A 72,089-nucleotide genomic window follows, 5' to 3' on the forward strand; every position below is an offset into this window, starting at 1 on the left:
AAAGTGGTGGTAAGTTAATGTAAAAGAAGTATACAAATCCTAGCTAAGTATTAAGTTTTGTCTCTTTCCTAGGAAGCAGAACTATAACAGAACCAAATTAAAATTGCTTAATGTCAAACTCGGAGAAGGCAATGGCACCCCACTCCAGTACTCTTGCCTGGAAAATCCCATGGACCGAGGGGCCTGGTCGGCTGCAGTCCATGGGGTTGCTAGGAGTTGGACACAACTGAGCGACTTCACTTTCACTTTTACCTTTCATGCATTGGAGAAGGAAATGGCAACCCGCTCCAGTGTTCTTGCCTGGAGAATCCCCGGGACGGGGGAGCCTGGTGGGCTGCCGTCTGTGGGGTCGCACAGAGTCGGACATGACTGAAGTGACCTAGCAGCAGCAGCAGCGGCAATATCAAACTCCTCAGTCTGGCTTATCTGCCATGGGTTGTGTTTGGGATTCTCTCTATCCAAGTCTTTGCTGATAAGGTCCTTTTGTAGAAACCCCATAATCGATGTGTTTAACCCATAACTCCAGCTTAGGCAGGGCCTAGATCAATTAAACCATGATTTTATGGTATTAAGCTAATCTTAAAGCTTAAAGATTTTTTATTAGCACAATGCCTCTGGATTGTTAACTGCCTGTTTTCAATTAACAGTAATCTTCCTTTGGTGGTGAATAGGTAGATTCCTTTGGTACAACCTGGCCATTAGTTGTTGAAACCCTTGTAGGAATTTAGTTACATGGGTCAGGCTTCTTTTATCTGCAACGTCAATACAGCACCTATCAGCTAATTGCACTCATTTCTGTGGCAGCCACCCATTGTGGCTGCCAGTTTTTATTATAGTCTTTTTTTTGTTTTGTTTTTATAGTCCAGGTCTTTTCTTTACACCCATCATGCCGTGAATTCAGGGAAATGGACTCCAGCGGTTCCGGCTTGGTTCCATTTGTTCTCACAACGTGTTTCTCTGGATGGAGCGCACTGGCACTTCAGTTGAACCCAAGTCCCTTTCTCTTTGGCGTCCTACTTTTTCTGATCATTTTCCTTCATGTGTTTTAGGAAGCTGCCTTGGCTCTTAGAGTGCTTAACATGCTCAATATGCACATTAATTCTCTTGGCAAGCACCCTGCCCTTAACTTGTTTGTTTACAATGATGCCAGCAGCATGCTGGGTAACATTATAGACTCTTCTAGTTTTCCCATGGTGATATTAACAGGGCATTCCTGTTTTGAACAATGCCATTGATATCTACAATGTTACCTTTCTGGTAGATTCACGTGTATGTGGCCAAAGGAACAACTCCACATTTTGTAAAAGGCCTAGAGAACACGGAGTGGGTGCCCCTCCTCTTTCCCTCTGTGTTGGTCATCTTGGCAAATTACTGAAAGATGGCAGTTCCTACCATCTTTTCTGAGTTGCAAAGAGGTAGTAGGTGTGAACCATTGTATTGTGAATATCCAGACTCCTTATAGGTCTGCATGACATAACCCTTAACTCTCTCCCCAGTTTCATCTTATACCACTTTTCCTCTGGTTTAAGCTCTCTCTACCAATGTTCTCTCAGATTCTTAGGCATAACAGCCACTTCTTGCCTGAGTATCTTTGCACATGACACGGATGAAGAAGAAGCCAGCAAGGGTGTTGTTTCAGGTCAAATCCTTTGAAGGACTGATCTTTGCAGGATGCTGGGAATTCACACCAGCACAACTATCAATCCCTGACTAAGGGCTTTAGAATAGCATGGAGAAGGAAATGGCAACCCACTCCAGTATTCTTGCCTGGACAATCCCATGGACGGAGGAGCCTGGCAGACTACAGTCCATGGGGTCGCAAAAAGTCGGACACAACTGAGCGACTTCACTTTATAGCAAGGGGATGTTAACTCCCAAGTACTACTCTGGCTCTCCATGCCTATGGGCAAATTGTCTCCAATAACCCTAGGAGAGGCTGCCAAGTAAGTCTTGTACATATTAATGCAGCTAATTGAAATCAAAAGCATCTTGAATCTGGAAGAAGGCCACTCAGAAATGAAAAATGAGGAGTCTGGATGTTGGATTAGTAGGGTCTTATTACATCTATCCATATAGATAGTGTTTTATCTCTGATAACGATCTATTCTGAAAGTTATCGCTTTTAACAATGCTCCACTAAAAGGAAACGTGTTATACATTAGTGCATTGTCCAAGCAGCATTAGCAAATAGAATAATAAGTATGGAGCTTAAGATAAAGAATGAAAACATAAAAGGAGGAATCAAAACATTATCAATTGCAACAACAATGGCAAAAGGGGATATACAAAACAGTGAATGCAAAGTTCCTTAAAAATCAAAGGCTAAAAGAAAACAAAAACTGTGAGTGTCAGTGGAAGGCTAGTTTGTCAAAGTAATTCCCAGCCTAGCAGACCTCTTCTCTGCTAGAAGGAACACTCTTTAATCATCTTGATAGTCCTACTAGCAGAAGAGGTGTGCTAATTGGATGTCTGGCCCCATTGCCTAACGTTGAGCAACTACTTTATTTCATAAACTGGGTTTTGTTTTGTTTTGTTTTGTTTTTAATAGCAAGTCTGAATAAGCAAGGAGAAAAACATCATTTTTTATATACTCCAGGTAAGAACATCTTAGAATATAAAAGAGAACTGGTAAGGTACACTGAGAAGAGTAAGAAGGCAAGTTTACTGTTTTCTCTTTTCTATTGCAAAATATCACATGCTGACACCTAGGGATTGGCTAAGGCAATTCTGAGACTTGGCTAGGATCCTGGTAGTGTTCCCTTTGAACCCCACAACCCATCCACAACTGGAGTGTTATCTGAGTTTCAAAGTCTCGTGTTTATTCTGTACTTTTTGCTAGAGCCCTGGTTTAAGTAAGCCAACAAATGACTTGGTTTGCAATTCCAAACGCTGCCTTCTTTTGGAGACAGCATAGTAATTTCATTTGGGGGAATCACCTCCCTCCCATTATAAAGCAATATGGTGGATCTGCCAGTCAAGGTGATGTACTTCTCTTAATCAAGAAGTGAATATGTGATTTAAGCCAGGTCAAGCCAACAGTCTTCACATCCTCTGCTAGTCTCAGAGTCAAGTGGAGGGATTCAGAAAAAGAAAAAAAGAGGTGGAGTTGATGTATGCTAGTGTGGGTGTTCAGGTAAGTTTGCTAGCTGGATAATTGGAATAGTCATTGTTTCTGCCCTGTCTGTGGTCCATCAGCCATTTGTTTGAGTCTATAAACTGCACTGTGATTGAACAATAAACATAACTGATAATTAAAAACAAAGGGATTTGGTTGTTAACTAGCCTGCCTATTTCCTCTCTGTTAAGGCACAGGCTAAACTTCAGTATCAAAGCTTTTTTGTAATTTGATGCAATTAAACCTTGAATGGGTTGACTATTAGTGCTGTTCTTGAAATATGTGTCCCTGGATGAAAGCTTTAAGAGGGCATTGCCCAGAACCTTGCAGACCAAGCCCTTAATAAATATGACATTTCAGAAGAGTAAATTGTGAAGAGAAAAAATATCATATGTTATCTTGAGCAAGTAATTTAGTGCTTTGGGCTTTTCTCTCCTTAGCCATGAAAAGATTGGATTTTAAGCTGAAAAATTCAATGCTCCTTCAACATTTCCTCCCTTAGTGTAGCCAATAATTATTGCTTACTTTGTGCTGGACTCTAATCTTAATTCTTCATATTCATTACTTCGTGGAATCTTTATGACAACCCTATGAGAAAGACATTAATATCAGTTGGGAATTAATTTAGTTCCAAGTGGCAGAAAACCACAATACACTTGCCTAGACCCATTAATTTTTCTCCCTTCACAAGAAGTCTGTGTTGGTAGCTGAGGTCTTGTTGATATAAAAATTAGAACTTTTGCTCACATATTCATAAGATTGCAGACCTACTCTTTGCACTGTGTCCTTGTTTGATGCAAATAAAGCAGAGGAAGGTAGAATAGTCTAGAAGCCAGAGTTTTGTTTTTGTTTTTTCCTTCATGAAGAAAGAACTTACTTTGCTCACAATCCACAGTTGACTTCCACTTACATCTTATTGGTTGGGACCGTTAGCTTGAAGGGAGCCAGAAAAAGGGACTATTTAGCTGGGCATATTTCTAGATCTCTAATTGAAGTTCTGTTGCCTAGAAGAAAGGGAGGGAAAGATGTTTGAAAGATGATTGACATGGTTAGCTGCAATGTTTAATTTTTTTTATATATTATGGTTGAGAAATGGAAGCACCAAAAGGAGAATAACAATATCATAAAGCTAATAAATAGTGCTACCCTGGTGGCTCATACTGGGAATAGTCTTCCTGCAGTGAGTGAGACTCATGTTCCATCCCTGGGTGGGGAAGATTCCCTGGAGAAGGAAACAGCAACCCATTCCAGTATTCTGGCCTGGAAAATCCGATGGATGGAGGAGCCTGGCAGGATATATAGTCCAGGGAGTCGCAAAGAGTCAGACATGACTGAATGCCTTCACTTTCATTTTCAAAGCTAATAAATGGTGAAGAAAGGAATTTGAAGTCAAGGACCTGGTTGCAAATCCCAACACTTAACAAGGGTAGGGTCAATACAGTACATCCATGACTGTTTAGAATATCCAGCTCTTTTGATCTAAATGTAAAGAAAACATTTGGATCGATGGAACTAGATGATTAAGATTTACTTGTAAATCTGCATGAATTATGGCAAAACCTTTGTCATCTCCTTGTGCATACTGGATCTTAAATCAGTCTCTGTTTCAGGGAATTGCATTATATCTTTCGGATCCCTATATTTATTTCAATATCATAAGCCACATCCCCCTACAAACCATAAGCTTTGGGGATGAATGTGGGGTGGTAAAAATAGCTTATTTTCAGGAGGCCGAAACTTAGCTTGAAGCCTGACATGTTCCTATGTAAACCTGTGTTAGTAAATTATAATTATCCTTGGTTTCTTCATGTGTGAAAGGAAATGACATCAAACCATTTTCAGAATAAATGCATATGAAATTTTAGCAGAGTATGTAGGCAAATTGTAAACATTCAATAAATGGCACACATTATTTTAATTACTTATGAACTTCTGAGTTTTGATCTATTACCAAAGAAATTACATACTTTAGAGCAGATGTTTTAAATGCAAAAAGTAAAATCAAGAAAATAAAATCACCAGTAATCTCATATAGAGCAGTAAAGATCAATATTATTCTTATGCATTCTACCCAATTTTTTTCTCTTTGAGTATTTATTAGAGTAATACATGTCTCATATAACTAATGAATTTGTATAGGAAAACTTTCTATAGAAAACTTATCTATATTCTGATTCCTCTTCAACCCTAGTCTCACTTTTTAAGGAGAACTCAACTTTTCAATAATGCAATTATACAAGTATTGCTCAATCTATCAACTGTAGAAAATAGCTCTTGACGCCTAAATGCTAAAAATAAAGTTTTAGTTTTCGTATAGTATTATTCCTTAATTTTTCTTTCCAACTGCATTATAATTCTTTCATTGATTACATTTTCAATATTAAATAATATGCTTAAGACACAATTTTTGGTTCCATTACTATTCGGCAGTTTCTCTTGATGTTTTAAAATAAAAATTTTATCACCCTTACTCTCTCTTCCACTCTTTTTCCTACTTTCTCTCCCATGTTAATGTACTCCTTTCTGTAAGCTGTGCTTTAATTTGTACATTGTTTATGTTTTAATATTAATAGTTTATATTGCAAATTCAAAAGTTTATTGTGTTGTCCTTGCTGCTGCTGCTGCTGCTAAGTCGCTTCAGTTGTGTCCGACTCTGTGCGACCCCATAGACAGCATCCCACCAGGCTCCCCCATCCCTGGGATTCTCCAGGCAAGAACACTGGAGTGGGTTGCCGTTTCCTTCTCCAATGCATGAAAGTGAAAGTGAAGTCGCTCAGTCGTGTCCGACTCGTAGTGACCCCATGGACTGCAGCCCACCAGACTCCTCCATTCATGGGATTCTCCAGGCAAGAGTACTGGAGTGGGGTGCCATTGCCTTCCTTAGGTTGATGCGAAAAAGTAGTTTCAAATTTTATGATTGTATAAATGTTTTCTGGTTGGTCAACAAAATGCTTTAAGAATTCATTTAGTTGTTCTCTGATCCAATATCTTCACTCTGTGTCATGTACAGGAGAATTTTCTTAGCATTGTGTTCAAAGATATCATTTGTTTAATTGACTAAAACCATTGGATTGGTTAGCTTGTTTCACAATTGGACCAAGACTGTCATATACAACATTGTTTTTCTTAGTTTATAACTGTTTTTCTTCTCTCTCTATTTGTCATTTTCCTTTGTACAGTCATGCTTTTCTAAAGTTTTAATACTACTCCCCATTCTATGGCTTCACCTTCTGGATGCCTCCTTAACTAAGACTTCCTCCTATTTTTAATCTGAAATGGTTATACAATCCAGGTTGTCTTGAAACTTCTCTCAATAACTTTCTTGGCCAGACTTACTGTTTTAGGACCTTGTGTGTTCATTTTTCTTGGATTATTTGGTCTTGATTGCTTACCCTGAAGTGACTTTTAAAGAAAGTTTTGTCAGAAGAAAGACACCAAGGTCATTTCATATATTTTTTATTAAGTTTAACATTTGATTTTTAATTTGACTAATATAGAATTCTAGGCTAAAATAATTTTTTTCCAAAAATTTGCAGTTCTAAGACCTCAGAAGAATACAAATAGGTATGATTAATTTTTAAAATTTGTTTCTGGGGCATTTACAAGTCATTTTGATCTAAGTTTTAGTGCCTATTTTCAGTTATAGGAAATTTTCTTTCATTATTTGTTTGATAGTTTCTTTCAGTTTTTCATTTTGTCTTGTTTGGGTTTGTTTTCTCATATATTTCTTCTTTCTGAGGGACCTCCTTTATTGGTACTTTGTATCTCACATTATTTCTTTACATTTTGAATCTTTTTCTTTTTCCTAAGAGAACACAAATCTGTTCTCTAAGTCTGTGAATCTGTTTCTGTTTCATAGATAAGTATATTTGTGTCATATTTTAGTCTCCATGTATAAGTAAGGTCCATCTAGTCAAAGCTATGGTTTTTCTGGTAGTCATGTAGGGATATGAGAGTTGGACTATAAAGAAAGCTGAGTGCCAAAGAATTGATGCTTTTAAACTGTGGTGTTGGAGAAGACTCTTGAGAGTCCCTTGGACAGCAAGGAGATCCAACCACTCCATCCTAAAGGAAATCAGTCCTGAATATTCATTGGACGAACTGATGCTGAAGCTGGAACTCCAATACTTTGGCCACCTGATGCAAAGAACTGACTCACTGGAAAAGACCCTGATGCTGGCAAAGATTGAAGGTGGGAGGAGAAGGGGATGACAGAGGATGAGATGGTTTGATGGCATCACTGACTCAATGGACATGAGTCTGAGTAGACTCTGGGAGTTGGTGATGGACAGGGAGGCTTGGAGTGCTGCAGTCCATGGGGTCACAAAGAGGTGAACATGACTAAGCGGCTGAACTGAACTGAGCAGATAAGTAATATCATATGGTATTCATCTTTCTTTCTGACTTACCTCATTTAGTGTAATAATTTCTAGGTCCATCCGTGTTGCTGAAGATGGCATTATTTTGTTCTTTTTTATGGCTCAGTACTGTTTCACTGTGTAAATGCACCATATCTTCTTTATCCACTCATCTGTTTATGGACATTTAGGCAGTTTCCATATCTTGGCTACTGTGAACAGTGCTGCTGTGAACATAGGGGGTGCTTGTATTTTTTTTTAATTATGATTTTTCTAGATATATGACTAGAAATAGGATTGCTGGATCATATGGCAGTTCTATTTTTTTAAATTTCTGAGGCGCCTCCCATACTGTTTTCTGTAGTGGCTGCAGCAAATACATCCCCACCAAAAGTGTAAGAGGATTCCCTTTTCTCCACCATCTCTTTAGCAACTGTTATTTGTAGACTATTTAGTGATAGGCATACTGACTTGTGTGAAGTGGTATCTCATTGTAGTTTTGATTTGCATTTCTCTAGTAATTAGCAATATTGAGTATCTTTTCATGCACACACAGTCTTAATGGATTATGACCCACCCAACTCAAATGCAAAAGACTCATAAATCTGTCACATGGTTTCACATCACATATATGGTCAGGTAGACACAAGGCTAAGAGAAAAAGAACCAAAGAAAGCGAGACTCCAGAAAAACACTATTCACTTTTCCCTTCCTTTTACTGTCTGTGTGAAAGCATTATAGTGACAGCAGAAATGACATCTTTGTACAAAAGAGGCAGTTGGGAAAGCAACAATAATTTTAAAGATGGGCAGAACTGAAGCAAGTGCATATGCTTTGAAGAAATGGGGGAGAAAAAGAACTTGTGCTTCCCCAGGGACTGAGAATAAGTCTAAATTAAAACAGATCTTTAAGTAGAAAGCAAGACTCTGTCCATCGGTTTTTGTTTTAGTGGAACTATCCTTTCTGGAGAATATTTTCTTTAGTAGAAAAACATTTAAGATACCAGATGCTATATAGACAAGGTAGATAGTGTATTACTCATCAGTTGTTTGAAGCATGGAACTGAGATATGTTAAACACTGTGAAATACAAAATTGCACTGTGAACAACCTGAGGATCTGTTGACATTAACCAAGTGGGATAAATATGCATTTTTACATTTTTAAAATTGATATCTACTAACTTGAGCTGCCTAAATCTTTTTTTCTGTGATACATACATACATACATACATTAACTACTTAATATATTAATACCTATATTAATATGGGTGTTTATAACACATACATCAATATCATATAGGACATATGTCTTAAAACATGTAAAATGTATACTGCTTATAACTCTCTGACCTTGGGCAAATACCTTATCCTGTATCTTTATTTATGAAGTTAAGTATAATATCCACCATATCGACTTGTTGTGAAGGTTTAATACAGTAACACACAAAATGTAATTAGAAAATATACAAATTATTATATATGAATGATAAATCTCATTTTACTTTGGCTGAAAATGTCTGTAACCCTTTATTATTCCTGCAATATTATGTGATAAAATTATTGATGGAAAAATAATCACTATTTCATTTTTTAAAAAATATTTATTTATTTGGCTGCATCGGGTGTTAATTGTCATATGCAGAGCCTTCCTTATGGCACACAGGCTTCTCGCTAGTGGTGACATTCAGGCTCCAGAGTGCACAGGCTCAGTAGTTGTGGCATAAGACTTAGTTACGGCAAGCAGACTTAAGTGCCCTGTGATGTGTGGGATCTTAGTTTTCTGACCAAGGATTGAACGGATGTCCTCTGCATTGGAAAGCAGATTCATAGCCACCAGACCACCAGGGAAGTCCTAAACTAATTATTATATCACTGAAATTTTCCTGAGATAAACTTGAAACTTGGTATTACATAGCTTTTGAGGTAGTCAGAGACTGACTGCTTCATTCATTCAGTCATTCAAATAAGTAATTTTAGGCATATATTTTGTGTCCAGTGCTATGCTGTATAAAGCAGACGCAGAATGAAAGCAGGTGCATCTGCTCCAGGGTCTCATTACCGTGGCCCAGCCATTGAGAAAATGGTTTAAAGGATAGAATTTAAATGGAAAAACTTCTGTGTTCTGCATGAATACAATTCATGTCTGTGACTTGTATGATCTCACTTAAACATGGACTCAAATAGAAGCAACAGAAAAACAAACTCATAGAAAAAGATGTCAAATGGGGTTATGGAAGGCAGAGGGTAAGGGGAGAGAAACTAGAGGAAGGTGGTCAAAAGGTACAAGCCTCCACTTATAAGATACATAAGTACTGGCGATGTAATGCGCATCATGCTAACCATAATTAACACTGATGTGTGTTATTAAGGAAAGTTATTAAGAGCCTAAATCCTGAGAGTTCATATCACCAGAATTTTTTTTCTTTTTTCTTTTATTTTAATTATACCCATTTGAGAAGATGGATGTTAAGCTAACTTATTTTGGAAGTAATTTTACCATAGAAGTAAATCAGACTATCATGCTATTTCTGCTGAACTTATACAGGAGTGTGTAATAGCAACTATTTCTCAATAAAACTGGATTTTTAAAACCTTTATTTTACATTGAAGTGTAGCCGATTAACAATGCTGTGGTAGTTTCAGGTGGACCCCAAAGGTGCTCAGTCATATATGCCTGTATCCATCCTCCCCAAACTCCCCTCCCATCCAGGATGCCACATTACTGAGCAGTGCTCTCTGTGATATATAGTAGGACATTGTTGTTTATCCATTTGTTGCTTATCCATCTGGATGTAAACACATCCAGCAGTGTGTACATGCCCATCCCAAATTCCCTAACTAGCCCTTCTCCCTATTCTTCGCCCTGGCAACCATAAGTTCATTCTCTTAGTTTGTATGTCTGTTTCTGTTTTGTAAATGAGCTCATCTGTATAATTTCTTTTTAAATTCCCCATATAGGGGATGCTGTATGATATCTCACCTTCTCTTCTGACTTACTTCACTCAGTATGACAATATCTAGATCCATCCATGTTGTTGCAAATTGTATTATTTCATTCTTTTTAATGGCTGAGTAATATTCCACTGTATGTACCACATCTTTATCCATTCCTCTGTTGACGGATACTTAGGTTGCTTCCATATCTTGACTATTTTAAACTTCTTCAATGGACATTGAGGTGCACATATCCTTTCAGACCATGTTTTTCTCTAGGTATATGCTGGGACGGATTTCTTTTTTAGGTTGACTATAAAAGATAAATGAAGATTTGTGATATTAAGTTCCCAAAACTTTTAACTGAGCTGTAGGGAAGTTGAAATGAAGTAGGATGTTGGATAGAACATTTCTATAAAACAAAGACAATCCCAATGTATTTCAAAAATATAGTCATTGATCTTGTAAATAGCCCTCCCTTTTTATCAAGTGGAGAATAGTATTCTTCTTCTGATGTTAATGACTTCCTTTTAGAATGCTTCCCTTTCCTAGAAAGAAAATGAACTTGACAATAGACAACAATCTGAAGTACTGAATGTTCAGTGCAGTAGATAAAGGGCTTACCATTTTGATAAACAAAATGTCTTCATTTGAATACCCCAGATTGTCCATTTCTATTAACACAGTTGGTTTTTATCTTGTCAAATTATATAAACCACATGGCTATACCCTTAGTATTTTACTGGATATTATTGATATTAGGACTTCCCTGGTGGCTCAAATGGTAAAGAATCTGCATGCAATGCAGGAGGCCCAGATTCAATCCCTGGGTTGGAAAGATCCCCTGGAGTTGAAAATGGCAACCTACTCCAGTATTCTTGCCTAGAGAATTGCCCGGACAGAGAAGCCTGGCAGGCCCCAGTCTACAAGTCACAGAGAGTTGGACACAAATGAGCAACTAACATATTGATGTTAGGTCTTGTTATTGCTAGATACATTTCCATCATCACCTATTTCCCTATATATTTGTTGTCCAAATTCAACATCTATTTCTGATCCTGTGTTTGAGGACCACCAAGGTCTTTACATAAAGACTTGGTAAAAGGCAGATTCACCCTAAAACTGGAAATAAGAAACATGTGTGTACCACTTATTTCCTGACTCACCTTACCCTTCTTCCCAATCATTCTGAGAGGCCCTTAATACCTACTTAATAAATTCCTTTTCCACTTGAATTACCTAGAGCATAGTACATTTGGGCACAAATAAAAAATACAATGTATGGAAAGAAACAAATGTTTTGAAAGTTCCCACTATATCCTAGGAAGTGTTAAAGTTTTTGAAGCATATTATCAAGAGCAACAAATAATAATATTGTATTCACTATGTTGTTATTTATAAAGTTTTTCATTTCCACTATGCACATACTGAAACAACATAAACTTTAAGTTATAAAAGAATTATGCACTTCAGAAATCCACAAGACACTCCAAAAACCTTTCTTCTTTTCTGAATGGCTGAGCATAATACCAAGCTTTGCCAAATTTGTGTTAATGAGGAAAGAAAAAAATTTTACACGCTGAATCCTGAATCATGTCTCCTTGTTAATATTGTTATAAGCTGTTTTAATCTTTACAGCAAAGTTCCATTTGTGGATCTTTGAAAGAAGGCAGGGGAAATTTTTGTAGGAGTTCATCATTTTTCTGTCTCTCTCGTGAAGTTTGAATAGACAAGTGTCTTGCTGTGCCATTCAGTTATTCTAAAGAGTTAAAGTAGACTCTTGGGTTTGCTGTACAAATATTCATCCATAGCATTTGATGTAGAACAATTCTAGGTGGCTTGTGTTTTACATTTGCTACTTATTTCCTGAGCCCTGACCTCAGCTGATAAACATTTTTCACTTTTAGCTTCAAGTAAAGGAGCCGAAAGAAAGCTGGTCTCATTTGGGGCATGTTATAGTCACAACTACTTCATGTTCCCAATGCCTTTATTCACACCTAGAAATGTGCAAAATTACCTTGATAGTGTGCTGGGTAGCTTCCGTTACTTATTAGTGTGATTATCTATAAGTCTTTCTGTCAGTAAGAAAGTAAAATTTTGCTTCAGTTCAGTTCAGTTGCTCAGTCATGTCTGACGCTTTTCAACCCCATGGGCCGCAGCATGCCAGGCCTCCCTGTCCATCACTAACTCCCAGAGTTTACTCAAACTCATGTCCATTGAGTCAGTGATGCCATCCAACCATCTCATCCTCTGTCGTCCCCTTCTCCTCCTGCCCTCAATCTTTCCCAGCATCAGGGTCTTTTCCAATGAGTCAACTCTTCGCATCAGGTGGCCAAAACATTGGAGTTTCAGCTTCAACATCAGTCCTTCCAATGAACACTCAGGACTGATCTCCTTTAGGATGGACTGGTTGGACCTCCTTGCAGTCCAAGGGACTCTTAAGAGTCTTCTCCAACACCACAGTTCAAAAGCATCAATTCTACGGTGCTCAGCTTTCTTTCTAGTGCAACTCTCACATCCATACATGACTACTGGAAAAACCATAGCCTTGACGAGATGGACTTTCGTTTGCAAAGTAACGTCTCTGCTTTTTAATATGCTATCTAGGTTGGTCATAACTTTCTTTCCAAGGAGTAAGCGTCTTTTAATTTCATGGCTGCAGTCACCATCTGCAGTGATTTTGGAGCCCAAAAAAATAAAGTCAGCCACTGTTTCCGCTGTTTCCCCATCTATTTGCCATGAAGTGATGGGACCGGATGCCATGATCTTAGTTTTCTGAATGTTGAGCTTTAAGCCAACTTTTTCACTCTCCTCTTTCACTTTCAACAAAAGGCTCTTTAGTTCTTCTTCACTTTCTGCCATAAGGGTGGTGTCATCTGGATATCTGAGGTTATTGATATTTCTCCTTGCAATCTTGATTCCAGCTTGTGCTTCATCCAGCCCAGTGTTTCTCATGATGTACTCTGCATATAAGTTAAACAAGCAGGGTGACAATATACAGCCTTGATGTACTCCTTTTCCTATTTGAAACCAGTCTATTGTTCCATGTCCAGTTCTAACTGTTCCTTCCCAACCTGCAAACAGATTTCTCAACAGGCAGGTCAGGTGGTCTGGTATTCCCAACTCTAAGAATTTTCCACAGTTTATTGTGATCCACACAGTCAAAGGCTTTGACATAGTCAATAAAGCAGATACATGTTTTTCTGGAACTCTCTTGCTTTTTGGATGTTCCAGCAGATATTGGCAATATGATCTCTGGTTCCTTTTCTAAAACCAGCTTGAACATCTGGAAGTTCACAGTTCACATGTTACTATGATTACAGATAGCTGGCTATTTCTTCTCCTTGTGAATCTTTATTCTTTCTTTCTTTTCTTTTGTAAGTGCTTTATTCAAGTTCTTTGCAACTGATTGTGAATTATGGTTTAGGTAGCTTTTTCAGATTCAAAATAGAATTTAAAATAGGGAGAAACCAAATCAAGTGCCAGGAAGGAAGTATTAATAAATAAAGTTTGTATCTTAAGTCCAGGCCACTAGGTCCCAATACCTTACACCATGTTTCCCTTACCCAATTATTTCCTAACGTTGGGGAGAAGCACTCTGCCAGTAGACTGAGGTAGTCGAGAGATTATCAACATTTTAGCAACTATAGTCCAGGAAGCAGAGAAACCAACAGCTGTACCAGAAAATGATAAATTATATTTGAGGCATGTTTGAAACAGATCATTCTATTTGTGGTGCTATTTAAAATCTGCACTTAGCCCCAGTTATTTTGCAGTGAATCTGTGATTTCAGAAGGAAAAGGAGCCTCTCCAGCAAGACAGCAGTAAAGAGAGGAGATGTTTACAACAAGCAGCTTGGGGAGCTTATATCTTCTTTGTGATATACAGAAATCATGGTTTAAAATGCTGTAAATCTCCAAGTCACCTGTGACCACAGTATGAAGTCAATTCAGAGTTAGCAATCTTTTGGGAGGTCATTTTTTCTATCCAATATCAATTTGATGGGATGGGGAACACATAGCACATAGGATTAACATAATGCTTTATGACAACAAGACCAGAGATGTGAAGGACAAAAGTAGCAAATTTCTCCATAGTGGAAAATACCATTTTTCTGGTAAGTTCTAGCATTCTAAACTAGGGAAGGAGAAAGCTTCCATTCTCATAATTCATAGGTGATCACCACCAACAGCAAATAAATACTCGAGTCCAAAATACATTGATTTAAATTATTTCAAAACATAATTGTGTATTATAGAATCTGAGTTGCAGAGAGCTTAGAAAGCATAGTTAGGTATGGCTATGTATCTGTCAGAAGAGTGGGAAATCATTAAAAAAGTAAAGAGACTGACAACAGTTTTAGAACAAATGGCAGCATCAAACTGGAGACAGTATGAACTGATCTCATGATTTAGAATTATTTGCCTTTGTCTACTAAAGTAGACATGAAATTAAAAGACACTTACTCCTTGGAAGGAAAGTTATGACCAACCTAGATAGCATATTAAAAAGCAGAGATATTACTTTGCCAACAAAGGTCCGTCTGGTCAAGGCTATGGTTTTTCCAGTGGTCATGTATGGATGTGAGAGCTGGACTGTGAAGAAAGCTGAGCACTGAAAAATTGATGCTTTTGAACTGTGGTGTTTGAGTAGACTCTTAAGAGTCCCTTGGACTGCAAGGAGATCCAACCAGTCCATCCTAAAGGAAATCAGTCCTGGATGTTCATTGGAAGGACTGATGCTGAAGCTGAAACTCCAGTACTTTGGCCACCTCATGCGAAGAGTTGACTCATTGGAAAAGACCCTGATGCTTGGAGGGATTGGGGGCAGGAGGAGAAGGGGACGACAGAGGCTGAGATGGCTGGATGGCATCACTGACTCGATGGGCATGAGTTTGAGTAAATTCTGGAAGTTGGTGATGGACAGGGAGGCCTGGTGTGCTGCGATTCATGGGGTTGCAAAGGGTCGGACATGACTGAGTGACTGAACTGAACTGAACTGAATTAAAGCAGGACATATGTATCCTCTATTACCCATTAATTGCATTCTTTCAATATTCAATCAATAGAAATATTTGTGATGAGCATCAAAAGACAAGGGAAAAACATTCACAGTAGCATGAAATCTAAGAGCCCCAAATTGATAAAGTTCAAAGGTTCATCATTGGTTGAATAGATAAATAAAGCATGGTAATTTATACAATGGAATTTTATACATCAATGAAAAATGCAGCTATACACAATAAAACAATATATATTCTTACTTTCATTTATAAAATGTTCAATTAAACCAAAAAATAAATGACTTGTAGTAATAGACATTTATTGACTCATGGTTCTACAAGTTAGAAGTCCAAGACCAAGGTAATTTTTCAGGCCATAGTCCCTCTGACAGTGCTAGGAGAACATCTCTCTTTACTTTTTCTGCTTCTGGTATGTGCCATAAATCTTTGGTGTTTGTTAGCTCATAAATGCTTTGTTCCAGTCACATGTCCATCTCCTTCCTGTGTGTCTTCACACCTTATATCATCTCTGCATTTCTGTCTTCATGTTTAAATTTCTTCTTTATATAAGGATCAGTTCAGTCACTCAGTTGTGTCCGACTCTTTGTGACCCCTTGGACTGTAGCACACCAGGCTTCCCTGACCATCACCAACTCCCAGAGCTTACTGAAACTCATGTCCATCAAGTCAGTGATGCCATCCAACCATCTCATCCTCTGTCATCCCCTTCTCCTCCTGCCTTCTATTTTTCCCAGCATCAGGGTCTTTTCCATTGAGTCAGTTATTCACATCAGGTGGCCAAAGTATTGGAGTTGCAGCTTCTGCATCTGTCCTTCCAATGAACATTCAGGGCTGATTTCCTTTGGGATGGACTGGTTGGATCTCCTTGCAGTCCAGGTCAATTAGAGGTCTATCTTATTCCAGTATCTCTTCATGTCTACATCTACATATCTACAAGCCCCTATTTCCAAGTAAGTTTACATGCTGAGGAACTGGGAATTAGAATTTCAACAGATCTTTCTGAAAGGGAAACAGTTCAGTTCATACATAGTTGAAATTCTCTGTGAAACAGGTGATGTGAATTGAAAAAAAACTCCAAGATTGGATACAGACCTCAATGTACCCAATGTTGTGTTTATCTATGGCCTTTACAATGCCCTGTTTGTCAGTAATACCTCAGGTACTAATGTTAAAGGATGATTTCTCTGAGCACAGCTATTATTTCACTTTCCTACATTCTACAGTAATGTATATGTAGACAGCACTGGCCACGTCTTTAAAGTTATGTATATATTTCTGGGTCAGGTATCAAAGATCTCATAGTCAACCCATCTCTGTTACAGGACTAATCAGTGATTCTAGGATATTAAGAGTCCAGCATCAAGCTATGAAAATATTGATCCAGTGCAAGGATAAGACACATGGGAGGCGAAGTATAGAGCATTATAGTCTATATCCAAGCTCTTCACAGACCTTGAAAAGGGAAACCAGAGTACACTTCAAGAGAGATCAGACCAGACCTCATCTTCCATCTCAATCCCACATTCTAGGCAGCCTTTTCCCAGTTACCTGGAGTTGGTATGTGAGGTAAAACCCATGATTAGTTCATACTGAGCATGCAGGGTCAGTCAAAGGCTAAATGATCAGATCAGGTAAATTTGACCTTTGTGACCTCTTTCATACCTTGCATTTGGGCTCCTTTCTTATTTGTAGCATTATCCTAATATCTCTGCTTCCCATGTGTCAGTGGTTTGTAGACTTGAAAAAGGTTATTCACCATTCTAAGCTTGTACCTGCCTCCACTCTTAGCCCTCAATTTCTGCCATGTCTAAATTTGGTTTCTAGTTAAATGGTAATATAGAAATTGCAACCATGACTGTTAATGGAGTATGTTATTGCTGTACATATGGAAAATCACACTGACCCTAAACATTAATTGAATTTGGTAATAAAGATGAGACATTGTTATGGTTATGAGTTTTGACGCTTGAGTGTCTGGGTTCAAATTTTGCCATTCATTCATTTTGGACAAATTGCCTTTCTGTTCCATGCCTTCATTTCTGCCTCTATAATAAAGTGCCTATATTATAGGTGTTGTTGAGATGAATGACTGAGTTAATACAGAAATGTTTTAAAGCATTTTTGGCATATAGAAAGCATTGCACACCAGTTAGATAATTTAATAATGTAATTGTGCAAGCAGGAATCCTACATATGATGATTGAAACTTAAAGGCTGAAAAAAATTCTATTTGGTTTTTTACCTATATGTTTGGCACTGTGTTAGATTTGAGAGATATAAGTATGCTGTGTCTTGAAGGAGAATTTAATGAAATAGACTCAGAAATTGAAATATGGTAAGTGCTATAATGTTTTTATTTGCTTTTGTTATGAGAATACACTGACATGATGTCGCAGATTTTTTTTTAACTTTGAAACTATTTACTCTTGCTGTTTTCTTTTTTTACTGTACTGTAGAGAAATTTTCCTGTTAAAACAATGAAGTGCTTTTTACAAAGAGCTGACTCTTATCTTGCTGTCTTTTCTCCCTCCCTCATTCTTTCTTACTCCATGCTCTTCTAGCATAGATTTTTAGATATTCTTGAACCACTACACTTTATAAACGAGTGGGATTCTTTAATATGACCTTCAATTTCTAAGAAATGTCACTATTATTTAAAGTTCAGTTTACTTATGAGAAGTTATGATGTTGTTCAGTCACAAAGTCGTGGACTATTCTGTTCCATTGATCTATATTTCTGTCTTTGTGCCAGTACCATACTGTCTTGATGACTGTGGCTTTGTAGTGAAAACTGGTCAACCACTTGTAAAAGAATGAAACTAGAACACTTTCTAACACCATACACAAAAATAAACTCAAAATGGATTAAAGATCTAAATGTAAGACCAGAAACTATAAAACTCCTAGAGGAGAACATAGGCAAAACACTCTCCGACATAAATCACAGCAAGATCCTCTATGACCCACCTCCCAGAATATTGGAAATAAAAGCAAAACTAAACAAATGGGACCTAATGAAACTTAAAAGCTTTTGCACTACAAAGGAAACTATAAGTAAGGTGAAAAGACAGCCCTCAGATTGGGAGAAAATAATAGCAAATGAAGAAACAGACAAAGGATTAATCTCAAAAATATACAAGCAACTCCTGCAGCTCAATTCCAGAAAAATAAATGACCCAATCAAAAAATGGGCCAAAGAACTAAACAAACATTTCTCCAAAGAAGACATACAGATGGCTAACAAACACATGAAAAGATGCTCAACATCACTCATTATTAGAGAAATGCAAATCAAAACCACAATGAGGTACCATTACACGCCAGTCAGGATGGCTGCTATCCAAAAGTCTACAAGCAACAAATGCTGGAGAGGGTGTGGAGAAAAGGGAACCCTCTTACACTGTTGGTGGGAATGCAAACTAGTACAGCCGCTATGGAAAACAGTGTGGAGATTTCTTAAAAAACTGGAAATAGAACTGCCATATGACCCAGCAATCCCACTTCTGGGCATACACACTGAGGAAACCAGATCTGAAAGAGACACGTGTACCCCAATGTTCATTGCAGCACTGTTTATAATAGCCAGGACATGGAAACAACCTAGATGCCCATCAGCAGATGAATGGATAAGGAAGCTGTGGTACATATACACCATGGAATATTACTCAGCCATGAAAAAGAATTCATTTGAACCAGTCCTAATGAGATGGATGAAGCTGGAGCCCATTATACAGAGTGAAGTAAGCCAGAAAGATAAAGAACATTACAGCATACTGACACATGTATATGGAATTTAGAAAGGTGATAACGATAACCCTATATGCAAAACAGAAAAAGAGACACAGAAATACAGAACAGACTTTTGAACTTTGTGGGAGAATGTGAGGGTGGGATATTTCAAAAGAACAGCATGTATACTATCTATGGTGAAACAGATCACCAGCCCAGGTGGGATGCATGAGACAAGTGCTCGGGCCTGGTGCACTGGGAAGACCCAGAGGAATCGGGTGGAGAGGGAGGTGGGAGGGGGGATCGGGATTGGGAATACATGTAAATCCATGGCTGATTCATATCAATGTATGACGAAACCCACTGGAAAAAAAAATAATAATAATAAAAATTTAAAAAAAGAAAAAGAAATTAAAAAAAAAAACAAAAACAAAGTCGTGGACTGCAGCATGCCAGGCTCCTCTGTCTTTCGCTTCTCTCCCCAAATTCCTGTCCACTGAGTCAGTGCTATCTAACCATCTCATCCTCTGCCAACCCCTTCTCCTGTTGCTTTCAATCTTTCCCACCAACAGGGTCTTTTCCAGTGAGCCAGCTCTTCACATCAGGTAACCAAAGTATTGGAGTTTCAGCTTCAGCATCAGTCATTTCAATGAATATTCAGGGTTGATTTCCTTTAGGATTGACTGATTTGATCCCCTTGTAGTCCAAGGAACTCACAGAATCCTCCAGCACCACATGATGTTGGTTAGCATTAATTCACTTGTACTTTAAAAAGGAAATGTATGTATAGACATATATGTGTGTATGTGTACATATATATATAATTTAAATATTGGCTTACAGAAAAGGACATATTATTAGACATTGCAGGTAATTTATTACAAATATGACATATTTTCTCTCATGCTTTAACTCAGCAATTCTACTTTTCATAGTTCCTAAATCAAAAACATTTTGTTCAGGATTCAAAGGTTATTTTTAATCTGAAATCTCTTTCTAGCATATGATACAATTAGGAAGAAAAATATCATGAAGGTTGTTTTCATATTTAAACTTGCCTTTTTAACATAACAATGAAGTACAAACCTTTTAAAATATCACCAAACATACAGGGTCAGATATGACTGCAGATCCTGGGTTCTAAAAGCTTCTATTTCGTATACACATTGTCATTCAGAGCACCGAGTTGTTGGCCCATTTTGAAATAGAAATGTTATCTTTAAAGTTTAAAATCCACAAAGTTACTTGCTGTAGGCATCTGGTAGAATTCTATGTTGATAAAAATAAAAGTTATTAAATACCAAGGTTATAGGCTAATGTTCAGAAACATTTTCAAAATACTCCCCAGGCCAACTCTTTGTTAAAGATTTGACTCTAATTGTTTAATAGAAGATACTTTTTTGTGGTTAGTATGAAAAGAATTCTAAATTTGCCATTTCCTCTCGTGTCCCCTCCAGGGAAACATTGAATGAAACCATCCTCAGGATATTAAAAGAGAATATGTGTTGGAGAATGAATATATATGTTACTCTAGTTTCTTCCTATTGACAAAGTTAGTTATGCAAGTAGATAATGAGTTCACTACATTTCTTCCAGATTCTCTTCTATTCTAATCTCTTTAGCATCTCCCCATGCTTTTCTTAAAACCTTAGCAATCTATAAACTTGGCTTTCTATGAACTTTTTAAGGATAGTTCAAACAGCAGATGCTGCCCTTTGAAATCTGCTTTGAAATCTGTTGCAAGATGTAACCAAAATTAAGCAGGTAGGAGAGGGAGGACATACCTATATTTGCATTGTATTTTACATTAGCAAGAGACTATCATAAAAGCATAGTTTTTTACCCCTATTTTGTTAGAAACACTGACCTTTCTGCAATAATTAAAGCAGAGCATGTGGTTTCTATTCTGTAGAGTTTTAAATTTACTGTTAATGTGTATGTTTGCTGAGTACTTACAGGCATGACCTGTGCTATTTTCAATTTTAATTCAAACTAATGTGGGAAGGTCTTGAGTCAACCTTTAGAAATGCAGATGGGTTGTCATTATAAACAATACAAGATGGCATTCAATAACCATTAGGAAGGAAGGGACAACATTGAGTACAAACACATTTCGTGAACACAGGTTCTCAATTATTGTCCTTTGGAAAGCAAGAGCATTAGTATGTTGAACACAATAAAGAGTCGTTTTCTTAACCTGAAAATATTTGTGTCCATCTTGGATTCGCCGAAGCTTTAGATCAGGTTTGTATTGTTGCCATTGCTGAAGCAATGATTTAAAATCTACCAAAAATCTCAGTGCCAAGTGGTGTTTAAACTTGTTACTTTCATCTCATCACTTTAGATTAAACAAAATTTATTTCAGATATTATAAATTTTCATGAATCAATGGTTTGACAATGCCAACTTGGTGAAAAATTTCAAATGTTTAAAGTGTTTTCCCCAAACCTAATAGTAACTCAGTAGAATACAGATTTTAAGAAATAACAATGGCACAAATTTTAGGGCTTTCTATGTTAAATTATTCTATATTAGCATTCTTAATACACATATTTTATGTAAGATGTTTCTTTTTTCTCTTTGATTACTCTTAAAACTCTACCAAAAAGGAAATAAACTTTTTTGAGACAGGGGATTCTGTTTTGCTTTCAGGATTTTTAAAAATGCTACCTTCCTTTACACAAACTTTAAACACCATCAGAAAATGAGATATTTCTCTCCCTGTTTCCCTTCTCCCAACTCTATTGTAAAGAAAATGTGGAGGGTTAGGTCTATGGAGCATGTAAAGAACTGATCCTCGCAACACTCATAGGCAACCCAAGACCCATTACCTAACAGGTTCAACCTTTTCAGAATCACATGGAAAGAATGATGCACTGAGCTGAAAAAATTACAACCAACATAATCCAGTATTTGCATGTGTATATTCACTATATTTAATAATAATAATGAGGTTCAACTTGTTTCAAGGAATTATTTATATTCTAAGACAAATGATTGTCTAGGCAAGAGCCAGTTTATTTGTTAACTGGTAATGTGCTGTATTGTGTCAGTGGTTTAAACATGGTGTTTCATATGTTTTTTGAAATTACAACATTGTTTCAAGCATCACAGTGAAAAAGCCCTTCTAAATGCCACAAGGAAATCATTAGTCTAGTAGAGTATATTTTTGTATAATTGATGACAACTACGTAATGATGTGGTAAGCTGGCAATTAAGCATAATTTGCTTATGCAAGTGAGTTGAAAAAATGGGAATCAATATTCAATCTACACCTATGTGAAAAGCAATTAGTTTAATTGATGGGGAAAAAACCCTCAACAATGGCTAATTATTCCAAAATGACCTGAAACACTCATGCAAATTAGTAGAATTAATTATACATGAAGGATTAGACTATATAAATCATTTTTAAAACCTTGAAGTTTCTATTGTCATTCATAAAATGTGGTAGAAAAGGTAATTTAATAATATAATGGATGCACCTTAGAGAATAATCATCATATTTTGCTTACAATCTGTTGGCATAATATCATCTCAAAATAGACAATAATGAATACAAACAACACACATGTCATGGCTTTTCATTCAGGTATAATAGTTCAATAAAGAAACATTTATCCAATAAGACACTATTTTGTATAATTACTATTTTTCTCTCATTCCTACTGGGGATCTACAGGAACTCCAGAGAGACTTGTTCCATTTTGTTTTCTCTTCAAAAGCAAAGCTCAAATATCTTATAAAACTCAAATATCTTGATTTACTTATCACCAACCCTGGTTTTTGTTCATGAAATAGATGACGATTTATTCTGTACTTATTCTGCATTTTATTCATCACACAATCATGCTATTCTTATAATTACCAAAAGAAGCAGTTTCATGGCTGTTTGAGACAGCAAATTTGCTATTCACCTGAAATTAATTATAATTCAGGTCTGATTCACATTGTCAATGTATTAGTCTATAATCTAAATACATATGGACTCACTAATGACTTGTTTTGAACTTCCATCCCAAGCAACATAATTGATTTTGAATAAATTAAGGGAAATCCCATGGACAGAGGAGCCTGATAGGGCTACAGTCCATGAGGTCGCGGAGAGTTGGACATGACTGAGTGACTTACAGTACTACACTGCTACTCAACTACACAAACAAAAGCCAGCATTGGGGTCCGACTTCATTCTCTGATGTAAAGTTATAAGACAAAAGTTCTGTTGATATAAGACATGTGTTCCAACTGAAGTTGTTTTTGATATAGGCATATTATTTTCAGGAAGGAAAAACACACACACAGAAGATGGGTGAAGCCCTAACTAATGTTGTCTTTTGGCTCAGCTGGTAAAGAATCCACCTGCAATGCAGGAGACCTGGGTTCGATCCCTGGGTTGGGAAGATCCCCTGAAGAAAGGAACGGCTAGCCACTCCAGTATTCAGGCCTGGAGAATTCCATGAACTCTATAGTCCTTGGGTCACAAAGAGTTGGACAGGACTGAGTGACTTTCACTTTCTTTCACCTGCTTTTTAGAATATCTTTAAAGTTGTCTCAACATCTTTTTCTGCAGAAAGTAAAAAAAAACAGCTCACACAATGACTAATTTTCTTTTATAGGTTTGCCTTCACAATGATGCCAGTTTAATTCTAAGATAAGCCTAAGTATCTTCACTATTTTTAATGTTTGTTGGTTGTTCTATCACCAACTCATCAGTGGCCTCTATAAAATCTTGCTTTTTAACTTGCAGTTCTAGTCTTCATCTTTCTCTTCAACATCATAACTTTATCCTTATGTAAGTCAGCCCTGCTGCCCAGTGGCACAACACAATGTTATTAGCCTCCTATAAGCACTCTGCACATAGTCTCTCAAAGATGCTTTGCGACCCCATGGACTGGAGCCCTTCAGGCTCCTCTGTCCATGGAATTCTCCAGGCAAAAATCCTGGAGTGGGTAGCCATTCCCCTTTCTAGGGGATCTTCCCGACCCAGGGATCAAATCCAGGTCTCCTGCATTATAGGCAGATTCTTATCTGAGCCACCAGGGAAGACCCATGAAGCATGAATCTTTAGAATGCCCAAGTGCATTTCACAGCTCTGATAACACTCTTGAACTCTTACATTTTTGTTCTGAATGGAAGTCCCTCAGAGAGGAGGTAAAAAAATTATCTGCTGTCAAAAAGCCTTGATGTGCTTCTAGTCATGGAAGTTTCACACTTGAGAACTGAACATGGTTTTATATGGAATATTCTGACCTTCTCCAGAGAATGAATAAGTATGAAAAGAAATAACAGAAAGTGTTGGGCTCTGAGCTCTGCCACTGGCTCTTGGTCATTTCAGGTCTTTTCAGTCACTTATTGAACCCATAAAACTTGGAGTTAATCAGCCTTGTAATTCATCAGAGTCCTGTTATCTGGATCTTGAAAGGTGACCAGAGGCAAGATTTCTCACCTCAGCATTGCAGTAAGAATTTCAAATTCCTGATCACCTTTCTGAATTTAAGTGGAAAGTCAATAGTTTTGGAATATGCTGTTTTATGTTTATTTATGTGCTCTTAATTTTCTCATGATCTTTGCCACAACTGTATGACTTAAGTAAAGCATTGTATATAGGGGGTGTTGAGTCATAGATGAAAAAAGAAAAAGAACCCTATGATGAGAAAATGTTTACATACAGTGGTGGCCCCAGAATTAAGATTAGTCTATGATATTTTTCTTATAGGTGTGAAAGCTGTTGCTAGATCAGGTTGCTCATCTAAAGGGTTGGTATGATTCATTCAGCTCTGTAAGCAGAGGTCCCAATCACTGTTCCTGCATCAATTCCAGCTTCCCAATATACAGCCTACACAAAATTCCTTCAGAATCACAAACATCTTAGAGTTCAGGAAACAGGAGAAATCTTAGAGACTATCTAAAGCAGCAGTTCTCATCCTGACTGTCATTTAGATCCTCCTGGGAAAGTCTAAAACACTGACACCTGGGTTCTACCCACATCTGTTTGTCTGGAGGGCACCCTGGACAGTGGAATTTTAAAATTTCTCCAGAATATTCATAAATGCAGCCAAGGTTGGGAACTGTCATTCTGAGGCAATATTGTAGGATTTAGAAACATGTAAGCCTATAGGAACCAAAAGAGGGTAGTAGGACAGGCATAAGAAAAATAACACCACTGTCTCTTACTGCTTATATTTTCTACTCTTAATTGAAATATGGATAAGAGAAATACTATTTCACTATACATAAGAAAAACAACCATGCAAGCTCAATGTTAAATGGAAATGGACACTTATACTTTATAGGGAGGTCATAGGGCGTGTCAGGGACTGTGCTTAACTAGAGAATGCATGACCATCATCTAAAGGGACAAATGCTCTTAACCTCCAGCTAAATTTGTGCCTAGGCTGTCCAGATCTATTGATTTTGTCAAACAAATAGAACAATTGTTATTTTTTAATTTAAAATTGCTTGTTGATTTAAACACTGCTTCATTTAGTTAACTAATTAATTGAAAAAATTAAACAAGAGAGCTTTATTCCCAGGTGGCGCTAGTGATAAAGAACATACCTGCCAATGCAGGAGGCATAAGAGATGTGGGTTTGATTCCTGGGTTGGGAAGATTCCCCTGGAGAAGGAAATGGTCACCCACTCTAGTCTTCTTGCCTGGGAAATCCCATGGACAGAGGAGCCTGGTGGGCTGCAGTCCATGGGGCCGCAAAGAGTCGGACATGATGGAGCACAACATCAACAAGAGAGCTTTACAGTTGGAGTGGAGTGTCCGAGAAATGAGTTCTGAGGAGGAGGACCTCCCAGCTCTTATCCACTTTTTTTTTCTTTTAAACTACAACACTATATTGTAGTGAAGTCCAGGCTGCACATGTGGTCTCCACTGACGCTACCCTGGGAGTTGGAAGCTTATTGTCTGATGAGGAGAAGAGATACAGTTTCCTAGTCTTCCTTCTCTGACACCACCTGATGGGAGTTTGTAGCACCTGGATGCAGCCTGGTAAGGGTGGTCTCACCTCTGGACTTGCCTTTTGCTTGTGGGGGTGGGACTACAATCTTTTTGGTGATGTTTGACTAGAGCAAGGTAGCACTGTCAGAATATTGTCTTTCTTCCAAAGTTACCTCAGTTTTCCTCCATTGGCTAGAGAAAGCATGTTTTTGCTGAGCCATTTTTTTGTACATACATTGACCTTCCTGAGTTGCTGTCTTCTTTACTGTAGATCTGTGCTATAATCTAGAAAAATGATACTGGTGAACCTATTTGCAAGGAAGGAATGTAGACACAGACATAGATAATGGAGTTGTGGACACTGGGGGATGGAGAGAGTGAGACATGTGGAGAAAGTAGCATCAACATATATTCACTATCAAGTATATATGGCAGGATGGATAGCTGGTGAGAAGTTGCTTTGTAGCACAGGAAGCCCAGTCTGGTGCTCGGTAATGGCCTAGAGGGATGGGATGGGATGGGAGGAGGGGAAGGAGACTAGGGAGGCGGGAGACGTATGTATAATTATGACTGATTTGTGTTGTTGTATGACAAAAACCTACACAACATTGTAAAAAAAAAAATTATATTTAATTTAATATTTAAATAAAAAAAGAAATAAAAAGAGTGAAATAGAAAGCTCAAGGAATTCACCACCATAAGGTCCTTGGGTCTCAGGATTTTTAGCCTGTCTACTTTCCTCCACCTTCAGTCTCCCTTTGTTTGTTTTGTATAAATATCCAGGGCTTTTAACTTTACTTTATAGAAAGACAAGAGCAAATTATGTCTACTGCAACTCTCTGAGTGTGGAACTCAGTTACAACATAATTTTTAGAAAAGAATTATAAGAGATCAGTTAGCCATCACTTGTAATATCTAGTAACTGTTAATAAAAATACATTTCATCATAGACAAGTTGCTTTTATCCTTTTAAAAATATATCTTCTCCTACTGGTGGAGAGTAGTTGGGGCATATGAAATGTAATTCCTCTCAGTGATTGGGTTTCATTTCTATGGTATAAATCTAGCAGACTCTACCTCACTACCTTAATCCCCGAGAAATCTAGCAGAGAGCAATTTGTATTTACAAAGCTCACTGACAGCACTAACTCAAATATACCCAGCTGGCTTATGTGAAAATTTCAGCACTCTATGACATTCTCACTCATTTTCCTCCCACTGACACTTAAATTTTCGATAGTACAAGAACTTGGATGAGGACTGATCAGAGCTAGTAAAATATAAACTAGGGTCTCTTCATTAATTCAAACCCTACAAAAACTGGCAAATATGACTTCCCATTGGTATTTTTGAGCCCACAAAAATTGTACACAATAAAAGCATTTCCATAAAACTTTCATAATTATTATTGTAAAGTATATTTTCAGATTGGCAGTCTAAATACAAAGCTCTCTCAGAACTTCAAAATCAGCATGTTGTGCTTATTTACGAGCATTGTACTGCTCTAATAGTGTAAGCTTGTGAGTATGTCACTACCTAAAATTGTATACCCAGTACCCAAGACATAAGCTCTACCCTTGTTAAGATTTAGCATGAGTCTCATTTCTTTTCCCCAGGAGAGATATGATAGACCCTTTTGCATTTTTGTCAGTTGCTATCTTCATGAACCTGAAGGATACCACCCTATTTTTGACTTGCTCATCATGGGCTTGGGATCGTGTTTTTCATTCTGCATTCCCATTCGACAGCAAGAAGGTGTTTGACTGCTATGTATTTCCAGATCAGATTGCTATTTATTACCCCAGTGCAAGGTATCAAGAAATGCCTGTTGATTGAAAGTTGCATAACTAAGCATATATTACTACTTCCCCTTCCAAGTTGCCATCCTGGTGTTTAGGAAATGTCCCCAGTGGTCCAGAAGAGTAATGCTTGGGTGCTCATAACTGTAACATTGAGTAAATGCTTTGAGTACTCAATGTTTGTGCACATTTCATACTACTTCCTTGTCTGACAGAATTCCCCTATTAATTTCCAGTCTCTTGATTTGACATCACTCTAGCTGTGTCAGTTCCTTAAGAAGCTATATTCTTCCCATTTCTTTCTTCTGGATTTTAAATTTTATGAGCCTGCATATCAATGTCTGTCCTTGCTAGTTTTGCCTTGGCATACAGCCTGTCAAGGTGATTTTATTCAGCTACCCCATGTGTCACTGTGGGTCAAGAAATGTTCTATTGTGGAAGATTGCCGAAATCTTTTGACTAAAACCACCCCCTCCATGTCAGTGGGCAGCAGGAGCAAATCTCTCATGATCTGAGATATATAGCAATCAAGCACCTTCCTGCTGTTTTGAGGGCATGCAGAAAGAAAAACACAGGCACAAGCCCATGCCAGGAAAGTCAATAATACCTTGATAAGCAAGTCAAAATAGGATGGTTTCCTTCAACTTCATGAAGATAGAAACCAACAAAAATGCAAAAGGGTCTATCATCTTCTGTAGAGGATTGTCCTATGAGAAAGGAAATAGACTCATACTAAATATTAACAAGGGTAGAGTTTATGTCAACATGTGGAAGTTCAAGTGGATGAGCTCAATCTCAGTATGAGGAAGAACTATCCAAGTGAACAAATTGACTTGTTTGAGAATGGAATCACTCAGAAGGCAGTAAGCACTCCCACTGCAGCTATTTGAGTTTAAACTAGACATCCAATTCCACATGTAAAAACCAGTTAGTTTCTTCACAAGGAAATAAGTTTTAAATGAAATTAGCAGAGTTAGGTTCAGCTTTCTCCTAATACCAGCATTCTGGGATTCTGTCAAAGAAGAGCTTGGACTGCTGATGTTTGCCTGTGGAGTCTCAGAAAGAAAGAAACAAACCAAAAAAAAAAAATAAATAAATAAATAAATAAAAGCCAAAGCATAAATAACTGAAAATAGATGCCAACATAGAAGTAACACCTACTCTACAACTAATTGCTAGTGTGATTCTCCTCTAATTGCTTAGCTGTGAATGTGTCTTTTCTTTTTAAATCTTCTGCCAAGATGGCTAAATCCAAGCATAGTTTACAGCACTTCTAATAGGGAAATATAGTTCAGAGTAGAATTTGTTGAGTCCTTGTCAGTACCTGTCATTATTTTATTTGATGTTATTGACTTCAATAGCATTCTCAGGTGATATTTCCAAGTTTAACGAGCGGATTGTTTGCAGAGAGGAAAGTAAACACTTTTCTCTTAATGAAATGCATTAAAGAATTAACTTTATGTCAGTCCATTTTATAGAAGTGGTATTTCTAAGCCCTGTTAAAATTGTTTTATAGACTTCCCAACTGCTGAAACACATTAGGGGGTAATCACATTAGATGTTGCCTGCTGAGCCTGGAAAGACTTGGTCAGTAGTTTAAAGGAACTGTTCCAGTAACACAGTCAGCTCACTAGTAACTGGGTGACTCTAATTGAAATAACCTGACAGTGCCATTAGTTCAAATAAGCACTTCAATCCTATTTATGCTTCATTTGAAACTAAGATTAAGAAGATATCACTTATAAAAATGAGCTTCATTATATTATCCCCAAGGATCAGGATAGTGGGGATATATTATAGGTGAAACTTCATATTCATACAGATATTTAAATCATATGTCTGCTACTTTTTGATTACAGTCACCTATTACCTACATAGTTAAATCATAGAAATTCCTGTGATATGATAAATCCCAATATAAACATTTCAGTTGACCAATATTAGATGAAGATCAAGCAGACTTTAATTTGTGACTCCTGACAAAGCCCAACCCCCAGGGTGTGATGGAGTTTATACCTTAATAACTGTAGTAGCTAGCCTCAAAGATCCCTACCACCTCTCTTGCCTCCCATGATCCCACCTTCCTGCTATTCAGACCCTTAAGTAGTTTCTCCAGACAAGAACACTGGAGTGGATTGCCATTTCCTTCTCCAGGGGATATTCCTGAGCCAGGGATCAAACCCAGGTCTCCTGCATTGCAGGCAGATTCTTCACCATCTGAGCCATGAGGGCCCTTAGTATTCTCCTACACTGTACCATGGTTGGTCTGTGTGTCCATAGAATACAGCAAAGATGACGATATGTCACCTGTAAGAGTAAGTTGGGTTGCTTCTCTTACATAGCTCTTCCTGAGGGAAGTCAGCTGCCATATTGTGAGGATACTCAAGCAACCTACAGAGAAGGCCGTATGGCAAGGAAGTGAAGTATCTGGTCTCAGAAAGTATGCAAAATAATAAATGTTTGTTGTTTTAAACTACTAAATTTAAGATTATTTTCTATGCAGTTATAGATAACTAAATTCAGATTCAGCATTCAGAAATGGAATGCTGCAATAATAAAAATTTTAAAATATGAGAATGACTTTGGAACTGAGGCATGGGAAGGAGTTAGAAAATCTGTAAAGATTTTCAGGACTGTGCTAATGAAATCTTAAAGTGCCTTGAACATGAGTATTTAAAAAAAACTGAAGAAAATCTTATGGAAAACTGGAGTTTAGCAATACTGATTCCTGCAGTAATGTACAAGTTTGAAAATGTGCCTAAAGAGCTGGATGATCTTGGTGAAAGACTTTCTGAGCAGAACATTTAAAGTGTCCCTTGATTTCTCCTTGCTGCTTGTAAGAAAATTTAAAAGGAGAGATAAACTAAAGGAAGGATTATTAAACAAAAAGAGATCATTATCATGCTAGTTATATTATGTTAATAAATATGTAATGAAAAGAAATGACATGACAAATTCATTAAAATAAGCAAGAATAACAAATTGAAACAGACTCATTTACATGAAATGAATTGGTAGTTTAAGACTTATTTCCATTCCAGCAGCCCTTATCCACCCTAATTTAAAAAATAAATAAATAAATAAAACCCTAGATAGATTCAGATGAGAATTGCCAAACTATATGCAATAATTTATTCTATACTTATTAATTTCTTAGGGTTACTATAATGAACTAGCATATAATATGTGGATCAGGGCAACAGAGATTTGTTTTCAGAGCTGGAAGTCCCAAGTCAAGGTGTTGGCAAGGTTATATTCTCTCTCCTAGCTTTTGGTGAACTTTTTAAAAAAGGAAATAGACTTTATCTTTTAGAGTTTTATTAGATTCAGGGCAAAATTGAGTGGAAGGCCCAGAGATTCTCACACACTCCCTGCCAGCATAGCTTTCCCCTGTATTAACATCCCCCACAAGAGAGGTGCATTTATTGATGAATCTACATTGACACATCATTATCAGTCAAAGTCCATAGTTTACATTAGAGTTCACTTTTAGCATTATGCATTCTCTGGGTTTAGACCAATACACAAAGATATATATCCACTGCTACAGTATCACACAGAGTAGTTTACTGAGATTTTAACACTCTGTGTCTATCTATTCATCATTCCCTCTTCTCTAACCCCTGCCAACCACTGATTATTTTATGATCTTCATATTTTTACCCTTCCTAGAATGTCATATAGTTGAAAGCAAACATTAGATAGTCTTTTCTGATTGATTACTTTCACCTACATTACATATACACTTAAGTTTCTTCCATGTCTTTTTGTGACAATAGCTCTCATTTTTTAAAAAATTCCTGAATAATATCTTATTATCTAGACATACCTAGTTTATTTATCCATTGACCTGCAGAGGGATGTCAAGGTTGACTCCAAGTTTTTGGCAATGATAAATAAAGTTGCTATGAATTTCCATATGCAGGACATAAGCTTTCAACTCTATTAGGTAAATACCAAGAAGTATGACTGTTTAGTAAGAGTATGCTTAGTTTTGTAAGAAGCTGCCAGATTGTCTTCCTTAGAGGCTCTACTATTTTGCATTCCCACCAGCAATGAATTATTCCACATCCTTGCCAGTATTTGATGTGAATTTTGGCCATTCTGATAGGTATGTAGTGATATCTTATTGGTGTTTTAACTTGCACTTCTTTTATATATGATGTGGAGTAACTTTTTTATATGTTTATTTGTCATCTGTATCTCTCTCTTGATGAGATATTTGTTATGGTCTTTGGCACATTCTTTAATCAGGTTGTTTGTTTTCTTATTGGTGAATTTTAAGAGTTCTTCTTATATTTTGGACAACACTCCTTTTTCAGATATGTGCTCTGCAAGTATTTCTTTTCCCAGTCTGTGACGTGTCTTTTCATTCTCTTGACAGTGTCTTTCACAGAGCAGAAAAAATTAACTTTTATTCAAGTCCAGTTTGTCAGTTATTTTTTTCATAGACTGTGCTTTTATTGTTGTATCTAAAAAGGCGTTACCAAACTCGAAGTCATCTACATTTTCTCTTATCTTCTAAGAATTTTATATTTTTGTATTTTGCATTTATGTCTTTGATCCATTTTGATCCAATTTTTATAAAATGTCCTGCCATTTTCACAGGCTCCCTCTCCTGTGCTCTGGTCTTGTGTCTTTGCTTGCTGAAAACCCACCCCACTGTTTTTGTCTCTATGATTCTTGGCCATGGTGGGAACAGGGACTGCTGCTAGTGAGGTTATGTCACTATAGGGCCAGTTTAGGTCTGTATTGTTAAGGACAAGCATTCCTTTGTGTTAGATAAAACTACATTAAATCCCATGTTTCTTGTAGAGACTCGATGTTTAGACATCATTCCCTTATCTGTTGATGGAGCATTCAGAAAAGGAAAATCATGCTCAATGAAATGCATGTTAAGATACATGTACAATCAGGGATTGATGAATTGGATTAGTGATAATAATGAATGATTGATTGAAAAAGCTTTCATAGAGAAGTCTGTCTGAATTAGAGAGTATAATAATCCAGATATGAAATGACCTTTCTTATCAATGAACCTGATGGTAAAAATATTATAGTATTAGTAATGGATACATGGGAAAGATTTGATAGTCAACTTTGAGAAATTCAGGCACAGTATTTGCCTTTATCAACTACTAACCATTAATTCAGTTTATTTAAGATATATAAGTGTATTCAGATTGTATATTTCTTGTGGAAGTTTTGGCAAAAATGTGTTTTGAAGGAATTGGTGCTTTTCATGTAGGTTACCAAATTTGTGAGTTTACTGCTAAAGCCAAAATTTTCTCTAAGTATAATTAACTCAAATAGTCTCAAAACTCATCATCTAAAGCATCAAAATCAGTTCTGAGTGAGATGCTAGATATGGTTCATCTGAGGTCAAAATTCCTCTCCATCTGTGAATGTCTAAAACACAGACAAAAATATTATCTATTTCCAAAATTGAGTGCTGAGCTAGGCATAGGACAGACAATGCTATTCTTAAAAAAAAAAAAAAAAAGAAATTTGAAGGGGAAAAAAATCACAGGTACCAATCAAGTCTAAAACCCAGCATGGCAAATTCCATTAGATTTCAAGGCTTGAAAATACTTCTTGTGACCCTGTCCATTGGGCCTCATCAGTGCATTTCCACCCTTTCACCCACATGGCAACATTCCTGCCCTGTCCACCCATAATAGTAGCAACCACCATCTCTCAGTCCTTGAAAATCCTCCTAGCCTCTGAATCACTCATTGGGTCTCTCTCCTTGTTTCTTAAAGATAACACATGTGTGTTGCTGGGTAGCTGTAGCCACATACTTCCTACTATAGCGAGCATCCCACACATCCATTACCTTTCTTCATTATTCCTATCTCTGTCCTCTCCTGTCAAAGCATCTTTTCTGCTGAGATAGTTGATTGGATCCCTGAGTCACATGCCTAATCTAACAAAAAGTTTATCCAGGCATACTCTTGGTGTTTTCTCTCCACAGCACATTGGGTAATTCTTTGAAATATGGATAAGGTGAAAATTTTCCAAATTATCAAGCTTTCTGCCACTTTATAACAAGGATCATATTTACCATTTCCATCAGAAATCTCACTAGAAGCACCTTTAACATCCACATTTCCACCAAGAGTCTCTTGAAGACAAACTAATCTATTTCTAGTGTGCAACTCTTGCAGCCTCTACCCATTACCCAAGTTCAAGGTTACTTTCAAATTTTTAGTTAGATGTTATGATAGTATCCCGTTTCCTAGTTCTAAAATCTGCATTAGTTTCCTAGGGCTGCCATAATAAACTCCCACATATTAGATGGCTTGAAACCACTGTTTTGTTTTTTTTTCTTACAGTTGTGAAAGTTAGAAGTCCACAATCAAGATGTTGACAAGGGCATGCTCCCTTTCCTAGCCTCTGGTGGTTGCCACTGTGTTTGGCATTCTTTGACTTAGAGCTACGCAAATTCAATCTCTTCCTCCATCACACGGAGATCTTCCCTTTGTGTGTCTTTATCATCACAAAGTATTCTCCTCCCTCTGGATCTGTGTCCTTCTCTATTCTTATAATAAGGGCATCACTTATAATTGATTAGGGACAACTCTAATCACCTCATCTTAATTTAACTATATTTACAAAGACACTATTTCCAGATAAGATTATATTCATGGTCGGGGTTAGGAATTCAACGTCTCTTGGTGGGTGGGTGGTGGGGCGACACAATTCAATCCAGAACACACACATTTTACTTTTTTTCTGGGACATTAAAAAAGTAAAAGCTGTTTAGATTATTTAATGATCTATATCAGATTATATAAGAAAATGCTATTGATTATGTAAAAAATAAAAATTTAACCACATTTTGTTATTAATATAATTAAAAATACCAGCAATAAAGTATTAGTTAAACTAATCCCACAGTACATCTACACAACTTAGAGTACATTCTGTTGAATGTGGGTTTATCACCAAATGTCAGGAACGTTATTAGTTGGGATAAAAGTTTAACTGAAGTAATGAAGAAACCCCAAATTTTGGTGACTTAAATGGGTTGTCTTATGGGGATTCTGACCAGTTTGTAGTAGTATCGTAGGGCTTCCATGCTTGATCCATGGCTTCTAAAGTTATTTCATTTGCAGACAGTAAGAAAGAAGGACTGGTCGATCCAGGGAAGGTGGTGCATATGTTAGAGATAATCTGTAAGTCACTCATAATAACTTTACTATCATTCCAATTCCCATATTCAGTCACAAAGTCCCAATTAGCTGTAAAGAAATCTTGCTTGAAATATAGTAGAAACAAGAAAACACACATACAGATTGAGAGGGTTTGCACTGCATAAAATGGCAAGATATGTATATCCAGAATATATAATGAAAGCAACAAAAGATTCAAGATTCCAACTAGAAAAACAAAAAAGAATGTGAATAAGTATTTAAATGAAATGAGAAGTCTAGGTTTTAAAACTCATAGAGAAAAAGCTGAAACTAATTTTACACACATTAGAAGGTCAAATATGAAAAGATGGCATGACAGATGCTGTGACTGGCTCTTTCAAAATCCTCTCCACCATCCTTTTAATGTGTATTTCTGTATTTACAGAAGCCAGAAAGCTAAAATCACATCCCCCACACTCCTTTGCAGCTAAGGTTCTGGAAATAAATTAAGTTCTACCAGTAAGGCAAACACTCATCCACTTAGAAGATGAAAATATGACATAGGATCTCTTCCTGCCCTTTTACCCATTTTCTGCTAGTGGGAACCAGCCAAGAGGTATGAATTGTTTCTACAACTATATCCCATTCTCTGATATTTTGCATATCTTTGGGGGATGCCAAGAAGTATTTGCATCTGTCATAATGGTGGGACTTCTTTCCAGCTGTAGTTTCCTGAAACACAGAGAACTATACAGAAAAGTGAATTAATGGTTTTATTTATTTGCAAGAAAAGGGTAACCTACATGTACTTAGGATTACATGAATTCAACCCTCTATGCATGCATGCGTGCTAAGACACTTCAGTTCTGTCTGACTCTTTGTGACCCTATGGACTGCAGCCTACCACGTTCTTCTGCCCATAGGATTCTCTGGACAAGAATACTGGAGTGGGTTGCCATGTCCTCCTCCAGGGGATCTTCCTGACCCAGGGATAGAACCTGCATCTGTTACATCTCCTACATTTGCAGGTGGATTCTTTACCACTAATGCCACCGGGGAAGCCCTCATCCCTCTATACCTGCAGTCAAATAATCAGAATTCCACATAACTAGCACAGAGCAGTTACAGACTGAAACAGTTGTAGTATACATTGTGGTGTCTATGTAGAACTGATGGTCCCTTCCACTTCCTCCCACCATTGTGTAACATTCTTGTGGTTTGATGGGATCAGTAAAAGGTATAGGATATAAATGACAAATTCCGAACAGGATATTCCTGTCCACCCTTGACATAATAATCACTGTAGCTAACCTAAATCTAAGTGTTCTACCCTTGCCTAAAGGCTGATTTCATGTCCGATCCAACCTACAGGAAGTCAGGATTTATGCTTGAAACATCCAAGTCTCAGATTTCTCAAAACTGCCATTGACCTTTGCAAACACGAGAGACGTATACAAGTAAATCTGACACTCTTGAAAACAAACCTAGGAGTCTCGTGAGAGCAATGGCTCTGGACTTTATATTTACATCAGCCAATAAATCTTCTTAATGTTTAAATGAGTTAGAGTTGACTTATACAGAACAGAGAGCACCCTAATTCATTCAGCAAGTACACATTGCTTTATCACTGATTTTATTCTTCCTGTTGTTTATGTGTGTGTGTGTGTGTGTGTGTGTGCGCGCACTCATGCATAAGAGTGTGATGTATGCACACATGCATCTCTATGACAGCAGTGTTACTGTATAGTACGAAGAGTGTCAATCCTGGTGTCTAAAGAACTGGGTTCAACATGCAATTACATTTCCTACTGTCATTACCATTGTGAATTAATTAATTCATAATTAATTAATTAATTGAGAATTAATTCACATTAATTCTCCATGTATTCTTTAGGGAAAAAACACAGGCTAGTCCCAAACTATTTCATGTATGCCAGACTACTTTAAGGTTCAAATGAAATTACATTAAGTGAAAGGGTTTTTTAAACTCCAAGTTATGATATAAGTAATTATTATTACTTCACATATACTGCAATCTATAGAAGCATCAGGGCTTCCCTGATGGCTCAGCAGGTAAAGTATCTGCCTGCAAATGCAGGAGACACTGGAGACATGGGTTCAATCCCTGGGTTGGGAAGATAACCCTGGAGTCGGAAATGGCAACCCACTCTAGTGTTCTTGCCTGGAAAATTCCATGGACAGAGGAGCGTGGTGGGCTACAGTCCATGAGGTCACAGAGAGTCAGACACGACTGAGTGAGTGTGTTTATTTGCTTTTACAGAAACATTTAAGAAACTGAAATTCCAATCTCCTCAAGTTTATCTTGTATTCTACTCAACTTCCTTTTTTTTTAAAGCTGCACAGCGAAGGACAAAATGTCATCTTTTGCTTTGAATTCCCTTTCTTTTGTGAGTGGGTTTCACAAGCTTCACTTCATTTAAGCATAGTTCAATGGTAAATTTCTATATATAACTGCACTTTTAAGTTGCTTAAAGATATAGCATAATTGGGTGTACCTTTAACCCAGTGTTTTAAAATCCTACAGGAATTGTGTGCACACAACATCTTCTAGTATTAAATAGCCTGAGATCAAATAAAATGCAATGAACAATGTCTGCTCCTACTGAACTGGAAATGTTGTTAGTGAGATCCAGGGCACAGATGACAGTGCTACCTCAAGAAACATAATGAGGGAATTTTGACAAGCCAAACCTTTTAAAATGTTTGAACTCCATAAAAACCTGCAGGCATGACAGATTAAATGTAATGCTTACCTCTGATTCTGAGCTGCAGCTTGCATCATCTAATTCCTGTAAATAAGAACAGATGTGCTGTTAGGAGGTTTTGATTTGTGTTTTTATTTTTCAAAACCCATCTAGCAGAGTGAGGTTTCTCCATTTGGGGGATGGTGGAGGAGCTTTGTTTTCTCGTTCAAGCATGTCAGAAATGGGAAAATAAGTCTCACTCATCTCCATCCTATTCAAAGAGAGGCTCAACACAATTTGTAGAGTTGGGTGTGTGCTTTAAAAATGGATGAAAAGGGACTGAGCTACTCAAATACATCTTCAGATATTTAGAGCAAAAGAAAAACTACTTTAGCAAGTTTTGAAACTTAGCAGTCATGAGTTTCAGCTTGTTACACCAGCCGCAACTTAAGTTGTTAAGCACCCAGAGCAAATAAACAAGGTAAAAACACTGCAGGCATCCCATTTCCAGGCAAGTTTGCTAGGCCTGTAATCACACACTCTCCACTTTAAGGATATATGTTGCTATTTTTTAATAGGGCGATTTCTCCAGCAAAACAGAAGTCTCAACTTTAACACATATAAAAAAATATAATTTACAAGTTTCACATTTTCATTTCTGCTGATGACAGTTTTGTAAGAGCCTCACAAATCTAATTAAATAGTTCACAGACACACATTTGAATTTATTCACATGACAATGATATGAAAAGGATGATGATAATACTTTTCACTTATTTGAATGCTGCTTTACCCAAGAAACCCAAAATAATGCAGTTGAGTTTACATGTCCAGAGTGGAGTCTGTTAGGCTTAGAGTTACCTAGCTGCCTGCAATAAAACAATACATAGATATCTTTAAAGTCACGATTTTTCTGAATAATCACATTTATGTGCTAACTATAACCCACAAATTAAAATTATAAGAGGGGAAATTTGCAGATCTTTTCCCATGATGCCACAAAAATAACTGAAAATAAAAAATAGCTTACATGGATTATCTCCCTACTCTGAAACAAAATTACCTTTAAAAATAAACTGCAGTTGATTTATATTATATTAGTTTCAGGTGTACAACATAGTGATTCAATGTTTTTATAAATTATAATGCATTTAAGATTATTATAAAATAGTTGTTATATTTCTCTATGCTGTCAACATACATTTGTAGCTTATGTATTTTGTAAATAGTACTTTTTTACCTGTTATTCCTATACCCTAACCTTACACCCCCTTTCTATCTCCCAAAGGGTGACCACTAATTTGTTCTGTATATCTCTGAATTTGTTTCTATTTTGATATATATATTCATTTGTTTTCATTGTTTTAGATTTTCCCATATAAGCAATAGCATAAAGTATTTGACTTACTTCACTAAGCTAAGCAAAATGACTTTTTAGATTCAGTTCAGTTTAGTTCAGTCGCTCAGTCGGGTCCGACTCTTTGCAACTCCATGGACTGCAACATGCCAGCCCTCCCTGTCCATCACCAACTCCCGGAGTTTACTCAAACTCATGCCCATTGAGTCGGTGATGCCATCCAACCATCTCATCCTCTGTCACCCCCTTCTCCTCCTGCCTTCAGTCTTTCCCAGCATCAGGGTCTTTTCCAATGAGTCAGCTCTTTGCATCAGGTGGCCAAAGTATGGGAGCTTCAGCTTCAGCATCAGTCCTTCCAATGAACACTCAGGACTGATGTCCTTTAGGATGGACTGGTTGGATCTCCTTGCTGTCCAAGGGACTCTCAAGAGTCTTCTCCAACACCATAGTTCAAAAGCATTGATTTTTTGGCACTCAGCTTTCTTTATAGTCCAATTCTCACAACCATACATGACTACTGGAAAAACCATAGCCTTGACTAGACGGACCTTTGTTGGCAAAGTAATGTCTCTGCTTTTTAAAATGCTTTCTAGGTTGGTCATAGCTTTTCTTCCAAGGAGCAAATTTCTTTTAATTTCATGGCTGTAGTCACCATCTGCAGTGATTTTGGAGCCCAAGAAAATAAAGTCTGTCACTGTTTCATTGTTTTCCCATCTATTTGCCATAAAGTGATGGGACCGATTGCCACAATCTTAGTTTTTTAAATGCTGAGCTTTAAGGCAACTTTTTCACTCTTTTCTTTTACTTTCATCAAGAGGCTCTTTAGTTTCTCTTTGCTTTCTGCCATAAGGGTGGTGCCATCTGCATATCTGTGGTTATTGATATTTCTCCCAGAAATCTTGAATTTAGCTTGTGCTTCATCCAGCCCGGCATTTCACATGATACTCTGCATATAAGTTAAATAAACAGGGTGACAATATACAGCCTTGATGTATTCCTTTCCTAATATGGAACCAGTCCATTGTTCCATGTTCAGTTCTAACTGGACCTGACCCTGAGACAATTTACCAGCTATGTGATTTTTGACAAATTTTCTAAGTTCTGAAATGTCAGTTTACCAATCTATTGGGCTTGTACCATCTACCACATAGGATTGCTAGGAAAATAAAATAAGGAAATATGTTTAAAGTACTTTGTGCTATAGATAGATGGGTAAACAGTGGAAATAGTGGCTGACTTTATTTTGGGGGCACCAAAATCACTGCAGATGGTGACTGTAGCCATGAAATTAAAAGACACTTGCTCCTTGGAAGAAAAGTTATGACCAACCTAGACAGCATGATAAAAAGCAGAGACATTACTTTGCCAACAAAGGTCCATCTAGTCAAGGCTATGGTTTTTCCAGTAGTCATGTATGGTTGTGAGAATTGGACTATAAAGAAAGCTGAGCACCGAAGAACTGATGCTTTTAAACTGTGGTGTTGGAGAAGACTCTTGAGAGTCCCTTGGACAGCAAGGAGATCCAACCAGTCCATCCTAAAGGAAATCAGTCCTGAATATTCATTGGAAGGACTGATGCTGAAGCTGAAGCTCCCATACTTTGGCCACCTGATGCAAAGAGCTGACTCATTGGAAAAGACCCTGATGCTGGGAAAGATTGAAGGCAGGAGGAGAAGGGGGTGACAGAGGATGAGATGGTTGGATGGCATCACTGACTCAATGGGCATGAGTCTGAGTAAACTCCGGGAGTTGGTGATGGACAGGGAGGGCTGGCATGTTGTAGTCCATGGAGTTGCAAAGAGTCAGACCCGACTGAGCGACTGAACTGAACTGAACTTTGCTGTAGATGCCAATGCTAGCCATAATTTAGAATTATCATTATTGGTAAGTCAGCCCTGAATTGTCCTCAAATAACCCTATTAGATTAATTTTTGGATTTCAATTATTAATGTTATCACCCATTGAAGTCTGGATTTCAACACAGAGGACATTTATCTTAGAAATAGGACCATTATGTGATAAAGTAAGAGAAAAACCTCATTACGTTCTTGCATATTTATAGATTTTGGTTTAAATGCAGGGAACAGCATTTGTATAAAGTCAGTGAAATAATATTTTCTTTTGAAAGAGTACTAAACTCATGTCTCTTTGATCTGTTGCTTACAAAGTGACAGTCCTTGTATCAAAGGTCACAAGCGATAGTATGTCAATTTTCATACATATTTTAAATTTTACTAAAACATCTGAAGCCCATTGCTCATAGTACTGCTCCTGACTGTTCTCTGTGAGTTCACAATGTGTGCAACCCTAACTCAATAGACAAGGATATCCTCTTCAGAGAAATTGTGAGATACATGGGCAATGGAAGAGATATTTTAGGATTAAAAACAATGTTCACCAGAAAGAACACAGAAATAGCAGCAAAAAGATCAGAAGACTTATATATTAAACTTTTAAAAATAGATAATTAGTCACCTGGATCAAAGTCTAAAAATACAGTGATATATGGAGAAAATTCTCCCCCGTCCTTGTCTTCCATCTGCTCAATTCTACCCTGAATAAGAAAATTTTTCAATATCCAGCATTTAATTTCTGAGTTCCTTTAGGCAAAAACATGCAAACATTAATATATTTCCTTGTTTTCCTCTTTCTTGTCCAAAAGAATTCATAATGCTTATTGATGGGTTTCTATGTATTATGTACTTTGTCAATAGATAGTTCTAAATCCACCACCTCATTTCATTTCTACAGAAATCTAATAAGGAGGGCTCAATTTTTTTTATGATTGCAGAGATGAAATCTACTTGTATGAAAACTGTACATGAACATTCATCTCTTCATGAAGTTGTCTGCCATGTCTAATCAACAAGTACTAAAGTCCAAAGAAAAAATGAATTGCCCCCCAACCATCCCCACATGGTGCTAAATGGATAAATGCATTCAGACTAGGTCCATTTGCACAGAGCAACAACATTAATGGCTTCATCCTTAAAAATATGAAATAGATCTGTGCATGTAAGATGCATCTATGAGAACCCCTTATAATATAAGACAAATTCCATCAGTCAAAGTTTAATCTCCATATATAAGCTAACATAAAAAATGAACTAAGGGAAAAGGCAGAAAATTTTAAAATGAAGATTTATCTTCTTTTCCTCTTCTGAATATACCTCAGTAAACATCTTTTTGTCCTTAATTGCAGTATTCTGTAATTGAGAAAGAAAAACCTAAAATAAAAAATAGAGATAGGATAGGGAAGCCTGATCTCTGCCTCCAGGTACAGATTATGAGCAATGATCAGTAAAGTTAAATCTTATTTTATACAGGAGAAATGATAATCAGCAGACTATTGTCTTTTGTATGTGAGGTGAAAATGAAAATGATGGCCATTAGAACAGAATAGTTTGAAAATAGTTCCACAGGAAAAAATTAAAAAGAAGAAGGTAACATCATGAAAGCTACATTTTAGCAATTTGGAAAAAGCTATATTTTTAGATGGGTTGCAAACACTTCACAAAAATCATAGTTAAAATTTCATGTTGAGATTACACACTTATGCGTTTTTTTTCCACCTAAGACAGGCAGAATTCTCCATCAAGATTAGTTTTCTCTGGGGCAAACTTGTGACAAGGAGGCTAAAAATTATATGGAATGCTCTGATGTTTCTAGTTTGAGATGACAGAATTGAAATTATCAAGAATTGTGTACACTCTCTTGCTTTCAAAATTAGCCACTTTTATTTATGGTGTTATATTTTTTGAAGCAGTTTATATTTCCAATAAATAATTAAGTCATATTTCTTCTACAACTTATCCTTCTGTTTCTGGGAAAAAATATTACTAGAGAACAAATGACACGTATATTTTAACTTGAAGCTATCGGGGGGAAGTAAATAGAACACAAGGAAAGGTTAGGTCTTTACTACCTTTAAAAGAGATGAGATCTGTCATTTTCCCTGGTTACCCAATAATTTATTGTTTATGGACAGTGTTCTAAAAACTGCATACTGTGTGATCTAGGATACCTGCTAATTTTATTTCTGTTTGCCATTTCCTATCTCCTTGAAATCTAACTTGATCATTATAGCTCTATGTGAGCTCTTTATTTTATAGCTCCATTGAGGTATAATTGACATACAAAAAAATTGCATATATATAGGTGTACAAGTCAATAAACTGTGTCATATGTATAATCCCATGAAACCACCACAACCAATATAATATAATAAACATATCCACCACCTCAAAGGTTTTTTTCATGACCTTGTTACAGTTTACTCTGTCCAGGCAATCATTCATCTATTTCCAGTTAACAGAGATTAACTTTAAATAATTTTTTATAAATGGAATCACACAGTATCTAGATTTTTAGTCTGATATATTTCAACACATTTGGATTGAGATCAATCTATGCTGTTTCATGGATTAATCATTGATCAGTTAATTTCTTTTTTATTGCAGAGTAGTATTCCATTGTATCACTATCCTACCATCTGTTATTTCATTCACTTTTTGATAGATATTTCTGTTGTTTCTACCTTTGAATGTAACTAGAAGCCGATGTTTTACAAAATATAACAGCCCTTTCCAGTCTTCATTTTCTAACCATTAGCATTTGTTGCTCTTAACCACACACTTGCATTTTGAGCCCTCCCTTTCTGAGGGCTTTACCATTGCTGTTGTGTTCTGTACCGTTTCTAATAGGTCCTCCTGGGTTCTTCTGGGAAGCCTTCTTTCTCTAACTTCCAGAAGAAGGCCATCCTGCTCACTGCCCTCATTGAAGAGTCCACGCTTCTTATTGAAGAATTAAGTACTCCCAGGCTTTCACTGATCTTGTCATGTAGATGACTCCTTGTGTCTGAATTTCCAGTTTCAGATGTCTCTCTTGGTTTCAGGCCATTATCTTATTTCCTTTGAAAAATGCCCTTTAATTTACATCACTCTTAGAAATTGCACTTGAAAAGGTAAGCTGATGGTGAACTCAATGACTTTTTTCTTTTCTCACCCCCTTTGTCAAGCATCTTAGGTTCAGCATTTGAATTAATCTTCACCTTGTCCTTTGCTTTCTCTCTTATGACCAGTCTCTAATCATAATTTCACTTGAAATTTATGTCAGAATAATTCCTTTTTCTGAATGTTTATACCTCTCACTCTTTCACAAAATAACTCTCATTATTTTGTGTTTTCTTCCCACATCTCTCAAGTTCCTTACTAGTTTCCTCTGCTCATTGCTATAAAATCTCCCCAAACACTTTATTTTGTGTCCTTTGACCCACACATCTTTTGTGGATCTCAGTTGCTTTCTATACCAAAAAAAATACTAGCTTCTTTCTCCAATAATCCAGGAACCATCCTACCTAGCAAATTAGTTTCTCACTCTTCCCAGTTAATACCTCCTTCTGTTTACAATGCAGGACACCCAGGTTTGATCCCTGGGTCGGGAAGATCCCCTGGAGAAGGGAATGGCTACTCACTTCAGTATTCTTGCCTGGAGAATGCCATGGACAGAAGAGCCTGGTGGGCTACAGTCCATGGGGTCTCAAAGAGTCAGACATGACTGAGTAACTAACACACTGTCTTATTGGCAGCCACCTTATCTTTGCATGTTCCTTATTGTATTTGTTCAGGCTACTTCTCTTGCTTTGAAGATTGAGACTGAGAGGGTAACAGGCAGGAAGGCCAGGGGCCTCCAAACAGGAAATAGGCTGCAAATGTCAGAAATTTTTTCTCTAAGTGGCAGGAAGAAACAAACTAGTGTTATATTTTTTCCCCTTGTCTATACAAATTTAAAAAGAGGTTTCTCTTAAAATTCTGTTGATCTGTTGCCATAATGACACCTGGTTCCACCTGAACTTAACTTTTCTCAAACCTTGAGCTAACCAATGCATTTTTCTTATGGAAATGTTTGTCTTAAGCTATGTTAATGTACTACGTATTTTCCCTAGACTCTGTCTTCAAGTCAGTTCCACCTAAAGCTCATAACTGACTTGACAAACCAGTATGTTTTACTCATACACTGTTCTCCTAATCTATGTTAATGAGACTGTATTATTTGTTTGGAAATCTGCCTTTCTTCAAGATTCATGTCAATCGTTTTATGGCCTGGCTTGACTCACCTGGTGCCGATGTTATCTCAATGCATGCTGTGGGTGAGGGGCCTGCTGCCATCTCTGAGTTTTGAGACATTTCCTTTTTAGTAGCTATAGTTATATAGCTGAAGACTATAGTCTGGCTGAAGACTAGCGAGGGGACACTCTGCACCCTTCTGATATCTATGTCAGAAGCTTTCTCTATCTCTTTTATACTTTAATAAAACTTTATTACACAAAAGCTCTGAGTGATCAAGCCTCGTCTCTGGTCCCGGATTGAATTCTTCTCCGAAGGCCAAGAATCCCAGTGTCTTTTGTGATTCAGCAACAACCTTTCGAGACTATGAAGTCTAGATTCTAGAGATTAGAATTCTGGCATTATGAATTGCTGTTTAGGTCACTTTGGGTGTCACTGTCCTCTTTTCATCCACATAGTAGAGTTGTGAAGATTAAGATAATTTGCATTAATAAAGAGCTCAAGCATATATTAAGTGATCAACAAATGTTAGCTATTATGATTAGGTAAATCCTACTTGTTTTCATTGACTAGCTCAAATGTAAAAGAGCAAGTTGACTTAAACCTAACAAAGTGACTTAAATCTAACTTTATTTAGTGCGGAGTTTGTGAGAATTGGCTCTTGAGATGGACTTACTGGATTAAAATCTGGCTTTACCATTTTCTATCCATGCGTCCAGGATAAATTCCTCAGATGTCTGTGCCTCAGTTTCCTTATTTGTAAAATGAAGATGATATTAGTATTTGCTTTACAGCGTTGTTCTTTCCCTTTTTTGCCTGTAAACACCATTTATTGAAGACACTATCTTCTCTCTAAATATACCCTTGGCTCCTTTGAGATAAATTAATTGATCATATATGCTTTTGTATATGTGCATATGTGATTTATTTCTGCACCCTCTATTCTGCTTCATTAATCTTTGCATCAGTTTTTTATGCCAATACCATACTGTTTTAATTGCTCTACCTTTGTCATATAGTTTAAAATCAGGAAGCTTGTTGCTTCCAGTTTTGTTCTGCTTTCTCAAGGTTGCTTTAGTTATTCAGGGCCATTTGTGATTTCATACAAATTTTAGGATTGTTGGTTCTGTTTCTGTAAAAAAAAAAAAAAAAAAAAACAATGTCATAGCAATTTGATAAGGATTGCCTTGTACCTGTAGATTGCTTTGGGTACTATGAACATTTTAACAACATTAATTCTTCTAGAATATCTTTTCATTTATTTGTTTCTTCTTAAGTTTCTTTCATCAGTATCTTATACTTTTCAGTGTATACATCTTTCTCAGTGTTGGTTAAATTTAGGGGTTTTCTGGAGGAAAAAATAAGATCATCCCTGGGAGGAGCTGAGAAAATCTCTTGGTACCATTCTCATTGCTTACTCCAAATTTTGTTTCTTATCAGACTAAGGTCTATGGTAGTTTCTGTGCTTATGTTTCTGTGGGATATATTTATCATCAAACTACATCTACCTTTTATGTAAATTGGGTTAATTTTCCCCTTTGCCCCATAACAATGAAAGACATACAAAATCAAAGTTTTTTTTTTTCTAACTATAGATTCAGCCCTAGTTAAGGTAGGCCCTCTTCCTTACATGGGTTCCTATTAGTAGTTCAGAGTAAACATTTGGTAAAGATTCATTTTTAAGTGATGGTATCAGTGTTGCATTGGTTTTATTCAACTTTTTACATGCCTGATCCTAATAATCTTCTAGAACAGGCTCAGCGAACTACAATTCATGGACCAAATCTAGCCCACTTCCTGACTTTATAAAGAAGTTTAAATGGAAGCCTGCCAAGTTCTTTCATTTGCATATTTTCTGTGGCTTTTTTCACTCTAGAAAAACAAAATAGAGTAGTTGTGACAGGCACTATTTGGCCTCAAAGCCTAAAATATTTACTACCTGACCCTTACAGATAAAGTCTTCTAACTCTTGTTCTAAAAAATTAATTTATTCCCTAGTGAAAGGGGGATGTTCTTTCAACAAAAGCTTCCAGATGTGGGATTTCAATGGCTCAACCTTTTTTTTACTACTTTGCTATTTGTTTCTACTGTGAACACATATATACTCTACTATGTTAAGTGTTTAGCTTGTATTTATACTTGCCTCAAACAAGCCAACTAATTTTTCTTTTAAAGTCATTCAGTGAATTTTAAAGCATTTTTTCTAAACCAAGGAAACGGTTTCTCTGTCAACATGTAGTTAAAAAAAAAAAAATCGAATAAAAATGCTTTACTGGTTGCTGTCAAATGCATAAACAACCTTACAGTGAGCTATACTATCAGCATTTATATGAATTCTTTTTAACAATCCATAAAGTCATACGGGTAGTAAAGCAAATCAGAATTTTTAGGCATTCATGTCCTACCAAGATATTTTTAACCATCTCTCTCAGCTGTCTTCAACTCAAATGCATACTCCCACCATCCTAAACATCTGAAGAGTCTGTCATTATCATATCTTCACTAAAGTCATCTCTCTGCTTGAAATTCCCCTCTGCCTAACACTATTTTTATCCCTAAAACACTCTATTGATAACATTCCCACTCAAATGTCATTCACTGCAGGATATTTTTCTACAATTACATCCAATATTATTTTTATGCTACTTATTTCTATTGTGTGTTGTAGATAGTTCTCTTCAATGATTACATTGTCAATTTCCTGAGGACAAAAAAACAGTCTGTGGGATTTAAACACCAGGAACCTAATTCTAGAAGTCCTGCTTATAATGCTCCAAATAACTCTGAAGACTGGGAAAGCAATGAGGGCCTAATTGTTTCCAGATTAGGGGAGCTGAAAGATAAATAACTAAGAAGTAAAAATTCTGATGTGGGGAACAGTATTGGGAGGAAATCACTCTGTAGCTTCCCAATTAGTAGAAATCTCCCGAAGACTATTTAGACATCATTGTAGAGAAGCTGATGAAGACATCTGCTCAGTGTTTAACAACTGACATATCAATAAATGATTGTTAGACTCATTCAGACTTAGATTTCAACAACTTTATGTAAAATGATGATAATTTTCTCTGTGAACATGATTTTAATGTTAGCCAAGTAATTTTAAAAATACAGCTGAAGTAAAATAGAAATATAAAGACTTGTTCCTGAAAAAAATATTAGATATTCAGAATTCCTACCATGTCTTCTCTCATCCAGGTCAACATTTTCAACTTGTTAAAAAATGAGACTATATGCATATATATATACATGTATATATTATGGGATATGCATATATATATGGGGCTTCCCAAGTGGCTCAACAGTAAAGAATTCATCTGCCAATGCAGAAGATACAGCTTTTATTCCTGGGCCAGGAAGATTCCCCTGGAGGAGGAAATGGCAACCCACTTCAGTATTCTTGCCTGAAAAATTCCATGGACAAAGTAGCCTGGAGGGCTACAGCCTATGGGGTTGCAAAGAGTCAGACACAACTGAACAACTGAGCACATGCACGCACATACATTATGGGATCCCATACATTAATATATGTGTACATATATATATACATATATGTATTTGTGTATATATATATATATATATATATATATATATAACTCACAAAATACCTTCATTAAAAGTAATGATGTAAAATTATAAGTGAAATAACACCAATATGCATAATTGGTACCATATCAACAATCTCCATTAATACTTTGATAGACATAGACACACACAATTCTTTCTTTCAGTTACACTGCCCCCTCCCAAAGTTTCTACATAAATCTGAACAGGAATGAGAGACAACCCAGATCATCATGCTCTCCTAGTAACACCATCCTTCCTTCTCCTACAAAATCACATTTGCTATTCTACTGCTGTCTGCGTCTCAGACCAGAGTTCATGCAATCATTTCTGTTTATGTTAGTGACTGCAAGAAGCCTTTACCAGCAAGGCTGTTTTCCCCATATTGCAGTAAAGATCTTAGTCTGACCCACCTCATCCTTTCTTGATTCCTAAGGCTGTTATGGTCTTGTTCAACCATTGGACTTCTTGGCTCCAGCAAATTAACTCATATTTTCAGCCTTTTTTCTGAGTATCACCTTAACTACTTACCTGGAATTGAATCTTAACTCTTCCCTAAGGACATGGCTTCCTCATGTCCTTCTTTAAGCTGTGGTAGTTTTCTCTCCCATAACTCTTTGAGTCTGAAGTTAGGATAGATACCCCTCTTCAGTGTTCTAAGCTTCTTTCTGATTATGATTTTTCTCTGTTCCCTAAAATATCCAGCCTTGTAACTCATGTCATTATATTCTACAGTCTGTCTGTCTTCCATGTCATAACCAATGACACCCCTTAGTTTCCCCCTTCCCCATTCCTGAAGATTTTAGCATATAAGCCATTGTTACTTTTCCCAATCTAAATTTTGGGAGAATTCTTTGTGATTTTAATAGTGGTCTGAACATTTCTTCCAGGACCCTGGCTTCTGAATTCCTTGACCCTTCATCCTTCAATAATCTTATCATCCACACTGTTACCCACTCTCATGGACATAATCTTTATATTTTCATTTTTAGTAACTATATCACCTCTACAATCTTAGTTTCAGTTATTCAGTTTTCCACTTATTAGCTCATTATCCATCCAGCTGCAACAAGCCTTCAAGCCCTCAAGACTTATTATCTATTGATCTTAGTGATTTTTACTCTTACAAGGTGAAACAGTATAATCTCTCATTTGGATGAACCTTCAACACCTTTATCTACCTCTTTCTTCTTTCTGTTCTAATTACTTTCCTTATCCTCAGATGACAGTCTTATTTCCTATTTTACCAATAAAATAGAATCACATAGAAGGGGACTCTAGTTGTACTAATAATCACATCTATTAGTCTATTTCTATAGCCTACATATACTACATTCAACACTACTTTTATTATGGATCATCCAACTTCAGCCCCTATAAAGACCATCCACCTCACTTATGGAAAGGAATCCAGGTCCTCTCTCTCTCATCCAGCCATTGTTTCTTCTATCCAAAGAATCCTTGATGTTTTCTGTAATGCATTTTTTACCATCAGCATATAAACATGCTATAATATTGTTCATGAGAACAGCATCGAAACATGTATATTATCTATAGTGAAACAGATCACCAGCCCAGGTTGGATGCATGAGACAAGTGCTCGGGCCTGGTGCATTGGGCAGACCCAGAAGGATTGGGTAGAGAGGGAGGTGGGAGGGAGGATCGGGATGGGGAATACATGTAACTCCATGGCTGATTCATGTCAATGTATGACAAAAACCACTACAATATTGTAAACTAATTAGCCTCCAACTAATAAAAATAAATGAAAAAAAAAAAAAAAAACAGAAACAAAAACCTTTCTTCACCACACCCCATATTTTGCTACCTGTTGTTCCCAATCTGAGCTTCCTTTCAGGAAATCTTCTCTTACTCTTTCCATGTCTTCTTCCACTGTTTTGAAGCCAGTGCAGTTAGATTTTCATTTTTACCACATTACCAAATTCTCATCCAAATGCCACCAATGATCTCCATGTTGCCAAATCACCTTGCCAATTTTCAGCCATCTTACATGACTATAAGATTTATTTGAGAGAGTTCATCTAAAACTCCCACTGGAATAGCCACACTTGGTTTTGTTTCTCTACTCTCTCGGTTCTCTTCAAATCTCACAGTTGAATGTTTTACTTTTGCTGATTCTGCCTTATCTGAGCAAGCTCTACATGCAGGAGCATTCCAGGATTCAGTCCATGGATACCATCTTTTTCTGTCTATATATTAGCTCTAGATGATCATACAGAGTCATTCCTCTAAAAGTCATTCAATACCACCTATGCACTGATGACTCGAAAATTTCTGTCTTCAGTCAGACTTATATATCCAACTGCCTCATCTTTATTTGATGTAAAATAGGCAACTTGGTCTTAATATGCCTCAAACTAAATTTCTGATTTTCTCTTAAATCTATTCCTTTCTTAGTCATTTCCATGCACCCTTTTACTTGGTCAGGTTAGCGACTTGGGATCATCTTTAACTACTTTCTTTCTTTTACTCACTGTGTCAATTATCTACAAATCTTAATTGTTCTATCTTTTAATTATTTCTTCTCTCTCACCACTATCATCCTGTTCTAAGTCACAAGCATTTCTTATTTTGCTTTATGAAATAGCAACCTAACTGATATCCTTGCATCCATTCTTGCCATTTTAACCAAGATATGGGAACAGTTCATTAATAGATGGATGGAAAAAAAAATTATGCACACACACACATGCATATACCTACAGTGGAATATTATTCAGTCATAAAGAAGATGAAAATCTTGCCATTTGCAACTACGTGGATAAAATTTGAGGAAAATACACTAACTGAAATAAGCCAGACAGAGAAAGGAAACTACTATATGATTTCATTTCCCTGACACATTTATAAAATTCAAACTCATAGAAACAGAGAGTAGATTGGTAGTTGCCAGGGCTGAGAGGAAGGGGGAAGTAGCTGAAGATGATTAAAGCATACAATCTTCCAGTCAGAAGATGAAGTTCTGAAGAGCTAATATATGGCATGTTGACTATAATTAACCGTATTGTCTTGCATACTTGAAAGTTGCTTAGAGAATAGATCTTAGGAGTTCTTAAGACAAACAACAAGTGATTCTGTGAGGTGATGGATGTGTTAACTGCCTATTGTGGTAATAATTTCACAGTATATACGTATTTCAGATCACCATGTTATATCCGTTAACTTTACTCGGTCATGTGTCAATTTTATCAATAAAGCTAGGAAAAAAAGAAATTCTTTATCCACAGATAAGTGATGCATTTTAAAAAGTCTGCTATATAAAGACATTGTGCAATTCATCATGCAGATAGTCTAAGGATAACACTTTGTCTCACTGATAGAGACAATGTATATGATACATCAGATCATTAAAAATAAAATCATTTTAACAATTGATTTTTCAAACAATGAGTCTGCTTCTACAAAGAAGTCAGTATTCTTTTTATGTTTTCAGGTCACAAACCATTTGTTGGTTTACAATAATTATAAACTATTTACTCTCAAATTTTCCTGAGGGCTGAGTATTATAATGAATCACAAATAAACATGCTATGGTGTTCTAAATCACAAACACCTCTGTTAAAGTCACACAGCCAAAGGCTAAAGGTGAACAATTTTGGTAAGCAATAAAATAAATGTTTCCTTTTTTTTTTTAATGAAATGTCCAATTAGTTTTTTGACCCAAAGACTGATTAAAAAAGAAAGAGAAAAGTCTTGAACAAGTAGTAATGTACTCCAAATACTTAAAGGAAAAAAAAAATACCACTGAAAGAATCCAATTTGTTAAATTTGTCTTTTCTACATAATTAGGTTAGGGGTGAGCCAACACTTACCATTGAGTGGGTTGGTACTAAATTACAAAACTTCATATACTACAGCAGAGTCAGCAGGAAGGATCTCATCTCTCCAGGGCTTGTAAGTGCAACTTGTCAGAGCAAGCACAGTCTGTTTCTGATGTAATATTTATATTACATGTGCGGTGCTCTTCATCACAAGGATTTGTCTCTAAATTAGCACAGACCCATGACTTCAGTTGGGGCCATGACCTCTAATTTCCACCTGCCTGTGTTTTGAGGTTCCTTGTGAACACATAAAACTGGAAGCAGGTGAAATTTTGCTGGTTTGGGGGCAGTCAGGGGACACAGTTTAAATTGTAGATTGAATTCTTATTCAAACAATTTTAAAACTTGCTATTGTGAATTTTTGTTCTCTCAAGTATTTGTGATGTCTGTGTTTAATTCATCAATGCCACTGAAGCTGTTCATGTTACAGAAGATAATAATAGTAATAATAATATTTCATTTATAGTAATCAACATAGGAGGCTTCCCTGATGGCTCAGAGGTAAAGAATTGGCTTGCATGGCAGGAGATGCAGGAGATATGAATTCAATCCCTGGGTTAGGAAGACCCCTGGGATGGAAAATGGCAACCTACTCCAGTATTCTTGCCTGAAAAATCCCATGTACAGAGGAACGTGGGTGGGCTACCATCCAAAGGGTTGTGAAGTGTCAGACATGACTAAGTGGCTGAGCATGCAGCACAATTAACATAGTAATCATTTATTTAAGCTAAAAGCCCCCTCTAGGGTGTAAAAACTAAATTTCATAATTTTTCACTTTGTCAGCGTGATATTTGTCCGTTTCTGACTACTATAGCTAAGCTTAGTGACCCACAAAGCAAGAAGTATCCCTAAATCTTTCCATATTTAGAGAAGTCGTGTGACTCTGAAAGTAATCAAATTTATTTATGAAGTTAAATGGAAATTATGCCTAATATCAGGAAGACATAAGGAATGTTAAATAATATTAGCCTTACAATTGACTTTAGAGCTCAATATACTCCATCCTCTTATTTTACATATGAGATAACTAGGACTCAGAAAGGTATGTGATATGTTCTTTAGTGACTGGTTGGAGAAACCAAGTTCCTTGGAACTCTGTCATCTTTCCTGTTTGCCATTCATAGCGTTACTCTGAGTTTAGACATTCAAGGACTCTCGGCACACTTTTGCTTCTCAGAAGCAAAGAAGAACCCAGTCAGATGACTCAATGACATGCTTTTGGCTCAAATTTGGCATCTCCCAGAAAGTAGCAACCATTTTGCCCACTAACTTCTTTAGTGGAAATGAAAGATCATGAGGCTGGATGGGTTTCAGTGTACTAGTTATGATCATGTAACTAACAAATTTCTAGCTCATAAGAAGTATTAAAACATTTGGTAAGGGTTTTATGGTAGTTTTCAATGGAGGAGACTGTGTAGATCTTAGAAACTGAGTTCTACTTCTTTCAGAAGAAATATCCTCAAAGTGAGAATAGTTCAGTTCACCAGCTAACATAGAAATATCCCTTAAAACTCTCAAATCCCTTTGCTCACAAAACAAACTTCTGGTCTATAATTTGATAAACTGAAGGGGTTTTCTTACCAGAAAGGTTATGCCCCATGAAGACAAATAGTTCAGGGTTATAGGCCAATATATCTCCAATTTTAAGCCAACTGTCATTCTTGTTTTTGAGATATTCTCTGGTGAATCTAGTTCACTTCAGTTCCTCAGATGATTGCTGAGCAAATGGATCATAAAGAATTTCTCCATGTACAGTCACTTCATGCAATTATGAAATGATTTACTATCATGTTGGGCAAGGAAACAATAAGTGAGTTTTCTTATGTTAGACAAGTTCACAGAAACCTTGAAGGACTATCTCCCAGCAATAGGGCACAAAATAGTCCTCCAATGGGTAAAGTGTTGGGTTTGGAATTTTTTTACACTTCTTCAAGTTCTGAGATTTCCTGAAAGGACAGGAAACAGCACAGTAAAGGATCAGAATTGTCTGTTGATGTCACTATATATATATATATATATACATATATATATATATAGTCAAAGGAATTTGATGATGGGGTATCTCTGTTGGATTTTATGAGACTTTTTACTTGATTTAACCCTCTTGGTGATTCTGAGGAAGATAGAGATGATTTCAGTTACAGTCCTAAATCCCATTTCACTGTTTATCAGACCGGAAACAGAGATACAAATGTTTTAATCAAACAGTACAATTCAGTTTGCCACTTCTTTTATATAATTTTATATGTGTTCTGAATGGAATATCCTCTTAGCACTTGGGGAGATTTCAGCAGAGACTACATTTGTTCCAACAATTTTTGAGAGTAGCATCAGCCTTTTGACTAGAATCAAGTTTTAATATGGGGCAAAATTGCCCCACTTTTATTATTGTTGGATAATCAAAATTTTTGGTAAAGATACATTTATAAATTCATAGTTGTTCATTCACTTAATCATGTCCAACTTTGCAACCCTTGGACTGCAGTACGCCAGGTTCCTCTGTCCTGATTATTGCCAATCAATGATCACATTTATTGTCTATTTCTTCTAAACTCAGTTCACGTAGCCAGAACTCATATCCTTTTTATTCAACATTGTGTACCCAGCATATGTCCTACTGCTGCTGCTGCTGCTAAGTCACTTCAGTCATATCCGACTCTGTGAGACCCCATAGATGGCAGCCCACCAGGCTCCCTTGTCCCTGGGATTCTCCAGGCAAGAACACTGGAGTGGGTTGTCATTTTCTTCTCCAATGCATGAAAGTGAAAAGTGAAAGTGAAGTCACTCAGTCGTGCCTGACTCTTAGCGACCCCATGGACTGCATCCTACCAGGCTCCTCCGTCCATGGGATTTTCCAGGCACGATTACTGGAGTGGGGCCCTACTAGAGCTTAATGAATAGTTACCAGTGAGTGAAGAAGATCTTAATATGTGAAATGTTGAAACCAATCAAGAAGAATGCACTATTTCTTTTTATTTTTTTGGTCACAAAATTCCTTTCAGTGTACTTAATTGAGAAACTGTTCCATTTACCCTTACATGAGCCAAAGAATCTTGCTCAAATTAAGAAATAAAAAGTGTCATTAAAAGCAATAACAACCATTTGCATCTGTCCTATTTAAATGATAATCTAAATAGTATTCATTTAAGACAAACATAAAGAGAGAACAATAAAACCCTTTAAAAGAGAGTTCAGTGTTTTGCTTTTCTATATAATTTTAAAGAATCTGGGAGAATTTTTAAGCCTTTTCTAAATTTATCTTTTATGTGATAATAGTTATCTGATAGTCTCTTTATCCTCATTTGTTTAGTGAAAGTCATGGATAGATTTATATCCTGATTAATATATGTTACATGTACTATAACATACACTAACTTTTAATTTTACAGTATTTACATGATAACTATTTCTTCTCATTTACGCTGGGGATAGTGAAAATAAAACAACTGAAGTATATTGTGTTGTGTCATAAACTATTATACTTTGTATAATAGGGCCAGCATGGGAAGTCAACTGTTCAAATGCCAAGCTCATGTGTTCTTTCTACTCCATCAGGCAGCCCAAGATTCCATAGTTGGTCAAGATACTGGTATGCCTTATTTCCAGCTTTATGATTCCCATATCAAGTATAATTCCACCCCTCTCTACTGTCTCATATCTGAGTTCCTGGCATTCAGAAAAAATATCTCCAGTCTTTTAGCTGTTTGTTAAAAATTCATAATAAGCAAATATATCATGTTCAAGTTCTCTACTTTTCTGTTCAAAAAAATGGCAGAGGATTTGAACTTTTCCTAATTTTGAAAATAAATTTTATTTGTAAATATAATACAGGCTGGAAATTACAAAAATCATTTTTATAAAAGGAAATATAGAAAATATGTAAAAAGGAATGAAGGGAGTAAGGGACGGAAGAAAGGAAGGAAAAAAGCAAGAATAGAAAAAGAAATTATACCAAGACAGATAAAATATCCTAACATTCCCCCAAAACCCGGCTGCTCTTTTCTCTGTTTGTGTATTAGTCAATTATAGATATTATAGTTAGCTATATATTATAATTTTTTAATAAAAATGAGAATTCACATGCCCTAAGGCCACTAGTATATATAATAGTGTTCACTATAGTAATTTTGTCACAGAAAAGAAATTGCTAATAATTTGAATATTTTTGAGTAAGAAATCATTGAGCAAATTATAGCATGTATTTCTCATAAAATATAAATCAATTATACTTTTCATAAGTTAGATTCATATATATACTAGCCTGGAAAATTGACTGTAGTAAAAATTGATAAGTTAAAAAATAAAAGCAAGTTTCAGAGTAATAACTTTAGTATACTCACATTTATGTGTAAAAGATTTTAAAAGATAGAAAAGGCATTTGTGTTACTAGAAGCATAGGAAAAAAACTGGCAACATGTGTGCCAATCTGTTACTGCAAGTTATTTTAAGAGACTTAGATCTGGAGCAAAGAAGGAAAGTATATTCTATTTTATTCTCTTTATATACCTCTCCATTATTTAAATTGCTTGAAACCTGTATTACCTTAAAATTAAAAAGAAAATCTTCATGCTATGTTTTAAAATTTCTACTGAATCAAACCTAGACTGCCATAGTATTATGAAATATATGTACTATATAGTAATACAAGTAAAATAGAGTCAAACTATCTTTAAAAAAAAAAAAAACGATCTAGAAAACCTCCAAATAGTTAATGACACACACATGCCCCTTGATCATTTTTTTGAAGTTTTTTTTTTTTCCCACTAAATATAAGTATAATTGATTTATAACACTGTATTAGTTTCAGGTATATAGCCTAGTGATTCAGTTATACATATATACTTTTTTTCAGATTCATTTCATTTATAGATTATTGTTAAATATTGAGTTTAGTTTCCTGTACTATACAGTAGATCTTTGTTTATCTATTTTATATATAGTAGTATGCATATATTAATTCCAAACCTTTAATTTATCCTCCCCCTGCTTTCCCCTTTGGTAATCATGTTTATTTTCTGTGTCTAAAGGTCTATTTCTGTTTTGTAAATAAGTTAATTTGTATCATATTCTAGCTTCCACATATTAGTGGCATCATATGTCATTTGTCTTTCTCTTTCTGACTTACTTCACTTAGTATGATAATCTCTGGGGCCATCCATGATGCTGCAAATTACATTATTTTATTCTTTTTATGGCTGTGTGTACACACACACACACACACACACATATATGTATGCCACATATTTTTTATCCATTCTTCTGTCAGTAGACATTTAGGTTGCTTCCATGTCTAGGCTATTGGGAATAATGCTGCAATGAATCATGCTTTTGGAATACAATCAAATGTTTTATTAGGGTTCTCATAATTGTCAAGCAGCAGAGAGTTGAAGTTCAAACACAAAGTTTATTTAATGTAGGTATCTTATACATTAGTAGAGAAATTGGGGGGATAATGTATTGAAACATAAGATTTTATATGAATGTACCACACAGCAAAGAAACACCTATGATTGAGCATCACCCCATCTCAAAGTTTTGGAAAGATATATGGATGTAATTTTTTCATTGCCTTTAGAAAATTTTGTTACCTTAGGTTGATTAGATTTTTTTAACTTAAAATTAGCTGGTGACCACATTACTGAGTCCAAGCTCACTCTACTAGCTACACGATAGGCCAGTGAATCCTAGAGATGAGGTGCTGAGGCAATGAATATGACTTTATTCAGAAAGCCAGCTGATGGAGAAGATGGCAGACTAATGTCTCAAAACCACCATCTTTAGGGTCTGAATGCCAGGTTCTTTTATGGATCTGAGATGAGGGGAAGTGAGGAAACAAAATAAAAAGGCCATTTAATCTTGCAAGTGGTTTTTATTTGCATTTCTCTAATAATGAGTGATGTTGAGCATCTTTTCATGTGTTTGTTAGCCATCTGTATGTCTTCTTTGGAGAAATGTCTGTTTAGTTCTTTGGCCCATTTTTTGATTGGGTCATTTATTTTTCTGGAATTGAGCTGCAGGAGTTGCTTGTATATTTTTGAGATTAATCCTTTGTCTGTTTCTTCATTTGCTATTATTTTCTCCCAATCTGAGGGCTGTCTTTTCACCTTACTTATAGTTTCCTTTGTAGTGCAAAAGCTTTTAAGTTTCATTAGGTCCCATTTGTTTAGTTTTGCTTTTATTTCCAATATTCTGGGAGGTGGGTCATAGAGGATCTTGCTGTGATTTATGTCGGAGAGTGTTTTGCCTATGTTCTCCTCTAGGAGTTTTATAGTTTCTGGTCTTACATTTAGATCTTTAATCCATTTTGAGTTTATTTTTTGTGTATGGTGTTAGAAAGTGTTCTAGTTTCATTCTTTTACAAGTGGTTGACCAGTTTTCCCAGCACCACTTGTTAAAGAGGTTGTCTTTTTTCCATTGTATATCCTTGCCTCCTTTGTCGAAGATAAGGTGTCCATAGGTTCGTGGATTTATCTCTGGGCTTTCTATTCTGTTCCATTGATCTATATTTCTGTCTTTGTGCCAGTACCATACTGTCTTGATGACTGTGGCTTTGTAGTAGAGTCTGAAGTCAGGCAGGTTGATTCCTCCAGTTCCATTCTTCTTTCTCAAGATTACTTTGGCTATTCGAGGTTTTTTGTATTTCCATACAAATTGTGAAATTATTTGGCCTAGTTCTGTGAAAAATACCATTGGTAGCTTGACAGGGATTGCATTGAATCTATAGACTGCTTTGGGTAGAATAGCCATTTTGACAATATTGATTCAGATCTGAAAGAGACACGTGCACCCCAATGTTCATCACAGCACTGTTTATAATAGCCAGGACATGGAAGCAACCTAGATGCCCATCAGCAGATGAATGGATAAGGAAGCTGTGCTACATATACACCATGGAATATTACTCAGCCATTAAAAAGAATTCATTTGAACCAGTCCTAATGAGATGGATGAAGCTGGAGCCCCTTATACAGAGTGAAGTAAGCCAGAAAGATAAAGAACATTACAGCATACTAACACATATATATGGAATTTAGAAAGATGGTAACGATAACCCTATATGCAAAACAGAAAAAGAGACACAGAAATATAGAACAGACTTTTGAACTCTCTGGGAGAAGGCGAGGGTGGGATGTTTCGAGAGGAATCGGGTGGAGAGGGAGGTGGGAGCGGGGATTGGGATGGGGAAGACGTGTAAATCCATGGCTGATTCATATCAATGTATGACAAAACCCACTGAAATGTTGTGAAGTAATTAGCCTCCAACTAATAAAAAAATTAAAAAAAAAAAAAAAAATCTTGCAAGTGACTCCTTGAATGGCAGGCCTCAGGCAGGTGTTAATTTCTTCCTTCCTGCCATCTGCAAATGGATAGGGTTTGGAACAAAGGCACTTTAGATTAACAGTCAAGCAGAGGGACAGGTCTCTGAGGCAGTCCATTATGTGTGATTATAGTAACAAAAGCAGCCAAAGAAACAGATCTAGCATGGAGGAGTCAAAATTGACTCTTCCCTGTTACACAATCACAAAACCTTCAAAATTCCATTAAGTCAGAATCAAGACTAACATCGCTCTTGTGAGGTCCTTTATTATCTTAATTAAAAATAATATTATTTAAATCCACTGAGAAAATAAAAATATCCATATTTAGACATGCCCAAACTACTACTCCCTAATTATTTGCCCCATCCCGTATATATTGCAAGTCCTAATATGACAATGTTATCAATGTGGGATAGAATGAGGGAGAGACACAGAGACAAAGAGAGAATGACAAAAAGAGGGAGAGAGAGAGAGATGGGATTGAAGGAGGAAACAGACAGAACAGGCTCCATCTTGAAAGAAGGACTCCATCTTGGGCCAGACTGTAGACTTTGAGCTATATGCCCAGTATCTATGGAAACGACATACCAATGGAAAACCAGACCCCTGGATGAAGGAGCCTGAGGACTTGTACCTAGACTCTCCATCGCCTAAAAGAATATGCTAATTATCTCTGTAACAGAACAAGGCCATAAATCCCATTATGCTTATTGGGGTATGATCACAGGCTTAATGATAAATGTCCACTGTTTAACTATCTAGGCTTATGACACATGAATCAGGGTTAACTTTGATCGTATCTCTCTTTTACCTTGTCCAGACTAGTTTCAAGGAATCTGGGGAGGTGGGCTTGAGCACATACACTTAGGATATATAAAGTTGTCACAAAAACTGGTCGGGGTCCTTGACTAAGAGAAGACTCTGCCTTGGGCCCGTCAGTGTAATAAACTGCACTCCACTAGCTGCATTGTCCTTCTGAGTTAGTTTATTTCCTGGAACGTGTGGCTACAACAGTGTCCCCATGGACTGTAGCCTGTCAGGCTCCTCTGTCCATGGGAATTTTCTAGGCAAAAATGCTGGAGTGGGTTGCTATGTTCTCCTCCAGAGGATCATCCCAACCCAAGGATCAAACCCAGGTCTCCCACACTGCAGGCAGATTCTTTACCCTCTGAGTCATCAGGGAGGCCCAGAGAAGTGCATAGACAGACAGTAAGAAATATTCAATATATTAAAGATAATAAATATGTTAAAAATAAAAGGAATTTTTGTTAAATCTATGTTTTGAGGTAAATGAATAAAAGTATCAATAACAGTTATTTCTAGGTGATACAGGTATAATATTTTTGCTTATGGCATTTCTGGATAGGCTATATTACTTATTAAAACAAAGCAAAAGTACAATGTTACTTTAAAAATAGGAAAATAAAATCCTATTCAGTTGTGATATTTGTGTAGCCTCATAAGATCATTCAGAGGTGTGGTGTATTTTGCACATGAATAGATGGGGGGTGGTGATGGAGATCTAGGAGCATTTTCTGCTTTTAGATGATCAAGTGCCCCTTGGTTGAATTTTGGAACCATTGGGAAAGATTTTAAGAATACTAAAGCCTAGGTCCCAATTTTCAGAGATCCTGATTTATTTCATCCTGAGCTGAGGCTTGAGTATGAACATTTTTAAAAGCCCTGCCAGTGATTCTAATGTGCAACCAAGGTTGAAAGATATACCACTATAACAAAGTCCAAGCTCACTCTTCTTGCCACACAATAGGTCAGTTAATCCTAGAGACAGAGGCGTTAAGGCAAGGAATAGGACTTTATTCTGAGAGCCGAGTGACCTAGAAGGTGGCAGGCTAATGTCTCAAAATGATCATCTTGTTGAGGCCTGGATGCCAGGTTCTTTTATGGATCAGAGATGGGAGGAGGGGAGGGAACAAAGTAAAAAGGCAATTTAATTCTTGCATCTATCTCCTAGAATGGCAAGTCTTAGGCAGGGGATGTGTTAGTTTCACTTCCTTACAGTTATTTCATGGGTGGTGTGAAATAGACTATCTCCTGTCTAATAAACAATGATGCCACAGCTATCCGTGATTTTGGTTCCCCAAATGTGAATTTCTGAGTCTTGCCTATAAGCAGCAGAGGAGGGGCACCATTTTCCACACAAAGAACTCAAGAATGTCACAGTCCTTTATAGTTGGGTAGGGTCAGGCTATTTCCTTGTGAGCCAAAGACACCCTAGCCCAAGGGTCAGGAAGAGCGGCAGGGCAGGGCTCCTTGAGGCAGGCCATTATGTTTGCCTATAATAACAAAAACAGCAAGAGTTAAAGATACAAAAGCAAATCCAGTGTGGAGTCAAAATTAACCCTTCCCAGTTACAACACTTTAATCTTTTCTTTTCGAAATAAATCTCAATACAAATCAGGGCCTGTTTCCACATTAAAATAAAAATGCACAACTAGGAATGAGCCTTCGTTTATTCTAGGTCATGTCATCTTCTGGGCTTCCCTTATGGCTCAGCTGGTAAAGAATCACCTGCAATGCGAGAGACCTGGGTTGGAGCCCTGGGTTGGGAAGATTCCCTGAAGAAGGGAAAGGCTACCCACTTCAGTATTCTGGCCTGGAATATTCCATGGACATCCATGGAGTCGCCAAGAGACGGACATGGCAGAGTGACTTTCACTTTCACTTTCATGTCATCCTCTTCCCTAATCCACCTTCATCTTGAATATTCTCTAGTTCCTTATTCACGTCCTATATTCCTTTAAAAACAAAATATAAATTCCTTTCAAACCACTAAATATTATACAAAAATTTGAAAGTCCTTCACCCAATACTACTTTCCCAGTAACAGTTCTCATTTTATATTAATTTATTCAGTTGATCTGCTTTCCACCAAGACTGAGTATGTTAGAGCTTCTGTAGCCCAAGCCCCCCCACCCTACTCCCAGCACCCAGAAATAACAGCTTCCCTCCTGTGGGAGCACATAGTCACAATTCATTTGTCAGTTTTATAACTCTAAAATGCACATGTATGTTAATAAATGCATGATCTGAGCTAGACCTGTTTCAGCATAAGATAAAAATTTTTATTAAATTCTGATTGCTTTTATACTACTCTCAAATCACCTTGGTCAACATCTCTTAGCCATGAAGTTCAGTCTGATGAAATAATAATTCCACAGTGTACCAGGTGGTAGGGCTAACCTGAGATTGCCATTTTACTTTCTCTGGTAATATTTTGAACTCTGGTAGATGAAAAATTACTGCAATTAATCCACCATTTTACTTCATAGACAATGACAATACCTAGCACTGAGGTAGCACTTTTCATCAACAGGACTCTAAGCACTTGATACATGATTTTTCTCAGGAAGCTTCACAACAGCCATGAACACTAGGCAGGCAGTTATCATCCCTACGCTCCCTACTGAGAACCCAGAGCATGGAGAGATGAATAACTACTCAAATTCACACCAGATATAACTAAAATTTTTGCTACACAAGATGTAACTAAATATTTTGTTATCTATCCAACGTGTTTTGAAATATTATTTTTTACTTTTTACTTTACAAGGCAAAATTTCAGTTTGTTACTAACTGAAACACTGTTCAAGAATCTAGGAAAATCATTTATGTCCTCTAGAGGTCCTTATTTTTTAACTTATTTTTGATAGAATTTGCCAATAAATTTGTCATCATTTGTATCTGCATTAAAATACACTGTCACGCTGACTACTGTCATCTAAAGTTGCATGTATGTTCTGGTGCCTCATTCATAGATAAGTGACACCTTACTAATCACCATATGTTTTTAAAAAAATACATTGTAGCATCAAGGTATTGCTTTACAGCCTTGAAAATAATTATATTTTTTTCAATAAAAGCTGTCACTAAATTGTAGCATTATATAAACTATTTCCTTTTTATAGAGGAAAGGTTATTAACTAGCCATAAATAGCCCAAATTTTAATACCCAATTTATGTTAAAAAAAAAAAGTTAACTTTGTTTTTGAAATAGTAGATTACAAAGAAAGTAATGACTAGGTTTCAAAATATCTCCAAAGTCTTTCATATGTAAAGCAATACTAAAGCACTACAATATATCATCTAATCTGATGGAACAAGGAGTAGGAAAAATAATTCAAAAGATTAAATCACTTAAAAGTATACTGTTTAATTTTAAATTTCACACACACACACACACACACACATGCATATATACCAAGATATTTTCACTTATTCATTATTTACTCATTTATTTAAGTATTTTTTGTGTGTCTAATATATGCTTGTCACTTATTTCCTGGCCTCAAGGAACTTGTAGTTTTCTTGAAAGTGAAAGTGAAAGTCGCTCAGTTCTGTCCGACTCTTTGCGAGTCCATGGATGGATTTCTCCAGGCCAGAATACTGGAGTGGGTAGCCTATCCCGTCTCCAGGGGATCTTCCCAACCCAGGAATCAAACCAGGGTCTCATGCATTGCAGGTGGATTCTTTACCAGCTGAGTTATCAGGGAAGCCCATAGTTTTCTTGAGGGATCTAAGTGGTAATCAAATAGCCATATAAATGAATGGAAAATTTTGATTTTGATATGTATCATGAGAGAGAAATAAGTGATGTCTAAGAGAATAAAGCTGATAGATTTGACATATTCTTATGTCAAGTAAGATGTTGTTAGACTTAGTCTAATAAGATCCTAATATATTTTTCTTCTTGTAACTTCCTAGCTACTCATAAAACTGAATAGAGTGGAAAACACCAGGTGATATGTCAATATTTCTCAAATAAAACACAATAAGTATGCTGATGCTACCCTCTCTCCTTTCTCCCTTCACATAAATCAATTTTCCAATATACAGATTTAAATATACAGAAAAAAAATGAATGTATTTGATGAGTACATGAGAGATGAAGATAAGAAGCCCTTTTAACCATTTTTATATTAATGCAGAAGTCCATTTCCATGAGTTTTAGACCTGAATCAATATTTGAAACACATAATCATTTTAAATTAAATATCATATACTCTTTGACTTTGTTAAATCAGGAAAAGTTGGTTCAAGTTAATAAATCACAGGAGATGAGTTTTCTGTTGGGTATCTGTACGGACCTAAGAAAAACATGTATTAGGAATGCCTTTGCACTACTTTAAAAATGTTCTAAATGTAATAAGCAAAAGCTTATTATTTGGACTCTGTAATTCATAGAACATTAAAATGAGAACAAATCTTAGTTATCATAAATATGTGTTCCTTCATCTCCCAAGCCCTGTTTCTTGAATGAAGGACCTCATGGCCAGTGAGACTAAAATTGACTACTAGAAATTCAAGTCTTCTGAAAAGCATGGGGAAGAGCATAGCCTTGTGGGGAAAAAAAATATGTGTCTAGTCATTAGATAGATATAGGCTTAAGTCTTCCTCTATCAGTTATATTTTTCACCTTCATAGTGCACTTCCACACTGCTGATTCTGCCTTTTCATCTTTCAAGGTTCATCAAAAGTTTAACTTATACTAACTTTGTCTTCATGGCTTCTACTCTGCACTTAGAGCCTGTAATACTTGTTTCTGCAGTTAATCTCACAAGTGTTAGTTTTCCCTATGAAGCACTCAAGGGCAAGGTGTTTATGCTATTTATCTGATTACGCATTATTTGTCTTTGTACTCATTTTTAACTCTCTTGCAAATAGGAAATCTCTCAAAGGTTTTATTCAACCTGTTAATTAATGAGGAGACAAGTACGATGTTAAAAATGGTTCTGAGAAGGTTTGAAGAGATAGGTATTTGTAAACAATTTAATAAAGGAATGTTAGGGTGAAAATGCTAAGTTAAACACAGACCTGATTGATACCAACAGAGCAATAAACCACAACCTTCTATATTTTCACTGGTCAGAGGTACATGTATCTCTACCAAACAAACACATATAATTTTATAATTTAATGTCAATATGGGCCTATTTTATAATAGAGTGAGTTAAACAAAATGTAAGACTTAACACTGGGTGATATATATGTGTATATATATATATATACACATATAAAGAGAAAATATATGCCATCCACATTTTGCCGAATTTCAAAGTCTTGGATTTTTTTGTTAACATCCAAGAAACTGTGCACAAATAAAAATGTCAAGTGGATGAATGAACAAACATATCAACATAAATTACCACATAATTTAATATGTCTGAATGTCAGTTTTCTTATCTATAATGAAAAATTATTTATTTTACCTTATGGGAAAAATAAAAAGGATCATAAATAAATATCATATGCCTCATGTTTGCTCTCAGTAAATCTCACTTCTTGTCCCTCACTTTGATCACTGTTAAAGTGAAGTTGCTCAGTCGTGTCCGACTCTTCGCAACCCCATGGGCTGCATGGTCTACCAGGCTCCTCCATCCATGGTATTTTCCAGACAAGAGTACTGGAGTGGGTTGCCATTTCCTTCTCCAGGAGATCTTCCCGACCCAGGGATCAAACCCAGGTCTCCCGCGTTGTAGACAAATGCTTTACTGTCTGAGCTACCAGGGAAGTCACTATTACTTCTCCCAGCTCACTGATGGATTCCTCTGTATCAGCCTAGCTGTTGATTCTTTCTAGTATCTTTTTCATTGCAGTTAGTGTTCTTCATCTCTGTACAATTGTTATTTTACATTTTCTAACTCTTTGTTAAAAATTTTTTATTTTCTCATTCTGTGCATTCATTTCTCTTCCAAGTTCTTGGATCATCTTTCTAATCACTACCCTGAACTCTTTTTCAGATAGACTGCCTACCTCCACTTTACTTAGTTCTTCTTCTGGGGTTTTATCTCATTCCTTCATTTGGAACATGTTTCTCTGTTGCCTCATTTTTCCTAAGTTTCTGTTTGTGTTTTTATGTATCTCGTAGGTTTCTTATGTTTTCCGACCTTAGAGAAATGACCTTCTGTAGGAGGCATCTTATGCAACCCAGAAGCACACTTATCCTCTCATCACCTAAGGTAAGTGCTCTAGCGGTTCTCCCAATGAGGTCTGCATGAATCCATGTGTTGTGGTGAGCTAACTACAACCATGTGGTCTGGTAAGCTTGGTTGGCCCCTAGTTTGGTTGGATGCCAGGCCCCAGCTTGTGTGTATGTTTCCAACACTGGTTGGCAGAACCAGGTCAAGAGGCTGCTGACTGCAGAGCCCAAGGTGTCCCAGGGCAAGTGTTGGCATGAGCCAGAGGGCAGAGTCAGAATCCAGAAGACTTCACGACTTTAATTTCCCTACTGGTGGTGAAGACCATTCCTGGAGTTAATGCTGGACTGCTGGCAGCTAAACTGGGTCCTGGAGCCTGGCTGCAGGGTCCAGGGATCCCAGAACTGGTGTCAGACCACTGGCTGCAGGGGAATGGTTCCTGACACAGTTGGATATGGGATCCAGGATGTCTCAAAGGTTGTGTTGGCCTGCTAGTGGGCAGGGCCAGGGGCCAGATAGTCTCAGGGCAGATTCTGGCCTGCTGCAGTTAGGCTAAATCTGCAGGCTGAAAACTGCAGGTACTCACTAGTTTTTTCTCCTGTTTAGCATCTGCTCTCTGCTGGTTGGTGCTGGTCTAGAGGCTCAGGCAGGTTCCCTGGAGTACACCGCTGGGGTCCAGGGGCTCTGGGACTCTTGCCTGCCCACTGTTGGTGGAGCTGGGTTTTGGACCCTCTGATGGGCAGGGCCATGTCCAGAGGCTGCTGGGGGCTTAGAGATCTTCATGCAGCCTGTCTGCTTATGGGTGAGGCTGTGTTCCTGCTTCTCTGGGCTGTTGGACAAAACCAGGTCTGGGTGCTAATGAGCTGGAGGGAGGAATCCACAATGGCTGCCTCTACCACCAGCATCCGTGTGGTAAAAGGAGCTCCCCATAATGGCTGCCACCAGGGTCTATGTCCCCAGAGTGGGCCTCAGCCACCCACTGCTTCTCTGGGAGACCAACTGGGAGACCAGCTGGTAGGTCTGGGCCATGCTCCATCAAATCACTTCTTTAGTCTTGGGTATCTAAGTGAGTGATATTTTGTGTGCACCATTAAGTGTGAAATCTCTATTTCCCATAGTCCTTTGAGACTCCTGAAATTAAGTGACACTGGCCTTCAATGCCAAATGCTCTGAACTCGTCCTGACATGGAGCTCAGTACTCTCATATGCCTGTGGGAGAAACTCTGCAGTGCAATTATTCTCCAGTGTGTGGGTCGATCACTCAGGGATATGGGACTCAACTGTATCCGTCCTTCTTACTCATCTTGTTGTGGTTCCTTCTTTATGTCTTTAGTAGTAGTTTTTTTTTTTTTTTTGGTGGGTTTTAGTCTTTTTCATAAGCGGTTATTCTGCAGATAGTTGTGATTCTGGTTTGGTGTGCCCATGAGAGAAGGTGAGCTCAGTGCCTTTCTACTTGGCCAATCCTCTATCACTACTGGCTCAGGGGCAGTAGTAGCTACATCGGTGGCGCACCCCCATGCTACCCCCAAAAGTGTGGAGACAGTCCCCCCACTTTGCTTTCTCATTCTTTATTCAGTGTTTTTCCCAGAATGCCTGTCACTTCTCTGTGAACTACCCCATGCATTTTTTTTTTCCATGTGTAAAGTCTGGCTTAATCATGCCTTTACACAGTAGCAGAAACTCCTTGACTATGAACTGTTCAGGAGACAGAGACAGCAATAGCAATGTGCATCACAGCTGTAAGTTAGCTTATTAGTGCAATATTCTGGCACCTTGTTCTGTTGCTTCTTATATTGTTTACCCAAGGCTACTGTATTTTTTTTCTCTCAAACTCTCTACCTCTTAGTTTACTGACATATCCCACCAGGTTCCATCTCAGGAATATACTACTTTTTCTTAATTTATTATGCTCCTAGCCGTGGAACAAAGATGGCCTGGAGCACTTTTAAATCAGGGGCCTGTGATGGGAATTGTGTTTTTTTTCCTTCATGTTTTGTCAGTGGCACAACTGAACCTCCTGTTTTGTTTACCTTTAAGCATATGGTGATGCTTGTCATCAATTCACTACATCCCTGTTTTCATGGGAGAGTGTTGTGGTGGTGGTTAACAGTTATCTGGTCCTTAACTCAATATTCCTTGCCAGCCTTCTTTATTTGCATATTAAACTAACTAACTGCGGCAAGGATGGAGTGTCGAGGGCATGAAGGAGATCATTATCTTGAAGTAAAAAAATAATGACCTTGCTTCTTGAAGATAATAACACTTTAGGATCTTTTAGTACATCAAAAAGAAGAAAAACAAAGAATAGGAAGCATGAAAATATGATGTGATAATAACAATCTCAAAAGATAATCTAGGTACTCACTAGTTTTTTTCTAGTATTGAAATATAGTTGACATATAGCATCATGTTAGTTTCATGTATACTGTATAATGATTTTCTATTTGCATACATTATGCAGTGATCATTACGATAAGTCTAGTAACCATCTGTCCCCATATAAATATATTACACTATTATTGATCATTTTCTTTAGGCTGTATATTACATCCCCCATGGCATATTCATTTTACAGCGAGAGGTGTATACTTCTTAATACTCTTTCCGTATTTTACATCTCTTAATTGTACTTCTGTTTGACTTACTGTGCACTGCATAATATCCAGAAAATCCATCCATGTTGTACTTCCCAGCAACCACCCAGTAATATCCTCTAGGGGTCTGTTTTTGTTTTATTTGTTTTGTCTTTCAGATTCCACACATAAATGAGCTCATATAATATTTTTATTTCTCTGTTTGACTTACTGTGCATAACATAATACCCAGAAAATCCATCCATGTTGTGGTCAACAGCAAAATTTCACTTTTTTGAATGAGTAATATTCCGTCACTCACCCACCCCCCACCTCTGCACACACACGCACACCATATCTTCCTATCCATTCATCTGTCAATGGTCACTGCCATATGATCCAAGAATTTTGCTTCTGGGTATTACACAAAGAAAAGAAAAACAGAAATTTGAAAAATTATATGCACACTAATTTTCATTGCAGTATTATTTACAATAGTTAAGATATGAAAGCAACACAAGTTTTCTTTTTATTAATCTAAATTGTTTATATATTTAGCAAAGATTGGTATTCCCAACAGAAACAAAACATAGAAAGCAAAAACTAAAAACTATCAACCTCATCTCCACTAGATACAGTTGTACGTGTTTTAAAAAATATTTTACTGGAGTATAGTTGCTTTATACTGCATCTCAGTTTCTTTTGTATAGCAAAGTGAATCAGTCATATATTTATGACTGATATATATACATATATATCCTCTTTTTTGGATTTCCTTCCCATTTATGTCACCCCAGAGTACTGAGTTCCCTGAGCTATGCAGTAGCTCCTCAATAGTTATATATTTTATGTTGCTGTTGTTCAGTCATTAAATCATGTCTGACTCTTTGCAACCCCGTGGACTATAGCATACCAGGCTCCTCTGTCTTCCTCTGTCTCCCGAAATTTGCTCAAATTCATCTCCATTGAGTCTGTGACACTATCTAATCTTCTCATTCCTCTGCCTTCCCCTTCTCCTTTTGCCTTCAATCTTTCCCACCATCAGGGTCTTTTCAAATGAGTCAGCTCTTTGCATAAGGTGGCCAAAGTATTGGAGCTTTAGCAACAGTCCTTCCAATGAATATTCACAGTTGATTTCCTTTAGGATTAACTGGTTTGATCTTGCAGCCCAAGGGACTCTCAAGAGTCTTCTTTAGCACCATAGTTCAAAAGCATCAATTCTTCAGTCCTCAGCTTTCTTTATGGTCCAACTCTCACATCCCTACATGACTACTGGAAAAATCATAACTTTGACTATACAGACCTTTGTCCATAAAGTGTTGTCTCTGCTTTTTAGTACACTGTCTAGGTTTGTCATGGCTTCCCTTCCAAGGGGCAAGTGTCTTTTAATTTCATGACTACAGTCATTGTCTTCAGTGATTTTGGAGCCCAAGATGTTTAAGTCTGTCACTGTTTCCACTTTTTCCTCTAATGTTTTCTGTGAAGTGATGGGACCAGATGCCATGATCTTAGTTTTTTGAATGTTGACTTTTAAGCCAGCTTTTTCATTCTCCTCTTTCACCCTCAACAAGAGGCTCTTTAGTTCCTCACTTTCTGCCTTTAGAGTGGTATCATCTGCATATTAGAGGTTGTTGATGTTTTTGCTGCCAATCTTGTTTCCAGCTTGTAACTTGTCCAGTCCATCATTCTGCATGATGTACTCTGCATATAAGGTAAATAAACAGGGTGACAATAAACACCCTTGCCATACTCCTTTCTCAATTTTGAACTAGTCAGTTGTTCCATATAGGGTTTTAACTGTTGCTTCTTGACTTGCATGCAGGTTTCTAAGGAGACAGGTAAGGTGGTCTGGGATTCCCATTTCCTAAAGAATTTTCCAGTTTGTTGTGATCCACAAGCCAGAGACTTTAGCATAGTCAATAGAACACAAGTCAATGTTTTTTCCTGGAAATCCCTTGCTTTCTTCATGATCCAATGAATGTTGGTAATTTGATCTCTGGTTACTCTGCCTCTTAGAAACCCAGCTTGTACATCTGGAAGTTCTTGGCTTACATACTGCTGAAGCCTAGCTTGAAGGATTTTGAGCATTACCATGCTAGCATGTGAAATGAACACAATTTTGCACAGTAGTTTGAACATTCTTTGGCATTGTCCTTTGGGGTTGGAATGAAAACTGAGTTTTTCCAGGCCTGTGGCCACTGCCGAGTTTTCCAAATTTGCTGACATATTGAGCGAGTGCAGCACTTTAACAGCACCATCTTTTAGGCTTTTAAATAGTTGAGCTGTAATTCTGTCACTTCCACTAGCTTTGTAGGTAGTAATGCTTCCTAAGGCCCACTTATCACTTCACACTCCAGAATGTCTGGCTCTAGGTCAGTGGCCACACCATTGTAGTTATTCAGGTCATTAAGACCTTTCTTGTATAGTTCTGTGTATTATTGCTAACTTTTCTTAATCTCTTCTGCTTCTTTTAGGTTCTTATTATTTCTGTCCTTTATCATGCCCATCCTTTGCATGAAATGGTCTCTTGATATCTCCAACTTTATTGACGAGATCTCCAGTCTTTCTCATTCTGTGGTTTTCATCTATTTCTTTGCATTATTCATTTAAGGCCTTATTTCTCCTTGCTATTCTTTAGAACTCTGCATTCAGCTAGGTATATCTTTCCTTTTCTCCCTTGCCTTTCAC

The sequence above is a fragment of the Dama dama genome, chromosome 24, assembly GCF_033118175.1.
Source record: "Dama dama isolate Ldn47 chromosome 24, ASM3311817v1, whole genome shotgun sequence".
Taxonomy (NCBI): Eukaryota; Metazoa; Chordata; class Mammalia; order Artiodactyla; family Cervidae; genus Dama; species Dama dama.